The sequence below is a fragment of the Poeciliopsis prolifica genome, unplaced genomic scaffold (assembly GCF_027474105.1).
Source record: "Poeciliopsis prolifica strain line A6 unplaced genomic scaffold, Auburn_PproV2 SCAFFOLD044, whole genome shotgun sequence".
NCBI lineage: Eukaryota > Metazoa > Chordata > Actinopteri > Cyprinodontiformes > Poeciliidae > Poeciliopsis > Poeciliopsis prolifica.
The window spans coordinates 3,328,976-3,392,500 of NW_026562419.1; the positions used below are offsets into that span (position 1 = coordinate 3,328,976).

General features: G+C 42.9%; 4 protein-coding genes across 5 annotated transcripts; 3 read left to right on the forward strand and 1 right to left on the reverse strand.

The window, feature by feature from the left end:
* The first annotated feature begins 5,239 nt into the window (after positions 1–5,239).
* Positions 5,240–29,103, forward strand: LOC129376686 (uncharacterized). Its single transcript, XM_055056270.1, has 7 exons — positions 5,240–5,289; positions 5,756–5,870; positions 15,018–15,428; positions 18,401–18,745; positions 21,650–21,979; positions 28,793–28,894; positions 28,965–29,103. Exons 2-7 carry the CDS (start codon positions 5,765–5,767, stop codon positions 29,057–29,059), a joined length of 1,389 nt encoding a protein of 462 aa, XP_054912245.1. The 5' UTR covers positions 5,240–5,289; positions 5,756–5,764; the 3' UTR covers positions 29,060–29,103.
* A 5,471-nt stretch (positions 29,104–34,574) lies between these two features.
* On the reverse strand, positions 34,575–36,155 carry LOC129376513 (Fc receptor-like protein 1; the record flags this gene model as incomplete). The annotated part of the gene is made up of 6 exons (XM_055056122.1): positions 36,134–36,155; positions 35,405–35,665; positions 35,042–35,299; positions 34,907–34,951; positions 34,678–34,832; positions 34,575–34,583 (listed from the first exon to the last, which is right to left on the reverse strand). Coding segments are annotated over exons 1-6 (750 nt in total), but the record flags the coding sequence as incomplete, so codon positions are not given.
* Positions 36,156–39,459: 3,304 nt separating this feature from the next.
* On the forward strand, positions 39,460–43,556 carry LOC129376692 (circumsporozoite protein-like). Of its 2 annotated transcripts, none has more exons than XM_055056275.1 (4): positions 39,460–39,546; positions 39,980–40,150; positions 41,479–42,063; positions 43,372–43,556. In XM_055056275.1, the coding sequence occupies exons 2-4, from the start codon at positions 40,036–40,038 to the stop codon at positions 43,464–43,466; spliced, it is 795 nt and encodes a 264-aa protein (XP_054912250.1). In that variant the 5' UTR covers positions 39,460–39,546; positions 39,980–40,035; the 3' UTR covers positions 43,467–43,556. The 2 variants fall into 2 exon arrangements, with proteins under 2 accessions (XP_054912250.1, XP_054912251.1); XM_055056276.1 differs by having other exon boundaries at positions 40,012–40,150.
* A 4,635-nt stretch (positions 43,557–48,191) lies between these two features.
* LOC129376699 (myelin-oligodendrocyte glycoprotein-like) lies at positions 48,192–52,510 on the forward strand. Its single transcript, XM_055056290.1, has 5 exons — positions 48,192–48,291; positions 48,404–48,534; positions 48,945–49,274; positions 52,193–52,294; positions 52,365–52,510. The coding sequence occupies exons 2-5, from the start codon at positions 48,450–48,452 to the stop codon at positions 52,463–52,465; spliced, it is 618 nt and encodes a 205-aa protein (XP_054912265.1). The 5' UTR covers positions 48,192–48,291; positions 48,404–48,449; the 3' UTR covers positions 52,466–52,510.
* The last annotated feature ends 11,015 nt before the right edge of the window (positions 52,511–63,525 follow it).

Genomic DNA, 63,525 nt, shown 5'->3' on the forward strand with positions numbered 1-63,525 from the left:
AAATACTTGATTAGATCTATTTACACTTAAGTAACAACAGCTGTTTTTATGTAGAATTTAAATAAAATGCGACTTGGCTCTTTTTCAGGAAGCTAATAATGAATGATCAGTTTGAACCCCAGTGGTTCTCAGATCGAGTGGATCCAGTGGATCCTTTTTATCATGAGTGGTTCGGTGGGTCTCCGGTTTTTTTGTGGTTTCAAGGACTGAAGAGCTGACGGGTCACCCGGTTGGCCGAACATTAAGTCGGCTGACATTAAGACTGATGGAAACAGTTTAATCTAGTTGAAACGTCACTGCTTCTTCTCCTCTGGAGTCTGACTTTCTGAACCTGAATCTCCATTCTTCTGTTGGTCACCTGGATCCCCATCCTCCAGTTGGTCACCTGGATCTCCATCCTCCAGTTGGTCACCTGGATCTCCATCCTCCAGTTGGTCACCTGGATCTCCATCTTCCAGTTGGTCACCTGGATCTCCATCCTCCAGTTGGTCACCTGGGTCTCCATCCTCCAGTTGGTCACCTGGGTCTCCATCCTCCAGTTGGTCACCTGGGTCTCCATCCTCCAGTTGGTCACCTGGATCTCCATCTTCCAGTTGGTCACCTGTATCCCCATCCTCCAGTTGGTCACCTGGATCCCCGTCCTCCAGTTGGTCACCTGGATCCCCGTCCTCCAGTTGGTCACCTGGATCCCCGTCCTCCAGTTGGTCACCTGGGTCTCCATCCTCCAGTTGGTCACCTGGGTCTCCATCCTCCAGTTGGTCACCTGGATCTCCATCTTCCAGTTGGTCACCTGGATCTCCATCCTCCAGTTGGTCACCTGGGTCTCCATCCTCCAGTTGGTCACCTGGATCTCCACCCTCCATCCTCCAGTTGGTCACCTGGATCCCCGTCCTCCAGTTGGTCACCTGGATCCCCGTCCTCCAGTTGGTCACCTGGATCTCCATCCTCCAGTTGGTCACCTGGATCTCCATCCTCCAGTTGGTCACCTGGATCTCCATCCTCCAGTTGGTCACCTGGATCCCCATCCTCCAGTTGGTCACCTGGATCCCCATCCTCCAGTTGGTCACCTGGATCTCCATCCTCCATCCTCCAGTTGGTCACCTGGATCTCCATCCTCCAGTTGGTCACCTGGATCTCCATCTTCCAGTTGGTCACCTGGATCTCCATCCTCCAGTTGGTCACCTGGATCTCCATCCTCCATCCTCCAGTTGGTCACCTGGATCTCCATCCTCCAGTTGGTCACCTGGATCTCCATCCTCCAGTTGGTCACCTGGATCCCATCCTCCAGTTGGTCACCTGGATCCCTATCCTCCATCCTCCAGTTGGTCACCTGGATCCCCATCCTCCAGTTGGTCACCTGGATCTCCATCCTCCAGTTGGTCACCTGGATCCCTATCCTCCATCCTCCAGTTGGTCACCTGGATCCCCATACTCCAGTTGGTCACCTGGATCCCCATCCTCCAGTTGGTCACCTGGATCCCCATCCTCCAGTTGGTCACCTGGATCTCCATCTTCCAGTTGGTCACCTGGATCTCCATCCTCCAGTTGGTCACCTGGATCCCTATCCTCCATCCTCCAGTTGGTCACCTGGATCCCCATCCTCCAGTTGGTCACCTGGATCCCCATCCTCCAGTTGGTCACCTGGATCCCCATCCTCCAGTTGGTCACCTGGATCCCCATCCTCCAGTTGGTCACCTGGATCCCCATCCTCCAGTTGGTCACCTGGATCCCTATCCTCCATCCTCCAGTTGGTCACCTGGATCCCCATCCTCCAGTTGGTCACCTGGATCCCTATCCTCCATCCTCCAGTTGGTCACCTGGATCCCCATCCTCCAGTTGGTCACCTGGATCTCCATCCTCCAGTTGGTCACCTAGATCTCCATCTTCCAGTTTGTCACCTGGATCTCCATCCTCCAGTTGGTCACCTGGATCTCCTTCCTCCATCCTCCAGTTGGTCACCTGGATCTCCATCCTCCAGTTGGTCACCTGTATCTCCATCCTCCAGTTGGTCACCTGGATCTCCATCCTCCAGTTGGTCACCTGGGTCTCCATCCTCCGTCCTCCAGTTGGTCACCTGGATCTCCATCCTCCAGTTGGTCACCTGGGTCTCCATCCTCCGTCCTCCAGTTGGTCACCTGGATCTCCATCCTCCAGTTGGTCACCTGGATCTCCATCCTCCAGTTGGTCACCTGGGTCTCCATCCTCCGTCCTCCAGTTGGTCACCTGGATCTCCATCCTCCAGTTGGTCACCTGGATCTCCATCTCCAGTTGGTCACCTGGATCTCCACCCTCCATCCTCCAGTTGGTCACCTGGATCCCCATCCTCCAGTTGGTCCCCTGGATCTCCATCCTCCATCCTCCAGTTGGTCACCTGGATCTCCATCCTCCATCCTCCAGTTGGTCACCTGGATCTCCATCTTCCAGTTGGTCACCTGGATCTCCATCCTCCAGTTGGTCACCTGGATCTCCATCCTCCATCCTCCAGTTGGTCACCTGGATCTCCATCCTCCAGTTGGTCACCTGGATCTCCATCCTCCAGTTGGTCACCTGGATCCCCATCCTCCAGTTGGTCACCTGGATCCCATCCTCCATCCTCCAGTTGGTCACCTGGGATCCCCATCCTCCAGTTGGTCACCTGGATCTCCATCCTCCAGTTGGTCACCTGGATCCCTATCCTCCATCCTCCAGTTGGTCACCTGGATCCCCATACTCCAGTTGGTCACCTGGATCCCCATCCTCCAGTTGGTCACCTGGATCCCCATCCTCCAGTTGGTCACCTGGATCTCCATCTTCCAGTTGGTCACCTGGATCTCCATCCTCCAGTTGGTCACCTGGATCCCATCCTCCATCCTCCAGTTGGTCACCTGGATCCCCATCTCCAGTTGGTCACCTGGATCCCATCCTCCAGTTGGTCACCTGGATCCCCATCCTCCAGTTGGTCACCTGGATCCCCATCCTCCAGTTGGTCACCTGGATCCCCATCCTCCAGTTGGTCACCTGGATCCCTATCCTCCATCCTCCAGTTGGTCACCTGGATCCCCATCCTCCAGTTGGTCACCTGGATCCCTATCCTCCATCCTCCAGTTGGTCACCTGGATCCCCATCCTCCAGTTGGTCACCTGGATCTCCATCTTCCAGTTGGTCACCTGGATCTCCATCCTCCAGTTGGTCACCTGGATCTCCTTCCTCCATCCTCCAGTTGGTCACCTGGATCTCCATCCTCCAGTTGGTCACCTGGATCTCCACCTCCAGTTGGTCACCTGTATCTCCATCCTCCAGTTGGTCACCTGGGTCTCCATCCTCCATCCTCCAGTTGGTCACCTGGATCTCCATCCTCCAGTTGGTCACCTGGGTCTCCATCCTCCGTCCTCCAGTTGGTCACCTGGATCTCCATCCTCCAGTTGGTCACCTGGATCTCCATCCTCCAGTTGGTCACCTGGGTCTCCATCCTCCATCCTCCAGTTGTCACCTGGATCTGGGTAAAGTGGGGTGTGGTCTATAAGTAGCTGCTGGTTCAGTTGGACATGTGTCCTCCTCATGCTCCCCTGTGGCTTCTGGCCATAAACTGCAACAAATCGCTAAGTGTGCTGCATGCTGCTCTGGTGTCCTCTCTCCCTGCACAATAGCTGATCTTTGTTAGAAAATCTGAATTTGTGTATGATTGTAGGTAAAACGCCACTGTGCTGCTCTTCTCCTCCTCTTTCTCGTTTTATGAGTATGTGTTTGAACATTTGCGTGGAATGGCAGGTAAGCATTAACGCTGATTGTCAGCTCCAGTTTATCGCAGTAAATGATTTCTTTAGGTCTGCTCCATATCTGGACCGCTGCTGCTGTTTTGTCTGCAGGATTTCTGAGCCCTGTATTTCCAGATCCAGGCTGTGGTGGTCGTCCACCTCCATTGAAGCGGTGTTTAGGTGGCCCAGTTTGCCTCCTGCTGTGCTAGAGGGCCACACCTGGTCTTGACATTTTAACTTGTATTTTCTATGTTCTTTTAGTAGTTTTTATTTATTTTGTTTACAGCCCTTTCCATTCTTTATATAACTGTTTATTTTTTTACATTGTTTTTCTTTTGTTGTATTAGGTTCTGTCACATTTATTGTTTGATAAATGTTGGTGTGCTGACGATGTCTTCCTCTTCTGTGTGCCGCGGTTCCTCAGTTTGGGTTGTTTTCACTGCGTCTGGTGCTTTAAAGCATTTTTGTTTGCTGTGTTTGGTGGATGCCGTCGTTATAATGGCCCTTTCTGCTGGACACCTCAGCTGCTGTAGTTTTCTTTTATAAAGAACAAGTATTTTTTTAAAAGAATCTGATAAATGGTTTTTGTACATTTTAAAACTGTCTCTGATGTTTTAGAAACCTGCATACTGAACCTGTGTGTCTTACCAAGAAGGTGATATTGCTTGGGTGAAATTGCCAGTGTGGCGTTGTTGAGCAACTCATTATTTTGAATCCAAAACCTGAAATTGTCCAATATTTCTGCGTTGCATCTGGTGTTGCCACAGAGGGATGAACATGTGCAGCAACAGAGGCTGTTCAGAAGGTTATGCACACTGCTCTGCATTTTATCAACCAAGGGAAAAACAACATATGATTATGTTTGATGGAAGCATTTATGTCTTCCTAAAACATAAATGCTTAAAAACCAGACAGTTTCCTAACAAAGCTCATAATGTACATTCAGTGTTGAGTCGCTAACTTTCTCCTTGTTGACAAGGTTACCGACAAATATGTCAAAGATAGTTTGGTCCCAAGAACGCTCACTCGGTCATATTTCTACAAATACAATAAGTTAAAGGTTAATAATAATGTCACGCTCTTATTCAATTTCAAACCCAAAATATTTTACCAATTCTTAGAATGAATTTTGTCATACAATTAACTAATTATGAACTTCATTACCACTTATAGAGGTCGTGCATTTCCACCAAATTATATTACAATATTTGACCAAATTGGTATAACATTGGGACTAATTTCCAGTCCTAGAGGTTCATGCCTCAGATCAAGGACCACAAAACCTATAAATAATGTAATTATAATGTTACATATTAAGTCTATAATATGTGATCTAACACAATGTTCTGGAAAGTCTTATAATTACATAATTAAACGTAGAAGCTCGTGATGTATTTTTAGAAACATAACCGAGTGAGCGTTCTTAGCACCAAACGATCTTTGACGTAGATTTCTCCAGTAACCTTGTCAACAGTGATTCAGTCAGGGAAAGTAAGCGGGCCATGAACGTCGAGTCTGAATTATACATTTCATAGCTCGGAAAACGTTTGTCTTTGTAAGTATTTGTGTTTTAGGAAGACTGAGAAATATATGTGGCTGTTTTTATTTGGTTCCTATTATATAGAGCAGTGTATGTAATCTTTCAGTGTACCCTTAATATTTGCGTATCGGCTGTTAATGTATATTTCCTTCTGTTGTATTTCAGTTATAAAAACGTCGTGAGTTTAGAATTAAGATGAAGGTTCTGGTCAGTAATGTATTTTTCCTTCTGTTGTATTTTTTGTAATCTAAAAATGTTGCGCTGCTAAAGTGTTTCTGCTAAACTGCGAATTCAATCTAAAAATAGAAGAAGCAACGCTAAGCTAGCTTCGCTAAGCTAGCTCACCTCTGTCTTTTCCCGCCTGTGCAGGCCTCTGTCGTTTATTTGATTAATCCTAATTTCTCCGCCATTGTAACAGATTCTTGTGTTTTCAGTTACACTTCGATGTTTATGGTGTTTCGTTACAATGTTTTCCTCTCAGAAACGTCGCATGAATGTAAATTTCGACGGAGAGACCAACCAGGAAATGGCTTCCTCTCTGCCTGCCTCTCTGTTCCTGCTGTCTGTGGTCTTCTGGGAGTTTGTCGCTGCTGCAGGTCAGATTCAGCTGTTACACCATAGAAATAATATAGAACGCTTTTGCCTGTTGGAGGTAACGTGACGTAGAGCCGCCATCTTGGACAGGTCGATCGCTCCGCTCATTCAAATCTGTGTGGCCGGCACAATTAAGTATCAGCGCATTTAATTAAGAATAACTCGCCAAATAGCAAATAGATTTTTACTCGAAACCTTATTCAAACAATTATCATTGTTATATGTACAAGGACATTTATTATTATTGTTTTTGAATTGGATTGATACATGGTTCAGCATATTTATATATTCTTAATGTGGAAAACAGAATAAAATATTTTGACCACTCCTAATATTTTTCATATTTATTTAGTAATACTTATTAAATCTCTCTCTCTCTCTCTCTCTCTCTCTCTCTCTCTCTCTCTCTCTCTCTCTCTATATATATATATATATATATATATATATATATATATATATATATATGCTCCAGTTTGGGGGTTACTGCCCCGAGGGCCCCGATGACCACAGGCACCACTGTGGTCTTCACCTTCCAGGCCCTCTCCAGTTCTTCCCTGAGGCCCTGGTATTTCTCCAGTTTCTCCTTTTTCCTGATGTTGCAATCACTTGGTATTGCTACATCTACCACAATGGCTTTCCTCTGATGTTTATCCACTACGACAATGTCTGGTTGGTTCGCCATTACCATTTTGTCTGTTTGGATCTGGAAGTCCCACAGGATCTTAGCTCTGGCGTTCTCCACCACCTTTGAGGGTGTTTCCCACTTTGATCTCGGGGTTTCCAGTCCATATTCTGCACAGATGTTTCTGTACACTATGCCTGCCACTTGGTTATGTCGCTCCATGTACGCTTTCCCTGCCAGTATCTTGCACCCTGCTGTGATGTGCTGGACTGTCTCAGGGGCCTCCTTGCACAACCTACACCTTGGGTCTTGTCTGGTGTGGTAGATCTGGGCCTCTATTGCTCTGGTGTTTAGGGCCTGTTCCTGGGCGGCCAGGATGAGGGCCTCTGTGCTGTCCTTGAGTCCAGCTTTTTCCAGCCATTGGTAGGATTTACTGATATCAGCCACTTGGGTTATTTGCTGGTGGTACATCCCATGTAGGGCTTGTCCTCCCATGATGGTATCTCTGGCACCTCAACCTCCGTTCCCTGTTGTCTGAGACATTCACTGAGCACATTGTCTGTTGAGGCTTTGTCCCTGATGTATTTATGGATCTTAGTTGTTTCGTCCTGGACAGTGGTTCTCACACTCACTAGTCCTCTGCCTCCGTCCTTGCGGCTCGTCTACAGTCTCAGGGTGCTGGATTTTGGATGGAACCCTCCATGCATGGTTAGTAGCTTTCTAGTCTTAATATCTGTGGTTTTATCTCCTCCTTTGGCCAGCTGATTATTCCAGCAGGGTATCTGATTACTGGCAGGGCATAGCTGTTTATCGCACGGATTTTGTTCTTGCCATTGAGCTGGCTTCTCAGGACTTGCCTTATTCGTTGGAGGTATTTAGCTGTGGCTCCTTTCCTTGTGGTCTCATCGAGGTTGCCATTTGCTTGTGGTATACCTAGGTACTTGTAACTGTCCTCTATGTCTGCTATTGTTCCTTGTGGGAGTGAGACTCCTTCTGTGCGGATGACCTTCCCCCTCTTTGTGATCAGCCGACCACACTTCTCTAGTCCGAATGACATCCCAATGTCAGTGCTGTAGATCCTGGTGGTGTGGATCAGTGAGTCGATGTCTCGCTCACTCTTGGCATACAGCTTGATGTCATCCATGTAGAGGACGTGACTGATGTTGGCCCCATTTTTGAGTCGGTATCCGTAGCCAGTCTTGTTGATAATTTGGCTGAGGGGGTTCAGGCCTATGCAGAACAGTAGCGGGGACAGAGCATCTCCTTGGTATATGCCACATTTGATGGACACTTGTGCAAGTGGTTTGCAGTTGGCTTCAAGCGTGGTTTTCCACAGCTTCATCGAGTTTGCAATGAAGGCTCTCAGAATCCTGTTGATGTTATACATCTCTAGGCATTCAATGATCCAAGTATGCGGCATTGAGTCATAGGCTTTCTTGTAATCGATCCAAGCCATGCACAGGTTGGTGTGTCGGGTTTTGCAGTCTCGGGCAACTGTGCAGTCTACGAGGAGTTGGTGTTTGGCTCCTCTGGTATTTACACCGATACCCTTCTGTGCCGTGCTCATGTGTTTATCCATGTGTTTGCTTATCTTGGCCGCTATGATGCCTGACATGAGCTTCCAGATTGTGGAGAGGCAGGTTATTGGTCGGTAGTTGGGTGGGACTGGACCATTTGATGGATCCTTCTGGATTAGGATTGTCCGCCCTTCAGTTAACCATTCAGGGTGAGTCCCACTTTGTAGCAGCTGGTTCATTTGGGCTGCCAGTCGCTCATGGAGAGCAGTGAGTTTCTTTAGCCAGTAGGCATGGATCATGTCAGGCCCTGGTGCTGTCCAGTTTTCATACCTGAGACTCTTTCTTGAACATCTGTCACAGTGATGGTTACCGGGGCTTGCTCAGGGAGGTTGCTGTGGTCCTCTCGTAGAGAGATCAACCACTGTGCATTGCTGTTGTGGGACGCCTCCCTTTCCCATATGCCTTTCCAGTATTGTTTAGTCTCCAGCTTTGGTTTGTCTGCTCTGTTGTTATTACCCTGCCATTGAGAGTACACCTTAGCTGGTTGAGTGGAGAAGAGCCGGTTAATCCTTCTGGATTCATTCTCCCTTGTGTATCTCTTTAGGCGGCTGGCCAAGGCTTGGAGCCTCTGTTTGGCAGTCTCGAGTGCTTCAGGTATGGGCATCTTTTACTTTCTGGGTACTGGTCTTTTCATTGTACCCTTGTGGAGCTCTGACAGTTGGCTCACTTCCCTCCTTGTTACCTTGATTTTAGCCTGGTGGGTATTGGGTCTCATGGTTGCTCTTATAGCCAAGTATCTCAAGGATTACTGATGCTGAGTTGTAGATCAGCTCATTGGTTTCTGTTATGGTGTTGGTAGGGATCGTTCTCAATGCTGCATTCACATTCTCAATGAGACTTTCTGATGGTACTTCACTCAGCCGTTGTAATTGGCGCCGAGGAGGCCTGGTTGTCATTCGGGTCATGATTCTCTCTCTCAGGTCAGCAGCTGTCTCGTTCAGCTCTGTTTCGTTCAGCTCTGTTTCGCTCATTGGGGCCGTGTATCCCCTCACTGGGTGGGGACTTGTAGTTAAGTCCCCACAGTCCTGACATCCGGGTTCCTCCCTTTTGCCGTAGCATTTGTGTTGTATCTCGTCAATCTCAAGTTGTGATAGCAGTTGCCGTTTGCGGATGTTGGAACACTGAGCTACTAGTTGTTTAGCGCTTAGTGTTGAAGTAACCATTCCTTCCCCAGTCTTTGCATGTAACCTCTCTCACTAGGGTTGCTTGAGTAGTAGCATTCCAACAGATCCACATTTTCATCTCTCGCCCATTTCCGTCTTGTTCCAGTAGCCCATTTGTCATCAAGGTGCTCTGGTTCCCCAACACCTGACGCCGGGCGACGTCTGAGCCGGCATGTTACGCAACTTAGTATCTCTCATGGTATGAGGTAGGCAGTAGCTTGAAGGGTCTTGCCTAAGGACCCAGACTGGATTGGAACCCCGCCCTCTCGGGTGATATACTGATGCCTTATGTATTGATATATATATAGACATCTCAGTCCAGAAATGTGCAGTCCTTGGCACAGCCAAGATACTGCGCAGAACCCTCAAGCTCCCAGGCCTCTGGTAGAGGACCCGAGCTCAGAGGATAAGAACCACCGGTGGGTGAGAAGGGAATTTTTTAGGTTGTGCAAGGAGCACAACCTAAAAAACTTAGGTTGTGCTCCTTGCACAACCTAAAAAAAAAAAGCTCAGACTGGATAGCTCAATACATAAGGCATCAGTATATCACCCGTGAGGGCAGGGTTCGAATCCAGTCTGGGACCTTAGGCAAGACCCTTCAAGCTACTGCCTACCTCATACCATGAGAGATACTAAGTTGCGTAACATGCCGGCTCAGATGTCGCCCGGCCAAACAAGGTCTGCGTCAGGTGTTGGGGAACCAGAGCACCTTGATGACAAATGGGCTACTGGAACAAGACGGAAATGGGCGAGAGATGAAAATGTGGATCTGTTGGAATGCTACTACTCAAGTAACCCTAGTCAGAGGGGTTACATGCAAAGACTGGGGAAGGAATGGTTACTTCGACATCCCCAGTCAACACTAAGCGTTAAACAACTAGTAGCTCAGTGTTCCAACATCCGCAAACGGCAACTGCTATCACAACTTGAGATTGACGAGATACAACACAAATGCTACGGCAAAAGGGAGGAACCCGGATGTCAGGACTGTGGGGACTTAACTACAAGTCCCCACCCAGTGAGGGGATACACGGCCCCAATGAACGAAACAGAGCTGAACGAGACAGCTGCTGACCTGAGAGAGAGACAACCAGGCCTCCTCGGCGCCAATTACAACGGCTGAGTGAAGTACCATCAGAAAGTCTCATTGAGAATGTGAATGCAGCATTGAGAACGATCCCTACCAACACCATAACAGAAACCAATGAGCTGATCTACAACTCAGCATCAGTGATCCTTGAGATACTTGGCTATAAGAGCAACCATTGTGGGATGCCCCCTCCCGGACCTGGACTCTATTTCCATAGGCCGGGTCAAGAAGAGAGCTGGATCTATAGCCATGGATTCCAGCCACCCGGGCCACAGACTGTTTGTGCCGCTTGCCTGATGGCAGCGGCACAAACAGTGCCGCTTTGCCTACAACAAACAGACTGAGAAACAGTTTCTTCCCCACAGCCGTCAGAGCCATTACTCCCTGCCGCCCCCTCCCACACATATCATAACCTCACATACACCCGTATGTTCTGCACTTTGCGCTGTCACATCATCTGCACTTTACCATAATTGGACCTGCTGCTTCTTCTTTGGTGTGGTTGAGTGCCTTTAGTTAATTTTAGTTGTATATATTATTATTATTGTGTGTTTGTTTATTTAATATTGTATTTTTTGACTTTTTGCACGGGAGTTGCAATAGAAATTTCGTTGAATCCTGTTCAATGACAATAAATGCTATTCTATTCTATTCTATGAGACCCAATACCCACCATGGAAAAGACGGTTAGAGGCTAAAATCAAGGTAACAAGGAGGGAAGTGAGCCAACTGTCAGAGCTCCACAAGGGTACAATGAAAAGACCAGTACCAGAAAGTACAGGCAGATGCCCATACCTGAAGCACTTGAAACTGCCAAACAGAGGCTCCAAGCCTTGGCCAGCCGCCTAAAGAGATACACAAGGGAGAATGAATCCAGAAGGATTAACCGGCTCTTCTCCACTCAACCAGCTAAGGTGTACTCTCAATGGCAGGGTAATAACAACAGAGCACACCCACCAAGGCTGGAGACTGAACAATACTGGAAAGGCATATGGGAAAAGGAGGCGTCCCACAACAGCAATGCACAGTGGCTGATCTCTCTACGAGAGGACCACAGCAACCTCCCTGAGCAAGCCCCGGTAACCATCACTGTGACAGATGTTCAAGAAAGAGTCTCAGGCATGAAAAACTGGACAGCACCAGGGCCTGACATGATCCATGCCTACTGGCTAAAGAAACTCACTGCTCTCCATGAGCGACTGGCAGCCCAAATGAACCAGCTGCTACAAAGTGGGACTCACCCTGAATGGTTAACTGAAGGGCGGACAATCCTAATCCAGAAGGATCCATCAAAGGGTCCAGTCCCACCCAACTACCGACCAATAACCTGCCTCTCCACAACCTGGAAGCTCATGTCAGGCATCATAGCGGCCAAGATAAGCAAACACATGGATAAACACATGAGCACGGCACAGAAGGGTATCGGTGTAAATACCAGAGGAGCCAAACACCAACTCCTCGTAGACTGCACAGTTGCCCGAGACTGCAAAACCCGACACACCAACCTGTGCATGGCTTGGATCGATTACAAGAAAGCCTATGACTCAATGCCGCATACTTGGATCATTGAATGCCTAGAGATGTATAACATCAACAGGATTCTGAGAGCCTTCATTGCAAACTCGATGAAGCTGTGGAAAACCACGCTTGAAGCCAACTGCAAACCACTTGCACAAGTGTCCATCAAATGTGGCATATACCAAGGAGATGCTCTGTCCCCGCTACTGTTCTGCATAGGCCTGAACCCCTCAGCCAAATTATCAACAAGACTGGCTATGGATACCGACTCAAAAATGGGGCCAACATCAGTCACCTCCTCTACATGGATGACATCGAGCTGTATGCCAAGAGTGAGCGAGACATCGACTCACTGATCCACACCACCAGGATCTACAGCACTGACATTGGGATGTCATTCGGACTAGAGAAGTGTGGTCGGCTGATCACAAGGGGGAAGGTGATCCGCACAGAAGGAGTCTCACTCCCACAAGGAACAATAGCAGACATAGAGGACAGTTACAAGTACCTAGGTATACCACAAGCAAATGGCAACCTCGATGAGGCCACAAGGAAAGGAGCCACAGCTAAATACCTCCAACGAATAAGGCAAGTCCTGAGAAGCCAGCTCAATGGCAAGAACAAAATCCGTGCGATAAACAGCTATGCCCTGCCAGTAATCAGATACCCTGCTGGAATAATTAGCTGGCCAAAGGAGGAGATAAAAGCCACAGATATTAAGACTAGAAAGCTACTAACCATGCATGGAGGGTTCCATCCCAAATCCAGCACCCTGAGACTGTACACGAGCCGCAAGGAAGGAGGCAGAGGACTAGTGAGTGTGAGAACCACTGTCCAGGACGAAACAACTAAGATCCATAAATACATCAGGGACAAGCCTCAACAGACAATGTGCTCAGCGAATGTCTCAGACAACAGGGAACGGAGGTTGAGGTGCCAGAGATACCATCATGGGAGGACAAACCCCTACATGGGATGTACCACCAGCAAATAACCCAAGTGGCTGATATCAGTAAATCCTACCAATGGCTGGAAAAAGCTGGACTCAAGGACAGCACAGAGGCCCTCATCCTAGCCGCCCAGGAACAGGCCCTAAACACCAGAGCAATAGAGGCCCAGATCTACCACACCAGACAAGACCCAAGGTGTAGGTTGTGCAAGGAGGCCCCTGAGACAGTCCAGCACATCACAGCAGGGTGCAAGATACTGGCAGGGAAAGCGTACATGGAGCGACATAACCAAGTGGCAGGCATAGTGTACAGAAACATCTGTGCAGAATATGGACTGGAAACCCCGAGATCAAAGTGGGAAAAACCCCCAAAGGTGGTGGAGAACGCCAGAGCTAAGATCCTGTGGGACTTCCAGATCCAGACAGACAAAATGGTAATGGCGAACCAACCAGACATTGTCGTAGTGGATAAACATCAGAGGAAAGCCGTTGTGGTAGATGTAGCAATACCAAGTGATTGCAACATCAGGAAAAAGGAGCACGAGAAACTGGAGAAATACCAGGGCCTCAGGGAAGAACTGGAGAGGGCCTGGAAGGTGAAGACCACAGTGGTGCCTGTGGTCATCGGGGCCCTCGGGGCAGTAACCCCCAAACTGGAGCAGTGGCTACAACAGATCCCAGGAACAACATCAGACATCTCAGTCCAGAAATGTGCAGCAGTCCTTGGCACAGCCAAGATACTGCGCAGAACCCTCAAGCTTCCAGGCCTCTGGTAGAGGATATATAGATCTATATATAGATCTATATCTATATATCCTCTGGTAGAGGACCCGAGCTCAGAGGATAAGAACCACCCGCGGTGGGTGAGAAGGGAATTTTTTATTATTATTTTTTTTTTATATATATATATAGTTATTTTCCATGTTTTCTATTCGAGGAGTTCCAGCGATTCAGCAGCTGTGATTCATCCTGTGCAGTGAATCTGTCTCTCCTTAAAGACATTTTCCACTTCTTCCTCATATCGTTGTCTTTAGGAAACCTTCAAAATAAAAACAGGAGTTTTTTATATGTATCTTACATTTGATCGAGTGAAAGAATTACATATAAATAATAGCCTTTGCCACCTGTGTGTAACCGGGTTCTGCTTCACTCCACTGTACCACGCCGGCCCAAGTAGCCTCTCGATTCTGCGTTGTGGAGATTTTTAATGAAGACAAGGAGTTTTTGGGTGATCAGGCAGTTTATTTTCTGAATGAGAACATATCGGTGCAAATCAGTGCAACAGCAATGCTTCACTCAGCACACTACAACAGAGCGTTATGTTAGTTTTTAACTTAGCACATGACGTGCTTCACAATATTAACAAAACTAAAAGTACAAAATTGGTGCCAGGCACACATCTACTAAATAGTCATTGCACATTATTTGTCTTCAGTTGATAAAAATCATGTTTTATGTGTTGCCTTTCTATGCTGTGTGCTGAAAAGTGCAACTCGGGGTCCAGTAACGTATAACAAGCCATACAGAGAGGGGGCACTATTTCCCCATTGCACTGACACATATAAAGCAAGTGGGAATCTTCAACCTAAACATCGTTACATGTATAAACCTGTGAATGATAAAACATATTTATAATGACACATATAATATTTTATTTCTAAGGTAGACTCTTGTGTCAGATACTCTGACTCTCAGTTAGCATTCATAGTTTGGGTTGAACCCTGGCATTACACCAAGAATTAAAGCTGATATTAGCTGTTATTTTGCAGGTGGACATAAATACAGTTTAGTAAAATATAAACTATAATATGTTCATCTTAATTATGTAACTTTATCCCCGAGATCTCACGTCAACAGATCAGAATAAAAGTATCCGGCAGAGCTGAGGCTTGTTCTGCTTTTTTTTTTTTTTTTTTGCCAAGGAGGACGACCGCTCCAAGATGGCCGCCGTATTTCCTGCATCCTACCTCCGTATTTGAACAGAAAAGTAATTGTTAGGGAAGAACAAATATGAATGTTTGGGCCGATGTTGATATCCGATATTAATACTGATGTTATGGCAGCAATTACCAATATTTTACTTGATCAAACCTTTTATTAATTACTTGATTAATAAGATAATTGTTTGCAACATCCATAAAAACATGAAAACAGCCACACCAGTTTCAGAATCATTAGTTTGATGCTTTGAGGTGTGACCTCTGACCTCTGTGTTATTCCCCTCCTGCAGATCCGGTCACAGTCAAAGCTAAAGTTGGAGGAGGCGTCATTCTGCCATGTAAAACTGCTGGGGACAAAGCTATTGTACAGGCAGAGTGGAGCAGACCGGACCGGACATTGGCGCCGGTTCTTCTCTACAAGAACAGGAAGGTGGATCACCACCAGCTGGCTACTTATAAGGGCCGCACGTCTCTGCTGAACGTACAGAAAGGAGACCTGTCTTTGGTGCTGAAGAGAGTGGTGAGCAGAGACGCCGGAAAGTATGAGTGCCGAGTTAAGCTGGGAGAGAGCCTGCCAGATCTAGAAGAAGAAGAAGAAGAAGAAGAAGGAGAAACAGGAGGAGTCATATCCCTGATAGGCCGCGCAAGAGGAAGGGTTCTGAAGAGTGACCCAATCAGCATTGTTATCCTGACAGTGGAAGGTCAGTCTGTTTCTGGATCAGAACCTCCCTCTCTATTCCTGCTGAACTCCGGGGTCAAGGGTCACAGTGGCCCACCAGCAGTAGGTGACTGGTTTATGCATCAGCGCCCCGGTCTGGTGTGGGGGTGTCTCGCCACAGGACCAAACTAGTATGGGTCAGGAGGATCGGTCTGCCTTTACCAGAACCAGTGCTTGATACTGGTATCGTTTCACACTAATTAAATAAATCTAGTTTTTCACTTCAGTTAAATCCTAATGAAGCAATCAGCCAGAAATCAGGAGCGTAGTCAGCATCATGCTGTGGGGACAACAGCGCGACGCCAGCAGGTGGCGCCATCAGCGCCCAGTGTTTGGATGTAGACCTGTCCTGTCTCCTGGCTCCTCTCTGCAGGTGGGTCCAGCCACGGAGGAGACGGCCTTAGACCCAAATCTGTCCTGCCAGTGGGTCTTCTGGCTCTGCTGGCTCTGATTGCTGGACTGCAGTGAGCCACTGCAGCAGCACAGGTTCATCCTGCAGGGGGCGCTGATGCTCTGAAATATTAAATGTTAACTTTAATCTCACAGCAGATTCCTCTACGTCTCTAGATTCTCTTTGAGCTTTCATTGCTTCAGCACACCTGAGTACATATATATATATATACTGAGTTATATAATTAGTTTTGATATAAACTAATTATATAACTGAGCTAATATAATTAGTTTAAATGAAAACAAATAACAGGAGTTAATAAATTCCATTAGAGAAATAACAGATTTTATTTGGACATGAGGCAAATGCCTTGATTTTGTAGCTGAATACATCTGACTGGTCAGAAAATAAGTTGATATTAAACTGTATTTGTAGAGTTATGTTACATTAAAATAATTGAGCCAATGAGTGAAGATCCCCTGACACAGCGAGGCGTTCTGCAGCCAGAACAGCGACCCGCCCCACCAACACGTCCTCCATCTTGTTTCCTCATAGGTTCAGATGCAAAATCTGGATCAGAACTGATCAGAACCTTCTGATCGAACACTTTGTCTCTATTATCAGGATATTAGGAAATAAAATGAACCATGAAGTCACTGGTAACAGCATTGTCCTTGAAAGAAAGAGGCTGTTGAGACCAAAGCACCAGACTGATGAGTTTATATTCCAGATACAGCAGAAGATAACTGGAGAAATTATGGAAAATCAGATAATACAGAGAGGTAGAGTTCATCTTCTGTGATTTAATGCACTTCATGGAGCAAAGTTTTAACTTTCCCAATAATTACAAATACTGGGCGCTGAACTGGGAGCTCCACTGACAGCACAAATGTCGCTCTCGCCACTGATTGAACTCAGTGCCGCATGTTTATAAGTCCTGGAAAGTAAATAACTGTACAGTAAAGTTATTTAGCCTGTCATGAAGAAAATTCAAAGTCATATTTTCACCAATTTACTCCTACATTTGTAAATGTCAGAAATCCAAACTAAATATTTAGCTTCCATATTAAATATTTAGTTGGCAAGCTAAAGATTTGATGAGAATTTTTGGCCCACTGGATTAAACAGCACTGTCTTTATTTTAGGGAAACATTGTCATGGTAAATGTGATTATTGTGAAGCTGATGAGACAATAGAGCATGTTATGTTATTCTGTCAAAAGGTTATGGAAGAAGCACAACGGTTGATTCAAAAGTTAAATAGGTTTAAAGTAAAATTTTATATTGTTGATTTACTTACAAATAATTACAAGGATTCAGTGAGCTGCTGAATCTTCTCTCTGTAGGGGGTCTCGTTGTTGTCTGAAATGAGACCTGCTACAGTTGTGTCGTCCGCGAACTTCACAACTGTGTTGGTGGGTTGGATGGCCACACAGTCGTGTGTAAACAGGTGTGAAGAGAGCTGGGCTGAGCACACAGCCCTGCGGCGTGCCTGTGTTGAGGACCAGTGGGGATGATGTTGAGCCACCTATTCTCACATGATGTTTAATTTCAAACTAAGAGCCTATTGCCGCCATAAGGGTGCAATGATATTAGCCTGCATTATCTTTTTCTCTCATGCTAATGCCTTGCTGCGCAAGGCAGAGCATTAGTATGAGCCTTTTACCTTAAATAAGGTATTAGCTACTTCTCTGACTTATTAGCCATGTTTAGTATACTGAATGGGGTAAATCAATTTCAGACGACATTCTAGTGATGTCCCATGTGCTTCTGACAGCATTTAGATTTACATTAGCATTTTGGCTAATTTTAGCTTACACACTTAATTTTAAACATACTGAATGCTGCAAGTCCATGTTAGTTAACATGCTTGTGACTCTCCACAGGCTATTGACTACCACTTAGCTAAGCTTAGCATTGATGCTAATTTTTAGTATCAGAACGCTGGGTCCAAACCGATGGGCACAGTTTGGGAGGCCCCAGTTAAATTTCTTCAGGAATTTTCTCGTAATTTATTACTATTACAATCGTTAGCTGCAGCTAATTAATATTTTTTCTAAAATGATAAGATTAGATTATATTGGATTATTACAAAGAAGTGCAATATCTCAGTTTCTCAAGATTTGATAAATTAAATCTTCTATATTGTAGAATATGAGATTTTTGTTTCATGTAGTTTGAGCGTTGCTGCAGTACACTTCATACACTAGTTGGAGGCGGGGATAAAAATGCCCTCTACAAAGGTGTTAAAGACTGTTTTTATTCTCTGGTTTTAGGTTATTCTTTCTCAGTGTGTGTTTGTCATATTGCTATCATGAAAGTGGCCACGAGAAAATCAAGAACAAACATCAACAAGGCATTTTGGCTCATTTACATATTGTGAAGAATTATCTGTGTAGATAATCTAGACTAAAAACATTCAATGACTAAATTAGGACTAAGACTAAAAAACACCTCAGAGTGCAGAGATCGGGTCCTTTCTTTGACTCACTGACTGTTGAAAGCGGATGTGGAAGAATAGAGACAACTATGACCTCTGACCTCTCTGTGTTTCCTCTCCATCAGAACAGATCTACATCAAAGCTACAACCGGACTGGATGTCACTCTGCCCTGCAGAGTCCCTGCCAATAACCCCATCCAGGTCGTAGAGTGGAGCAGAGCCGGCCTGGGGTCAAAATTTGTGCTCCTGTTCAAAGACGGGATGATGGATAAAGATCAGCAGCATCCGTCTTTTAAGGACCGGGTGGAACTGTTGGACTCCAACATGAAGGGTGGAGACGTGTCTATAGTTCTGAAGAAAGTTCACGCCCGCGATTCGGGACAATTTGAGTGTCGAGTCATTCAGATGGCCCCTGCAAACGAACTCAGGCGGAATGTCTACCTGTATATAGCTCCGCTCCCTGTGCCAGGTGAGACTTTGTCTCTGGATCAGAACCTGCCGCAGCTTCCTGGTTCTGAATCTCAGATCAGATGATGATGATGATATGTAAAGTAACTTTTTAGTTATTTTCAGCAGCCGCTAATACCACCACCTGTGAAAATTACATTGATCTTTCCCAATACTTAATTGCAAGTTATCTTATAAAGGTAACAATGTAGCTGCACTCATAAGGTTGAACTGAAGAGATGTATTTTAATGGTTACAACATTCCAAAAACAAACCAAAAAAAAAAAAACGTTTGTAATTTGTACATGTTTTTGAGTGTCCCACTGTTGTCTGGAAAACTCTAAAAAGGATTTTAAATCCCCCATTCTTGCCTGTAGCCTCCAGGTTGTGCGTTACGGCCCTGTGTTTGGTGTCAGAGCGCACAGCTCTACCTGCCAATCCACAGTTCAGATGGCTGCTGCACAGATTTGTGACATTTATCTAGATATTAATAATTATAATGGTTTAGTTGCACAACTTTACGAACTTTTTCATTCGTGGCTGTTTTCACGTTTATTGCGCTGTTCAGATTGGTCTCGATGTTTCCAATTTTCTGGATAGTTTGACGTCATTCACAGGTAATATATTATCTTGACATTAACAAAGACACAGCGGGGCGGATCATCCGGGAAATGATGGACAGGGAGAGCCTTACTAAAACCACCTTAATGATGGACAAATTCTGGGGTTTATTATGAGTCTCTGCTTATTTCCAAGCCCAAATGAGGAACTTCATGTTCAAAAACGAACCCGAAAAGGCGCAACCCGTGACGCATTCAATTTTCAAAGCCACTTCGAATAATTGAACTCAAAATAGTTCCTGTTTTTTCACCAACAAAATGTGCATCTTCCTCCATTGTTTACATTTCTGTCGCTGATTTTGTCGTGTAAAGTTGTCGGTAACTCGACAAGAAGCGTAGAGGGAATACAATTAAATAACACAAGAAGATAGTAACGCACAGTAACGCAAAGTGATTTCAATAAGTAACTGTCATCTGACTACTGGATTTGAAATAGCAATGCGTTAGATTACTCGTTACTGAAAAAAAGACTCCATCACTGTGTATAACTGACTTAACTGGACCACTGTTACACATGGGATTAGTGTTGTCATTTAACATGAAGCTTACTGAAATTTTCAAAATAAAGCCTCAATATTCCTCTCAGGTTAGTGCAACGCCGTAAGTGGTGCAACAATATTAGCTTGCATTATCTTTTTCTCTCTGTAGCATAGTGAAGTTAGGGCACTGTTTTGCACAGCAAGACAGTGCATTAATGTTAGCACAAACATTAACATTTTACTGCCTGTCTCTAGTGAACTGCCATAGGCTATTATGTTTCAAAGTAAACACCTCAATATTTCTCTCAGGTTAGTGCACCGCCATAGGCAGTGCAATAATATCAGCCTGCATTATTTATTTCTCTCAGGTTAGGGCACAGCAAGGCAGAGCATTAGCATTACCTTTTACCTTAACTAAGGTATTAGCTATTTCTCTTATATATTAGCCATGTTTAGTATACTGAATGGAGTAAGTCAATTAGACAAAAGGATAGTGACACCCCACATATTACTAACAGTATTTACGCTAACATTAGTATATTGGCTAATTTTGGCTTATACACTAATTTTAACATACTGAAGTCAACATGCTTTCAACTCTCCACATGCTATTGATGACATTGCAGCTTTCTTAGCATTGATGCTAATTTTTAGTATCAGAACGCTGGGTCCAAACCGACGGGCACACTTTGGTAGGGCCCAGTTAAATTTCTTCAGAAATGTTCTAGTAATTTATTACTTTTACAATTGTTAGTTGCAGCTAATTAATGTTTTTTCTAAAATGATAAGATTAAATCGTATTGGATTATTAGAAAGAAGTGTGAAATCTCAATTTCTCAAGATTTGATAAATTAAATATATTTTGTAGGTTATGAGATTTTGTTTCATGTATTTTAAGCGTTGCTGCAGTACACTTCAAAAATCCTGCCGGTGCTTTATTCTCTGGTTTTAAGTTATTAACATCTAACTACAAAGATGTTAGAGAACATTTTATTCTCTGGTTTTAGGTTGCAACTAACGATTTGTGCTAACTAACGATTTGTGCAACAAAACACAAAGAAAGAAGCAGTGCTAAGCTAGCTCCATCTCTACATTTTCCCGCCTCTGCAGGGCTCTGTCTCATCGTGCCGTGTTAGAACTTTTTCTCAGTTTTTTATTTATACAAATTTCTCTGCAATTCTAACTGTTATTAGAATTATTTCACTAACTGTTAGACTGTATTTTTTGGTGTTTCTTTGAAATATTTTCCACTCAGAAACCTCTGATGAATGTAAATTTTGGACGAAACCAGGGAATAGATTCCTCTCTGCCTGCGTCTCTGTTCCTGCTGTCTGTGGTTTTCTGGCAGTTTGTCGCTGCTGCAGGTCAGATACAGCTGTTACACACAACTGAATCTCTTGATGAACGACCGGATGAACAACAGGCAGGTCGTTCATCAAACTAGTCGGTTGGAATCACTAACATTTATATCCTCCATGTTGAGAGTGGCTTTTTTTAAAATCCCCACTACAAAGGTGTTGGAGATCGTTTTTATTCTCTGGTTTTAGGTTATTCTTTCTCAGTGTGTGTTTGTCATATTGCTATCATGAAAGTGGCCACGAGAAAATCAAGAACAAACATCAACAAGCATTTTGGCTCATTTACATAATGTGAAGAATTATCTGTGTAGATAATCTAGACTAAAAACATTCAATGACTAAATTAGGACTAAGACTAAAACACCTCAGAGTGCAGAGATCGGGTCTTTCTTTGACTCACTGTCTGTTGAAAGCGGATGTGGAAGAATAGAGACAACTGTGACCTCTGACCTCTCTGTGTTTCCATCAGAACAGGCCAACATCAAAGTTACAACTGGACTGGATGTCACTCTGCCCTGCAGTGACCCTGACTATAACCCCATCCAGGTCGTACAGTGGAGCAGACCCAGCCTGGGGCCAAAATTTGTGCTCCTGTTCAAAGACGGGATGATAGATGAAGATGAGCAGCATCCGTCTTTTAAGGGCCGGGTGGAACTGTTGGATTTCGACATGAAGGACGGAGACGTGTCTATGATTCTGAAGAAAGTTCAGGCCAGCGATGCGGGAATATTTGAGTGTCGAGTCATTCAGATGGCCCACGGGGAGGAACTCAGGAGGAGGGTCTATCTGGATGTAGTAGGTGAGTCAACCTGCATGTAGCTCCGCCCCCTCCACCAGGTGAGACTGTCTCTGGTTCAGAACCTGCAGCTGCTTCCTGGTTCTGGATCTCAGATCAGATGATGATGATATGTTAAGGAATCCATATTTATCCACACAATCTGAACATTTTCATTAATTTATTTTCAATATGTGGTATTTGTATATAATCTAAGAGGAAGTAGCAGATTAGCACCAGATTTTAAACATACTTCCCATTGAGCCCAGATTTTTGTTATAATATTTTTATTGATATTATAATTAACTTTCATAGTTTTCTAAGCTGCTAAGTGAACAATCATCATCAACAGAAATAAAAGCTGGAATACTTCAGTCAGTTTGGAATCAATCTCTATAAAAAGTTACACTTAGTGAATAGTTACTTTTAGAAATTAACTCTTCATTTTTCTAATTTACTGTCACCTTTACTTCTGCTAACTAACATCTACCAGCTAACATTATGGACTAAATGAAGGAAACTTACAGCTGGTGACATGAAGCCGATGCCTGAAGCAGCACTGTCCATTTATCTAGTCTGAGCGCCGCTTTGCTCCCAGGACCTGAGCTGATGTTGATAGACTTGCTAGACCTCTTTCACGCTTCCGTGTTTTAATGTGGATGTGGGGTTTGACAACTTCTGGTGGCTATTTCGTTAGCTTTGAAAGGCTAACGCTAGTTTCGGCGCAGTTGTTTTTGTCCAGTCCCTGGATGTTCATGTGGTGCAAGAAAACATCTGTATCTGTCCTATCGTGCGATCCCAACGGACCGGACCTACAGAGGCAGTGGATCCACGCGATCCGAAGAGATGAAGGTTCCGACTTATGCAAAAGATGGGGAGCACTTTCGTATGTAGCCGCCACTTCACACTGGAGGATTTAGAAGTGGCGCTGTTTCTTGCCCTTTTGCCTGGAATAACTTCACTGCCCCAACAACGAGCGAGTCTGCTTTCGAGGGCTAAGAAACCGCAGTTTGTCCTCTCAGAAAGCTAGCCAGGCTAAAGATGCTGCTGCGGATGATTATATGGAACAGCCACCCACAGGTAAACATCAAATTTAGACAGTACATTGTATCCACTAGACATGTAAGATAATTTCAGTCAAATATAACTGTTCAACAGACCCTTAAATAGTTTAAGTTTAATAGTGTATTACATAATTTCTGTTCAGCGTTACTTTTGTCCCTTAATACATACCGTAGTTGGGGCAGTAACGATGTCGTCATATCTGGTGGGGGGTGGAGTAGCCGAGCCACAGTGCTAGCACGTGGGAGAGACAGGATACGTGTGTTGGCCTCATAAGTGTGTGTTATTGACACGTAAGTTGCGATATTTTGCATGTTAGTGCAGCTAAATGAGTGATTTGTAGTTGATGTATTTACTGGTATTTGACCTGTTGCCCAGTCCCAGCTGAATGTTCTAGGTGTGTGTTGAAGTATGTTGTGCTGAACATATATAGCTACTTGACGGGCGCAGAGGCATGGTTATTAGTTAATTTGTCTTAGTTTATTTAATGTATAATGCATGGTGTAATGTGTAATGATAGAATACTTGGAACTTATTTTCCGTATTTCTGTTTATTCTGGGAGACCACACACACACGATTACACACACGTATGCCAAGCACTCACCCACACCCACCGAAACACACCTTGATGCCCACTACTGTTGTTGGATTAAGATCTGTAAGCTAACTTGGAAAGCCACAAGGAACCTGCCTCATGTCTCCTTCTTCCACCTGCTGCAAAACATCTGGTCCTGAACTGAATCCTGGCCGAAGTCGTGTTCTGAAACCATCTACAACTTTAGAGCAGACTCACCTACAATAACTATTACTATAATAATTTGGTTATTATTATGATCACAAAACAGTGAAATCATTATTATGAGATTATGTAGTTATGTATCAAGACAATGCTATACATGCACCGACTCACATGTATTGATCTTCACAGAAGTAATGTTATATCTATATAATTAAAACTTCATGCTAACTGTATTTTATGCTATTTAATTTTGTGGTTTTAAAGGTGCACTTGATGAAGCTCTGGAAGGAGTTGGAGGCCAGACTTCAAAAAGTGAATTTATCTGCCACACTTTTTAGCCACTACTATGCTTCTGATGACCAGTTCTACACCAAATTTCCATCTGAATGTGTTTTCTGAATCCATCGCATCTTCTGCATCATGCCTTGTGTACTGGACCAGAGCACAGAAACTTGGAGAGGAAGCATGTGCTGAAGCCAGATTGATGAGGTCCTGATGTACTCATTCAGGGTAGCAGTGGTACTGTCAGCCGAGTGACCATCACCTGGGCCAACCACCTCTTCATTGTGTTCTCTTCCATCAACATGTGGATTACCGTATTTTCAGGAGTATAAGTCGCACCGGAATATAAGTTGCATTTTTGGGGAAATTTATTTGATAAAATCCAACACCAAGAACAGACATGTCATATTGAAAGACAATTTAAAATAAAAATAGAATAGAGGCAACAACAGGCTGAACAATTGTCTGTTAACGTTACATGGCGCATAACGAACTGAGAACGTGCCTGGTGTGTTAACATAACATTAAGAGTTATTCAGGTAGCTATAGCGTATTTAACATGCTAACAAGTTTACCAAACCATCCATGTCTCCAAATCACTAAATTTTCATCTTCTGTGTTGCTTGCAAACAACTCTGCCAAGTCTGGAACTTACCTTCTACCACACATATTATCAACACCGGCCTAGAGCGCCCTCTTGAGGCTTAGTGTGAAAATAACATGTGATATGATATAATAATGTGTTGATAATTCCACACATAAGTTGCTTCAGAGTATAAGTCACACCAAACTATGAAAAAAAACTGCAACTTATAGTTCGGAAAATACGGTAGTCATGAGAAGGTAAAAGCCAGTTTTCTCAGCAATTTCTGAAGTTCTGTCCAAATGTCCATGTCATCTTGGACTCCACAGAAGTTGCTCTGGAGACGCCATCATCCCTCACCTTACAGTCTGAAACGTTCTGTACCTACAAGAACCCGACCACTGTGAATGCTTTGATTGAGATGCTGCTCCTGTGGCTTGGTGACAGTTACTGTACACAGGCTGCATCTCAGACAAAGAAATATCGAAGGTCAGTGGAGTCCTTCCTCTGCTTGAGCTGGGAGATAAAGTCATGGCAGAAAAGGCTTTTCATTCAAGAACTCCTTCATGAACCATTCAACCATTTAGGCATCCTGGCCAGTTCAGCAAGAAAGAGTTAGAGAGCCAGACCATTGCTCGGCTGCAGATCACTGTAGAGCAGCAATTGCTAGAGTAAAGTGCTACCACATGGGATTCCCTGGTGCCTCTCACTTTAATAGGAACTGCCACTCAAATCTGGCACACCTGTTGTGTTTTGGCAAATTATCAAGGCCCACTTTGTGTTGTAGACTAAATTATTTCTTTATGTCAATTGTTGTAGTACTATGGAAAAAGTTATTTAAATGTCTAGACTTTTGCAAAAAATATTCAATTAAAACATACTTGAGCAGCATACTGTACCTTTTTTTATTTTCTTGCTTGAGTTGAATTGCAAGGAAAACAAATCAAGTACAATTTACAATAACTAGCAAAGACAAAAAACCCTTAACTGTTTCATATTTTATAATTGTACATCATACATTGATTTAAATTATGCAAATTAATATATATCAATTCTAAACAATAGTTGCAAATACTTAAGACAACCTTAAGCATTTTCAAAACAAGTTACAAAACAACTGCAGTTAAGAAACATTTTTGTAAATTGTGCAACGTCCTTTTGAAGATATTTGGACGTCTGTGTATGTTTCACTGTAATCACTGTAAAACAACTATTTACAGTGATTCACAGCTTGAGATTAGATATTTGAAATGCAAAGGAACAAAAGGGTAAGTTACACATTCTATAATTCTTATTGCATTGACATGAACAGTGAAGGTGTTGAAGTAAAATAAGTCCAGGTTAAATTTCATTTGATGAATGAAAGAGCCGCTCAACAGTTGTTAGCGTGTCACTGACAAAGTCGCACCATTCCAACCGCTGATTGCCGCTGACCCTGTACCTGCCAGTAGTCGGCGTGTCAATGCCTCAAAACCGCAACCTCAAACACATCATTCTTTATGCTGCTTTTTACCTCAACCAGTCCAAACGGGCTGATTCTGACGGGTCAGACACCATCTGGAGTTGCATCAAACATATCATGTCAGGGCGAACAGTGAATCCTACAGGAAGCACTTTGACCCTCAACATCTCAGCAGTTTGCCAGCATCTCAGACTCCATCTGCAGTAGGACTAATTGATTATTGTAACAGCGTCTTCGCAGGCCTGTCCAACAAAATCAATCCTCCAGCTGCAGCTGATCCAGAAGCTGCTGATCCAGAAGCTGCTGATCCAGAACCAGCTGGTCCAGAAGCTGCTGCTCCTGTTCTCACTAGAACCAGGAAGTTAGAGACATAACAGCAGTTTTAAAGTCCCTCCACTGGCTCCCTGTAGCTCAAAGAATAGATTTTAAAATACTGTTGTTAGTTTATAAATCACTGAACGGTTTAGCACCACTGTAGTGGCTGCTAGTTCGATCATTGTAAAGCCACTATATTGTTCAACTAGCTTCAGTTTTCTTTCCTTTGTTGAGGTTCATTAGCTTAGCTCTTAGCTTGACGCGTTTCTATTCCACAGTATGCTCTTGTGCATTTCTTTGTGAATTAAAGAATCACTTACAAGAATCCACACAAAGTTTGACGAACGACAAACTTTACTTTTCTTTGAGAGGATGATACAAAGTAGGATTCCTTAATCTTGCACAGCATTCCGCATTTTAACGGTCAAAAAACTGTGTAGAACTAGTGAAACAACATAACACATTCCCATTTCTTTCAGCTCCAAAAAAAAAAAAACAAAAGGCACTTATTTACGTATTTTCACTTACGTCCATTAGGTGGCGCTTTTCTACCAAAACATACTAAAATGAAAACTTACTAATAAGAAAATATCTAAATATGCAAAAAGCATTCATAGTCATGAACAATGTCACAAACTGACGTTTTTGGCTCTTACAACCACAATACATTAAAGATCTGCTGTTGTTGTATCAACCTTCCAGACTCTCAGGTTCTGGTTCTGGTTCTGCTCTGCATCCAGAACCAAGAGAGGAGAAGCAGCTTTCAGCATCTATGCACCAAACATCTGGAACAAACTTCCAGAAAACTGTAAAACAGCCTTTTCTTTTCCAACACTCAGTGACATCTAAACTAGAAAACTGTTATAGCATCACATATGTACATCAATACATAAAGCATGTTCAGCTTTAAACAAGTCATAGATTCTGGTTTGAAGCTTCAACAACAGCAGAAAAACACAGACTATATAGCAACAGAAACAGAAAACAAATAGTAACCACTGAACAGGAAGATGTTAGAATAAGTTCTGAGTTCTCCAGAAGTTGTTCGTAAAAGTTCATCTGTCACGTCTGAACAGGAACTCGAACTACCGAACAACCGACTGTTTCAAACCTGCAGCTTGTTCTGTTCCTCATTTTTGTTCATGAACCTGAAGCTCTGACGACTTCCTGTCCCTCGACACTTTGACTCCACAGGGATGCAGAAGTAAAGCAGTTTCATCATCATCAACTATCTCACTACCAAGATCTAGCATGCTGTTTATCACTAACTGTAAATACATTTCAAAATGTCAAAGTATAACAAAAAAGTTTAAACTGTCTCCAATATTCTCAGTAATTAAGCAAACTAAGTTCAGTTTCATTATGATGTTTGGGTATTTCATATATTGTAGCTAGCGGTTAGCTCGCTATATGTGGGTATTTTCTATGTGGAAGAACTTGTGGTGGGTGAATTCACCGCTGCCATTTCCTCCGCATCAGCGAAAGAAAGTTCTGGTGAATTAAGTAATGATGACGGAAAGGACCAAAGGAGGAGGAGAGACATTTATCAGACTACTTGAATTACAGTCACCTTGAAAAACAGGAAGTGCTCCAGTTCTGTCAGACGCAGCTTCAGGTTGTCCTGAAAAAGGTCCATCTGAGAATGATTTTCATTTTATAAAACAATGTGATGAACATGTTATGTGTCCCAGATCTACACTAACATGTTCAGTAAAGCAGGTGGGAGTTTATCCTGACTGGAACATGCTGTGTTACTTTGACTGGTCCATGTTTGTAGTTTCTCCTGACTGTGTTACTTTGACTGGTCCATGTTTGTAGTTTCTCCTGGCTGTGTTACTTTGACTGGTCCATGTTTGTAGTTTCTTCTGGCTGTGTTACTTTGACTGGTCCATGTTTGTAGTTTCTCCTGACTGTGTTACTTTGACTGGTCCATGTTTGTAGTTTCTCCTGGCTGTTACTTTGACTGGTCCTTGTTTGTAGTTTCTCCTGGCTGCGTTACTTTGACTGGTCCATGTTTGTAGTTTCTTCTGGCTGCGTTACTTTGACTGGTCCATGTTTGTAGTTTCTTCTGGCTGTGTTACTTTGACTGGTCCATGTTTGTAGTTCTCCTGGCTGTGTTACTTTAACTGGTCGATGTTTGTAGTTTCTCCTGGCTGTGTTACTTTGACTGGTCCATGTTTGTAGTTTCTTCTGGCTGTGTTACTTTGACTGGTCCATGTTTGTAGTTTCTCCTGGCTGTGTTACTTTAACTGGTCCATGTTTGTAGTTTCTCCTGGCTGTTACTTTGACTGGTCCATGTTTGTAGTTTCTCCTGGCTGTGTTACTTTAACTGGTCCATGTTTGTAGTTTCTCCTGGCTGTGTTACTTTGATTGGTCCGCCTGTGTTTCCACAGAGCCGTTTCCTGCCTGGGTCATCGTTGTGGCGGTTCTGCTCAGTTTGTGTCTGACTGTTTCCTCTGTCCTGGTGTATAAGAACAGACACCACTTCACCCCAGGTGAGTGTGGAACTACATTACCCATAATGCCGTCGGCCTGGCCCTGCTCACCCTGTCTGTCCTCCTGCAGCCTCGTGGGGCCAGGAAGAGGATGAAGACGATGAATCCGATGAATATGGTGAATATGATGAATATGATGACATGAAGATGGACTCACATGATTAACATCATAAACATTTCTGGACTCATCGAGTTTCTTCTTCTTTAAATCTGTTTCCTGGATCCATCCAGTTTTTTAAACAAACCTCTGGGGAGACAAAACCAGACATGTTGTTTTCATTCATTAGAAAAGATTTAAGCCAAGTTTACCTTTAACTCCACATTTCAACATTCAAAGTCAATAGCTTGTAAACCTCCATCTTTAAAATCTTTGACCATATTTGCTTTCTTTAAGTAGTGAACTCGATTTTTCCAGATGAAATTAAAGTTCAGCTGATTTATGGCTTTAATATATTTGTGAGGTATGGCCATAGAATAATCTGGAGAAACAGGTTCTCCCAACAGGGTCAGATCTCTGGAGACATCGATTTAACTGTATTTTATTCCCTACATTAACAGTTTCACTGAGTTTAACGTCTTTAGTTATTAAAATTCCAAGATATTTAACTGAAGATTTAATGGGAATATTATAAGCTTCCGTCAGATCAGAGTCGTGAATCGCCATCAGTTCACACTTCTGCAGATTTAAGGTTAATCCTGATGCTTTGGAGAAAATATTAATTAACTCAAGTGCTTTAGGGGTTTGGTCTTCAAAAACATTGTGGTGTCATCAGCTAATTGACTAATTATAATTTGGTCACTTAAAACTTTCAATTTAGGTATATTTGAGTTTTTCATGAAAATACTCGTCACTTCAACAGCCAAGACGAAAAGAAAGGGAGAAATATTGCAGCCCTGTTTTACTGTTAATGGAGAAATGTGGAGACGCACCATGTGGCTCTGTGTGATGTTATCTCACTCTGGACAGGGAGAAGCTATTCCGACAGAAAATCATTTGAGCACCGGCAGCTTTTATTTTGAAAAGACGACAGATCCATTGTAAAACAGCGAGTAACTTATTGTTTCAAAATTATGATTTGTTTTCAGATTTCTTCTGCTGCCGTTATAAAGACTTTATTATTCTACAGAAGTTTGGCCCAAATCCAAACAAGTGTAAAACTTTGAAAAGAAACTGATGCTCCAAAATATCAAAGGTTTTGGGTTTCAGGGTGACAATGCCCCGCAGGACAATGCCCCGTAGGACAATGCCCCGCAGGACAATGCCCCACAGGACAACGCCCCGCAGGACAACGCCCCGCAGGACAATGCCCCACAGGACAACGCCCCGCAGGACAAGGCCCCGCAGGACAATGCCCCACAGGACAATGCCCCGCAGGACAATGCCCCGCAGGACAATGCCCCACAGGACAACGCCCCGCAGGACAACGCCCCGCAAGATAACACCCTGCAGGACAGCACCAGGGCCTAATATGATACATGCCTACTATCTAAAGAAACTCACTGCTCTCCATGAGCGACTGGCAGGCCAAATGAACCAGCTGGTACAAAGTGGGACTCACCCTGAATGGTTAACTGAAGGGCGAGTCCCACTAATCCTGAACCCCCTCAGCCAAATAATCAACAAGACTGGCTACGGATACCGACTCAAAAATGGGGCCAACATCAGTCACCTCCTCTACATGGATGACATCAAGCTGTATGCCAAGAGTGAGCGAGACATCGACTCACTGATCCACACCACCAGGATCTACAGCACTGACATTGGGATGTCATTTGGACTAGAGAAGTGTGGTCGGCTGATCACAAAGAGGGGGAAGGTGATCTGCACAGAAGGAGTCTCACTCCCACAAGGAACAATAGCAGACATAGAGGACAGTTACAAGTACCTAGGTATACCACAAGCAAATGGCAACCTCGATGAGGCCACAAGGAGAGGAGCCACAGCTAAATACCTCCAACGAATAAGGCAAGTCCTGAGAAGCCAGCTCAATGGCAAGAACAAAATCCGTGCGATAAACAGCTATGCCCTGCCAGTAATCAGATACCCTGCTGGAATAATTAGCTGGCCAAAGGAGGAGATAAAAGCCACAGATATTAAGACTAGAAAGCTACTAACAATGCATGGAGGGTTCCATCCCAAATCCAGCACCCTGAGACTGTACACGAGCCGCAAGGACGGAGGCAGAGGACTAGTGAGTGTGAGAACCACTGTCCAGGACGAAACAACTAAGATCCATAAATACATCAGGGACAAAGCCTCAACAGACAATGTGCTCAGTGAATGTCTCAGACAACAGGGAACGGAGGTTGAGGTGCCAGAGATACCATCATGGGAGGACAAACCCCTACATGGGATGTACCACCAGCAAATAACCCAAGTGGCTGATATCAGTAAATCCTACCAATGGCTGGAAAAAGCTGGACTCAAGGACAGCACAGAGGCCCTCATCCTGGCCGCCCAGGAACAGGCCCTAAACACCAGAGCAATAGAGGCCCAGATCTACCACACCAGACAAGACCCAAGGTGTAGGTTGTGCAAGGAGGCCCTGAGACAGTCCAGCACATCACAGCAGGGTGCAAGATACTGGCAGGGAAAGCGTACATGGAGCGACATAACCAAGTGGCAGGCATAGTGTACAGAAACATCTGTGCAGAATATGGACTGGAAACCCCAAGATCAAAGTGGGAAACACCCCCAAAGGTGGTGGAGAACGCCAGAGCTAAGATCCTGTGGGACTTCCAGATCCAGACAGACAAAATGGTAATGGCGAACCAACCAGACATTGTCGTAGTGGATAAACAACAGAGGAAAGCCGTTGTGGTAGATGTAGCAATACCAAGTGATTGCAACATCAGGAAAAAGGAGCATGAGAAACTGGAGAAATACCAGGGCCTCAGGGAAGAACTGGAGAGGGCCTGGAAGGTGAAGACCACAGTGGTGCCTGTGGTCATCGGGGCCCTCGGGGCAGTAACCCCCAAACTGGAGCAGTGGCTACAACAGATCCCAGGAACAACATCAGACATCTCAGTCCAGAAATGTGCAGCAGTCCTTGGCACAGCCAAGATACTGCAGGACCCTCAAGCTCCCAGGCCTCTGGTAGAGGACCCGAGCTCAGAGGAGAAGAACCACCCGCGGTGGGTGAGAAGGGAATTTTTTTTTTTTATAAACTGGTTAAACTGGTTAATATATATATATATATATATATATATATATATATACTGGTCATTACAACACTCAGTTAGAAATAATGTAATTTAATAAATGCACAAACACTGAATTTAACATTAACTACAGTTTATTGCATTATTAGATTTATTTCTAAGCATTTGTACATTAAAGCATTGAAAGCATAAAGGTGAACTCTTTAATGTTTTTAGCCACAGACAGTCAGAACATCATGTTTGTCAGCAACAAGCTGCAGAACCGCAGGTTAAACTGGTTAAAGTGGTTAAACTGGTTAAACTGGTTAACTGGCTGAAGCTGCTGAGATTTTAACAGTTCAGACATTTAAAATCAAATAAAAACATGAGACTGAAGTGAGAATGAAACATTAAATCCATTCATGAGGGAAGAAACTAAAACATTCAGATGAACATTTGTCTCCATCTGAGTCGATGTTTTTCTCCTGCATTCATTTATTGTCAGAATCATAAATCAGATTCTTCTGAATGAACAACTTTCCAGTGTCTAAAAGAAACTATGTGAGGAACAGAACTGATGTTTTCTTCCTGTTGTCAGTGGATCCAGTTTCACATCAGCAACATTTTCAGTTTCCAGAGTTTCAGCATCAAAGTTTTTCTTCTTCTTCTGTCATGGTGGCGTACAGAACAGTAGTGAAGCAGCGCCGCCTCAGAGCTGCAGAAGAAGAAAACATCAGGTTACTGAATCATTTAGCTGCAGCTAAGCTAGCCTCTTAGCACCACTGCTGCTAGCCCCAGGCTAACTGACTAGCCTGGGGCTAACTGCTGCTAGCATGGCTAATGCTAACTGACTAGCCTGGGGCTAACTGCTGCTTGCATGGCTGATGCTAACTGACTAGCCTGAGGCTAACTGCTGCTAGCAAGGCTAATGCTAACTGACTAGCCTGAGGCTAACTGCTGCTAATAGATGTTGAACTATAAAGTGACTCATTGCTAAAGCTTCCTGTCAGTAGAAATTTAATTATTACATAAATATCACAGGATTATGGATCTGATCAGATGTTCCTGTCTGGATGTTCTCTCTGGATAATCTGGATTATCTGGTTAATCTGGATTATCTGGGTAATCTGGATTCTCTGGTTAATCTTAATTCTCTCTAGTTAATCTGGATTATCTGGGTAATCTGGATTCTCTGTGGGTAATCTGGATTATCTCTGAGTAATCTGGGTTCTTCCATCAGGTATCAATGTTACATTAATCTGATTCTCTAAGTTACTGTCTCTGGATTAACTCTGGATGTTTTCTGGCTGCTTGTCCAGTGAAGAACAACAGAGATAATGTTGAGTTTATTAGTAGTTTAATTAAAATACGTTTGTTTCTTTATCAGTCGTTTCTCTAATCATCTCATCACTGCAATGGACTATTAAAGGCCTTTCTATCAAACCAGAACAGCCGTCTAAACTCATTGATTTCTGATCGGTCTGATCAGTTCAGTCACTAAGCTGCTGCTTCTTCTCACCAATGTGAAAACTGGGGCCAATATCTGATTATTTCCAATATCACAGAGATTAAATATATATTTAGTTTCACTTCAGACGCTCTAAAAGCGACCACACTACCTCTACTCAGCAGCAGGGGGCGCTGAAGGTTCTGAATCGGTTAGAACCGCCCTGGAGGAAAACATGGCGGTCGGCACCACATTTCCACCAGTAACCAGTGAACACAGGCGGCCTGCAACCCGCCTGCAATCCGCCCACCACATCAACAGGAATTATTTTTATCACCAGACGTTTTTCTCTCCTTATTTGGAGTCTTTCAGACCAAAACGGTCCAGTCAAAGTCCCAGAAGCTGTGATAGCAGAAGCAGAAGTGGTCTGTGGTTTGCGTCGTCGCTCTGCAGCATGACATGTTCCTGTGAAGTCAGCTTCATTCTAGTTGTCACCTCAAGCTTTGTATGTTTTTTTAACATGAATATAATTGTTTTCAGATGAATCTGTTAAATCTGCACATCATGGCGGTTCAGGGTCAGACAGGAAACTGTAAACTCAACTTCATGTCCTTTTTCTCAGAACCGATCAGAAGTTCTGCTTCCTGCAGGCGTCGCCTGGTTTCTGCTTATTGATTCTGGTCATAATTTTAGAAACTGATAGTTTCTGTTCCTGTGATGAAATGAGACTTCAGGCTGATGGAGACCAGAAGCTGATCGGTTTAAACATGTCGACATAAAGATATTTGATACATTATGTGGTTATTAGCTGCTGAGAGGAGATCAAACCTGATGCTGTTTATGTATACAGATTATGAATGTATGTAAAATAATCCCCATTTGAGTTTTGAATGAATTATTACTTAATAACATGAACAGAATCTAAGATGGAGGCCAGAAAATCCTATTTAGGAAACATTTGCTGATTAATCTGAAATTATTACAGAAACACATGAACAGAATCACCGTTTCCTGTTCCTGGTTTGGTTTCCTTCTGTTTACTCTGGAACATCCTGGTATTTCTGTCAGTGATGTCATCATCTCCTCTTCCTCCTTTGTTACCTGAAATAAATACAAAGTTACCAGGAAGTTTTTAAAAACATCTGAAAAGTTTCAACGAACGAAATCAGGAGATTTAAGCAAGAAGTTTGTTTACCTTTGGTTTGCTGTACAAATATACGACCAATTCAACCAGTAAAAACAGGAAAACCAGAACACAGAGAGATACGGTGGGAAGCAGCACTGGGAGAGAGACGGAGGCAGAACCAGAACCAGGTGGGTCTGTAGAACCAGAGATGCTGCTGGGTTGGTCTGGAAAGAAGAAGCTGCTAAATAACCGTCTGCTGTAAACATCAAGACTCAGAGATGAAGGAGAAGCTGCTGACCTGAGGAAGAGGAGGAGGAGGAAGGTGGAGAGGTTGGAGGTTTCCCTAGAATAAAGAGCTTGGTTAAATATATGACCAGATTGTGGATTCTCAGACATGATCAATGAGATTCACTGTTAGAGGATGACCTCTGACCTTTGACAGAGACCCTGCTGGATGGAGACTCTCCAGAACCGCTGATGCTACATTTATAGAGGCCTTCATCAGAGCTGGAAACATGGAGGAGGGTCATGCTGCCTGCTGATCCATCACCAATGAAGACGCCATCTTTATAGAAAGCAGCTGGGAGGTTGTGGGTTGGATTCCTTGCTCTGCAGCTCAGAGTGACGTCATCTCCCTCCATCACAGGGAGGACAGGACTCTGCAGGATCACTGATCCTTTCAACACAGAGACAAACTACAGCATTTCATCCATTTCCACACAGCAACACTAACTCCACAGTCTGATCTTACCAGAGACAGAGAGCTGGATGCTGCAGCTGCAGCTGCTGCTGCTGCTGCTGCAGCTGCTGCTGCTGCTGGAGGATCCAGATTCACACCAGTACAGACCAGTGTCCCTTTGGAGGAGGTAGGTCAGGTTACAGGTGGAATCATCCACTGCTCCCCATCCATCTCCACATGGCTTCCTGGTCTCTCTGCTGGTGTTTCTCCTCACTGTCCATCCAGCTGATCTGTTTTCATCCTCACAGATCAGAGTCACTGATTCTCCTTCAATGAACTGGGATCTGCTGGGACTCACAGTCAGATGAAGTGGGAGGACTGGGATGGAAGAGATAAAGAATGCATCTGTTATTCCAGCAGTTATTCTTTATTATTATTCAGAGAATTGATCCAGAAAGATTTATAATATTTAAAAGGTTTTATGTGAAATATTACCAACCTTCACTTGATGTCCAGAATAGCAGTGAGATCAGAACTGAAATGAAATAAGTTTTATTTTAACAACCTTTGTTCATAAAATATTAACCAACATCAGAATTTCTACATGAATGTGATTCATTTATAAAGTTGACATTTAAAATATTTTAAAAACTTCTTGTGTCAATATTTCAATTTACATGTTTTCTTCTGGAATATTTTATTTTCTGTACTTCATTTGGAAATATTAAATGAACTGAACCAAATATTTTGTGGTTTCATTGGTTTCCCTTCTTATCAATCAATATATTGCTCATTGTTTTCTGCTTTTTGCTTCATAAACTTGTTATTTTATGGTTTTTCTGCTACCATTCTGAGTTTGTAATGACATCATCAAGCTTTTTATTGAACCATATTTATATGCAATATAAATTAAACTGACTTTAATATTCTTAGTTTGAATTCAGAACCTTCAGATCAACTTTTCTTCTTTCTCCTCGTCTCCATATCAATTATTAAACATTATTTCTGTACTTACAGATCAGACGCTGAGCAGCTGCTTCCCTCATGGCTGCAGACTTTGACTGGACCGTTTGACTGGAGGAGAGTTAGAGGAAGAAACAGACTCCGCCTCTTCCTTGACACGTTATGGTTTCAGCAGAAGCAACATTGAGGTAGTTTCTACTGAACACTCAGTGATATTAAGCTCCAAAGGTTAAATAATAGAAAATATTATGAATCTTAGTGAATTATTTCTAGATGTTGTTTTTTAGCACAGAATAAATGAACACAATGCATCAGGATAATAAATGTTTTCATGAAACTTTAAACCTGCCTGTGTTTGCAGGGTTCATGTCCAGCAGCCATTAGTGAGAGACGGATCCATCACTGAGAAAACATTCTGGACTCTCGGCTCGTCGCATTACAGCTGCACTTTGTAACAGATTATAATCTGTGAAACAATTGATCTCCTAGAAACAACCAATCAGAGCCTAGAGGCGGGTCTTAGTGCTGCCAATCACTCTCTATGTGTTGCTGCTCCTACCCTTCTCTCCCTCTCTCTGTCCTGACAGGGCAGCCAACATACCCTGTCAGGAATGCTAAGCTAGTTAGCAGAGCAACCGGTTTTCCTGTAACTGTCAGTGTTTCTCTGTCATCAGTGTGATGTTATCTCACTCTGGACAGGGAGAAGCTATTCCGACAGAAAAATCATTTGAGCACCGGCAGCTTTTATTGTGAAAAGACGACAGATCCATTGCAAAACAGCGAGTTGCTTATCGTTTCAAAATTATGATTTGTTTTCAGATTTCATGTGTTGTGTAAAGATTAAAAGAGGAAGAATATCTTGATTTTGCTTGTTAATTCTCCTGTGTTCCCCAGATTATTGAGCCTCAGCGTGCGCAGGGAGAAAGAACAATCATACGACATCAAACTTCAGATATCTAGAGCTTTATTCAGAGAATTCAATGCATACAGAATGTTACAATAAGCATCTCACCCAGATTATCAAAAGTCCACGAAGTGACAAAACAGAAATATCTGCACGAGTTGAAAGGAAGAACAGGAAGAAAGAACAGAAAATGCATTTTCTGGGAATCGCGGACTCGGGCAGAAAGCAATTCGACTTCTGTGTTGCAAAACAAAACTTTTATAAGACTGTATTTCCCAAAATTTAAACATATGCATTAGAAGGTGTGTTTTTCCCTTTGTGAGGGCTGTCTTAATGTTAATTTTATTATCTCTGGGGCCTGCTAAAACACCCACATCTTTTCGTACCAGCCTCTCGCCCAGGCCATGATTTATGGCGTGCAGATGGACCGTTCTCTGCCTCAAAAAGAAAGTAGTTTCCTAATTCTATTGTATTTAAGTAATATAAAATGCATGCAAATAGTATGGTTAAAAACTAACTCATTCAAAACATGTTGTTTAATGCTTAAGGAAATATCTTAATATGTTTGATTATACTTTGGAGAAGACTTTGAAAGTTTTAATGTCTCACTGAACTATTGACCCAAAGAATTTATTGTCCTGATAGCAGACAGACTCCCTGTCTGAAAACCCTCCTCAGAAATTTTATAAGTTCTGAGAGTCGCCAGTTGTTTTAGTTTGGATTTTTATCTAAGTTTATGTTAACGTAAAGTCTACTCTAAATGTTCATGGTATATTTCATATGCATAAAGATTAGCCTGTGTACGATTGTGCTATTGTCAAAATTATATTTTAACAGTTGCAAATGAAAATGTGAATTATTATCTTTCCTGTCGAATATACTGAGTTCAACAGAGACTTTATTAAACGGTGATGAATCTGTGTTAGCAGCTATTTAGCTGCTCTTTTGCTAAAATAAAACATTGCTAATTAAAATGCTTCATGCATTTGCTGAAAATAATGTTCATGGTCAAACAGGTTCTGTTGAACATGGATGAGAAAAACCTGCTTTGGCTTCTATGTTCTGCTATCTGAATGCAGGTATGTGATGTTTCATTATTTATGGTGTGGGATTATTTTGTTTGATAATTTTTTTCATCTTAAACAGTGAATGTTTTAACAAATAGTAAAACTAAAAGTTACAGACTCCAGATTTAACTCAGCCGGAGTGTTTCTCTGAGAGGAAACTGGAAAACCCAGAGAGTTGTGATCTGTAAAATTAGTTTCTGGGATTTTATTTGCCGTTTCCTGTTGCTCCAGTTCTCCCAGTAGATCTCCTCTGGTTTCCTCCTCTGTTTATCGTCTCCTCGTGTTATGTGCCAGCTGCTGGGGACCAGATGACCTTTCACCCTGCTGGGTCCTCAACTCTTTTCATCTACTCTCTACAGACACCAGGCCGCCACCTAGTGGCTAAGAACACGCGATCAGAGGAAGAAATGCTGTTTCATGTTTTAAAAGTTTTAAAGTAACATTTACAGGTGGAACAAAGAGAAAAGGTTTAATAACAGCGGAAATACTGCATCAAATTAACGATCACTCAGATGACCCAGCAGCACGTAAAGGCAGCATGACTTAAAGGAGCGAGGAATGTCATAACAGCAAAGAGTGTTCACTGCTCTATTTTATCAAATAAAGAAAATACAACATATGATTATGTTTGATGGAAGCATTTATGTCTTCCTAAAACATAAATGCTTAAAAACCAGACAGTTTCCTAACAAAGCTCATAATGTACATTCAGTGTTGAGTCGCTAACTTTCTCCTTGTTGACAAGGTTACCGGACAAAATATGTCAAAGATAGTTTGGTCCTAAGAACGCTCACTCGGTCATATTTCTACAAATACAATAAGTTAAAGGTTAATAATAATGTCACACCCTTATTACATTTCAACCCAAAATATTTTACCAATTCTTAGAATTAATTTTGTCATACAATTAACTAATTATGAACTTCATTACCAACTTATAGAGGTCGTGCATTTCCACCAAATTATATTACAATATTTGACCAAATTGGTATAACATTGGGACTAATTTCCAGTGCTAGAGGTTCATGCCTCAGATCAACGACCCACAAAACCTATAAATAATGTAATTATAATGTTACATATTAAGTCTATAATATGTGATCTAACACAATGTTCTGGAAAGTCTTATAATTACATAATTAAACGTAGAAGCTCGTGATGTATTTTTAGAAACATAACCGAGTGAGCGTTCTTAGCACCAAACGATCTTTGACGTAGATTTCTCCAGTAACCTTGTCAACAGTAATTCAGTCAGGGGAAAGTAAGCGGGCCATGAACGTCGAGTCTGAATTATACATTTCATAGCTCGGAAAACGTTTGTCTTTGTAAGTATTTGTGTTTTAGGAAGACTGAGAAATATATGTGGCTGTTTTTTATTTGGTTCCTATTGTATAGAGCAGTGTATGTAATCTTTCAGTGTACCCTTAATATTTGCGTATCGGCTGTTAATGTATATTTCCTTCTGTTGTATTTCAGTTATAAAAACGTCGTGAGTTAGAATTAAGATGAAGGTTCGGTCAGTAATGTATTTTTCCTTCTGTTGTATTTCAGTTATAAAACAAACGGTAAAGCGCTGCTGAAGTGTTTCTGCTAAACTGCAAAAAAACCTAAAAATAGAAGAAGCTAGCTCTGCTAAGCTAGCTCTGCTAAGCTAGCTCTGCTAAGCTAGCTCCACCTCTATGTTTTCCCGCCTGTGCAGGCCTCTGTCGTGATTAATACTAATTTCTCCGCAATTCTAACAGATTCTTGTGTTTTCAGTTAAACTTCAGGTTTTTTGGTTTTTCTTGGAGATATTTTCCACTCAGAAACGTCGCATGAATCTAAATTTGGGACGGAGAGACCGACGCACCCAGGAAATGTCTTCTTCCTCTCTGCCTGCCTCTCTGTTCCTGCTGTCTGTGGTTTTCTGGCAGTTTGTCGCTGCTGCAGGTGAGTCAGCTGTTACCATAGAAACATTTGGAGCGCTCTTGCCTAACGTAGCTAACGTGACGTAGAGCCGCCATCTTGAACAGGTGTCATGCTGAGTATCACGTGCCCTGTCACTGGAGCGCGTCGCTCTAAACTCGCATATTGATGAGGAAACGGACTGAAATGTGACCGAAGAGGAAACTTTTAAAGATATTTGTAACATTATCACGTTTCTTAACCTTGTAAGCCCTAAAAAGGTGGTTAATTTTACAGATTAATTGACATAAATACGGGTTTTCAGTGTCTAATGAAAATGTTTTCCGCAGCTTGTTTGAATCCACAGATTTTTCTTTTAACACCATAAAAGCTTCAAGCTAAAAAACAGAGGCTCGTTATGTAAAACATTTTATATCATCCTTAAACTTCTAGTCTATTAATGTAGGGAGATGCAATTTAATTTCTGAGCTTGATAATATTTGCATCCCTGTCTATTGTCCTGTTGATATGAAATTTATTGCAGTAGCTTAGAGAACAAGAGTCATTATGAAAGGTGAAATCCCTCTTAACTCTTTATTTATTCAAGTTAATGAGGATGCATTTTTTCTTGCATAGCAAATTATTAGCCTGGCGATATATGTAATAGCATATATTGTAGCTGACTGAAATAATCTGTTCCTCAGTTAAACTTCAGGTTTTTTGGTGTTTCTTGGAGATATTTTCCACTCAGAAATTTATTGCCATGTTACTCCTATAATACGGGAATAAATTTACTTACCAGAAAGTCTATAACTGCCTATTTCTCTCTTCATCAATAAAAAATCCTGTTGATTTGGTGACATATAATCAGTCAGATACTCTGACTCTCAGTTAGCATTCATAGTTTGGGTTGAACCTGGCATTACACCAAGAATTAAAGCTGATATTAGCTGTTATTTTGCAGGTGGACATAAATACAGTTTAGTAAAATATAAACTATAATATGTTCATCTTAATTATGTAACTTTATCCCCGAGATCTCACATCAACAGATCAGAATAAAAGTCCGGCAGAGCTGAGGCTTGTTCTGCTTTTTTTTTTGCCAAGGAGGACGACCGCTCCAAGATGGCCGTAATTGTTAGGGAAGCACAAATATGAATGTTTGGGCCGATGTTGATATCCGATATTAATACTGATGTTATGGCAGCAATTACCATAATTTGCTTGATCAAACTTTTTATTAATTACTTGATTAATAAGATAATTGTTTGCAACATCCATAAAAACATGAAAACAGCCACACCAGTTTCAGAATCATTAGTTTGATGCTTTGAGGTGTGACCTCTGACCTCTGTGTTATTCCCCTCCTGCAGATCCGGTCACAGTCAAAGCTAAAGTTGGAGCAGATGTCACTCTGCCATGTAAAACTGCTGGGGACAAAGCTATTGTACAGGCAGAGTGGAGCAGACCGGACCAGACCTCGGCGCCGGTTCTTCTCTACAAGAACAACAAGGTGGACGACAACCAGCTGGCTGCCTATAAGGGCCGCACATCTCTGCTGGACGTACAGAAAAGAGACCTGTCTTTGGTGCTGAAGAAAGTGGTGGGGAAAGATGCCGGAAAGTATGAGTGCCGAGTTGAGCTGGGAGAAGGCACAGCAGCAGCAGGAGGAGGAGGTACAGCAACAGGAGGTGCAGCAACAGGAGGTGCAGCAACAGGAGGTGCAGCAGCAGGAGGTGCAGCAGCAGGAGGTGCAGCAGCAGGAGGTGCAGAAGCAGGAGGTGCAGCAGCAGGAGGTGCAGAAGCAGGAGGTGCAGAAGCAGGAGGTGCAGAAGCAGGAGGTGCAGAAGCAGGAGGTGCAGAAGCATTCGATGCGTCAGGCGGCAGAGGACGCAGCCGCGCAAGAGGAAGGGTTCTGAAAAGTGACCCAATCAGCATTGTTATCCTGACAGTGGAAGGTCAGTCTGTTTCTGGATCAGAACCTCCCTCTCTATTCCTGCTGAACTCCGGGGTCAAGGGTCACAGTGGCCCACCAGCAGTAGGTGACTGGTTTATGCATCAGCGCCCCGGTCTGGTGTGGAGGGTGTCTTGCCACAGGACCAAACTAGTATGGGTCCGGAGGATCGGTCTGCCTTTACCAGAACCAGTGCTTGATACTGGTATCGTTTCACACTAATTAAATAAATCTAGTTTTCACTTCAGTTAAATCCTAATGAAGCAATCAGCCAGAAATCAGGAGCATAGTCAGCATCATGCTGTGGGGACAACAGCGCGACGCCAGCAGGTGGCGCCATCAGCGCCCAGTTCAACGTTCATCCGTCTGTCTCCATTACTGGAGACTGACACAAAACTCAGCCTGGCGGGCAATAAAAGCTGGCAGCCCACCAGACTGATGATACTGATGATTCCTTTAAACCTGAAATATTCTCTCCAAGTTTCTCATTACAGTCAAATTCTGTAAATATTCAAAACAGGAGTGAAAAGGCAGGAAGGTTACTGCTGTATATGATGGGAGCTGATTTTGTGTTTGGAAGTCATTTCTGTGTGACAGAACTGGACAGGAAGCTGAGGATGGAGCAGGAAGTCTCTGTTTCAGAGCTGAGTCAGCCCTGTGCTTTGATCACAACAAATCAGTGTTCCCAGTGTTCCCAGTGTGTGGATGTAAACCTGTCCTTCATTACCACTCGTCTGGATTATTGTAATTCTTTATATAGTGGCATGGTTAAATCACAGATTCATCGACTTCAAAATCCAGAATGCAGCGGCACGGTTCTTACAGGAACCAGGAAGCATGACCATATAAGGCCTACGCTGGTCAATTTACACTGGCTGCCTGTTATGTATAGAATAGATTTTAAGATTCTTTTATTAACTTATAAAGTTTTAAATGGGTTAGCTCCCCTTATCTTCAGGACCTTTTAAAATGTCAGTCTGTGTCCAGAACCCTCAGATCAAACAATCAGCTTTTACTTCCAGGCCCTCGGACCCGACTAAGGAAAGGAGATCGGGCTTTTTCTGTTGTTGCTCCTAATTTATGGAACAATTTGCCTTTTCAGATTAGATCTGCTAGCAGCCTGGATCATTTTAAATCGCTTCTCAAAACTCATTTTTATTCGTTGGCTTTAACTGAAGCAATTTTTTGATATTCTGTTTTATCTATTTGTGTTACTGTCGTTCCTGTGCAGCACTTTGGTGCAGTTTATACCTGTTTTAAAGTACTATATAAATAAATTTGACATTGACTGTCTCCTGGCTCCTCTGTGCAGGTGGGTCCAGCCACGGAGGAGACGGCCTTAGACCCAAATCTGTCCTGCCAGTGGGCCTTCTGGCTCTGCTGACTCTGATTGCTGGACTGCAGTGAGCCACTGCAGCAGCACAGGTTCATCCTGCAGGGGGCGCTGACGCTCTGAAATATTAAATGTTAACTTTAATCTCACAGCAGATTCCTCTACGTCTCTAGATTCTCTTTGAGCTTTCATCGCTTCAGCACACACCTGAGTACATATATATATATAACTGAGTTATATAATTAGTTTGATATAAAACTAATTATATAACTGAGTTAATATAATTAGTTTAAATGAAAACAAATAACAGGAGTTAATAAATTCCATTAGAGAAATAACAGATTTTATTTGGACATGAGGTAAATGTCGTGGTTTTGTAGCTGAATACATCTGACTGGTCAGAAAATAAGTTTGCCGCCATCTTGTATGTGGCAGTAGAGCGTTCAGAGCTCCCTTAGTCATGCTAGCTGCAGCTAACAGGAAGGGGAACGAACTACTTTCAGACTCAGACCACATATGGAAATGGGACCATTGCACTCCGGAAGTGTAGGGGGCGCTATTTCCTATATTATCCATGTCTCCCGTTTATATTTTTGATATCTGATATATTTTCACTTTTAGTAAGGATTTCCACTCTCGGCTTGTATTTGAACTTCTCTCTTTTATTTACTTAAACATCTTACAGTTTTTGACTAATGGGCTCTTTGCACCTGCCGCGCTGACGTCACAGCTGCATGCCCAAATGCGGCTCTTTTTTCCGCTTTCACTTACTATGACTGCTATAAAAGACAAAGTCATACTTAAGGCACAAATACAACAATACTATGTACTTTGTTTAAGTTTTCATGGATTTCCAAGCGATCCTCAATTAATTATACGGTGGCTTGGAAATATTCGTTGCTACCAGTTAAAGCTACCAGTTGAAGCTAACGCCGCACAACAAAGTTTGCAGCCTTCACTTCACTCCGGATCAGTTTCTTCAGCCTAAAGACGAAGGTAAAGGAGCCGTCCTGTGTTATTTCCATTGAATCGCTTCTGTATTCAGCCTGAAAGAGCGAGTGTTTGGGAACGAGAGAGAGCAGAGCTGGACAGCATACACACCGCTATGAACACTGTCCTAATGAAAAAAAGTCACATTCTTGTCTTTACGGTGCCATCTATGTTATTCTGAGAGACTTTTTGTTGGTAGAGTCTAATATATAGGAAAAAATAAGATCCAACATTTAGTTTTATCAATGTGGTGATTTTACTTTTGACTAAAACAATAAATCAAATTTATAGAATCACATTATCAACAATTAATAGAGTAAGACACTCAGCACTCTACAAGTAAATGTTATCATTTAGTTTGGTTAAGAATAATTATTGCAGTGTCAATAAATGATTTTTAATAGTTACCAGAGGAAAACAGTAACGGCTTCATGAGCTCAGAGGGTCAAACTGATGAAGAAAGAGGATGATGCTCTCTGCTAAAATGTTCCTGCATCTTCCATCATCTTTCAGCAAACAGCTGAGACAGAGTTGTTTTTGATTTCACCACCTTTTACCTGCTGTTATATTATTGATAGTTTTCTTAAAAGATTATCTGTTAATCTGCAGTTCATGTGACCAAACCAGCTGAGGAGATGAAAAGTTAAAACTTGAGTTAAAATGTTGTTTTAGCTTGAGGTCAGGTTAGAATGTTAAGTTTAAACATTTTCACTCAACAACCTCTAGTTGGGTGACCCTAAGATTAAAAGATGGAGTCTCTGAGAACAGCTCTTAAAGATACAGTCAGTGTTTTCAGCAAAGTTTTGCTGACTGTCCAGGAACGACACCAGGAATTTAAAATTTGCCACAGTTTCAAGCCAGCAAGTGAAACTGGAATCACTTTCAGGTTTTGATTATCTCATTTAATTAGCTCTACTTCCTTAAGAAAATGAAAAAAAATGATGTTTTATAAGATAATTTATTTTTTTCGGTGCCAATAATGCTGAAATTAATAGTAAATAATAAAGACTAGAGGCAGTATCGGCCGAAAAGATGCGACAAAGGAGCAGATTTAGAAGTTCACAGAAAGCTGCAGAATTAGTTAAAAACTGAGCTGAAGTAAATAAAAGAGAGAAGATCAAACACCTGCTGAGAGTGAAAATCCTTCCTAAAGGTGAAGATATATCACAGATATCAAAAGAAAATGAAAACAGGAAGCTGCGGATAATAGGAATTCAATGGGTCCCATTTCCAAATAAGGTCTGAGACTGACAGTAGTCCCTCCCCCTTCCTGTTCGCTGCAGCAGGTCCTTCTCTAGTCATGTACTGTGGACATGTTTCAACCACTTTACTACACAAACTGGATTCACTGGCTTCACCTTTCACAGGTGAGAATGAAAGAGCAGAATTACCTGACTTTGCAAATATGAAATATGTCCTTTGTAGCTAAATTGGCCTGAAGTAGCCGCTGATTGCCGCTGATTGTCAGCGCAGCAAACGTTTTCATCCTGTTTCCTAGTGAGAGCTGATGAGAAACCGCAGTTAGAGAGGAAGTGCATTGAAGAGCCGGGGATCTTGTGAGGATGTGAGGATCAGAGCTGGAGCTGCTGGTCTTCAGTCTGTTTCACAGCTCAGCTTCACAACCGGTGTTCAGCTATGATGTAAAGATGCTCCACTGTGGGGTCAGAGACCCAACATGCTGAAAATGTCTTTCTGAATGTGAAGAAAAAAATACATGTATTTTCTGTTACACTTTGGGATAATTTCTCTTTTATCCCTGGCTTTAGCCTGTGTACCAGGATGTCTGAGTCACTGGAGTTCTCCCAGTGTGACCAGCAGAATGAAGCCCTGCCTGTGGCTCTGTTCCCAGTACAGTAAATAAATGTGTTTTATTCTTTCATTTTTTGCATATTTTTAAATATCTCAATCTGAAATTTCAATGTATCAATGCAGCTTATGTAATGAAATAAAAATAATTTACTTTGTTAGAATTATTTTCACTTTGCTGTCAATAAGAAAGTTGACATACTGTAACATAGTGGAGCCCAAAGTCGGTCCTGGAGGTCAGATGTCATGCTGAGTGTCACATCCCCTGTGACTGGAGCGCATCGCTCTAAACTCGCACATTGATGAGGAAACGCACTGAAATGTGACAGAAGAGGAAACTTGAACAGATATTTGTAACATTATCATGTTTCTTAACCATGAAAGCCCTATATTTGTGGGTTTTAGGGTTTAGGGCTGTTGGTGTTTCATATAACTTTAGACCAAGACGTGTTGCAAGGGTCACTACTGACTGGTCAGGCAATATAGATAAAAGTCTTTATTGTCATTGTAACAGGAACAACAAAATTTTAAAAAGTGCCATTAGTCAGTGCATACGCTTAACAAACTATCACAATTTACACACAATGTAAAAAAATAAATAGCTGATACACATCATTCATAATGATTGATGGTTTTGATTGCATTTACTTTTGTTATTGCTTTCAGGTAAAAAGCAATAGGTGGACCAACCCTTTTCTCACTTCCAGGTTTGACCTGAAGTGACCTTATTTGCATTTTATGTTTCTCTGTGTTTATTGGTGTTTATTGGTGTTATGTGACTGTTGCTTAAGTTTTATACGGGTCATGTCTAAATGTTTCTCACATATTATGCTAATTGTTCTGACATTCTCAAAATATACAAAATAGGAATTTTATTTTGTAATTGTCCTGAATGCCCTCAGTTTCTTTTTGTTTTACAGTATTTCCCAACATTCCCTTTGTTGGAAACTGTCATAAATGCCAGTTTTTCACTATTGTGCTGCATATTTCCTGTTTACTTTGAGCAGCTCATCATGTATGGAGGCTTGTTAAGTTGTGCCTTTGCTGTGTTCGGCTGAGGGCAGCCTTTGTTGACCGGTGGGGAATATGTAACAGTCATAACTGGGTAGTGACTCTTTAAGATACTCTAGTATTGCTAATGATGTCATTGATGCGCCGCTGCTTCTCAGTAGAGAGCGTGGGAGAAACAGATGGTTTCATGGACTGACACGGACATGTTGGCTCCCTAATGTTTCGTAACGCTATGGGTTGTTTGGACTCATTTTCACGATTGATGATATAGCAGCTGTTCAGGTTGGTGAAGAGCGTTTATTAAAGGACAAATCTGTGGAATTCCCAGTACCAGTGAGGCTGAGTTTCTGCCGCCTCCTCCTCCCTGAAACAACCCAAACGTTACAGTCTGTAAATCTGTTTCTAACTTCTGAAGTGACAGTTTCAGCTTCAGCTGGAAATAGACAAATCTCCCATCAAGAACCTTTTGTACCCAATTATTAATCCATTAATCAAATAATCACCAGATCAGCCCTGAGCTGTACTGATGTTAAATCAAGCAGAAATGTCTGAGCTTTTCATGTTGTTGATGCTAAAAGTAAATGTTTTAGCTGCAGATGCTGTTTGATCAAACGTTCACTGAATGAATGATGTTATTCTATTTTAGACAATAAAGATTCGTTTGCTTATTTTTTCTTTGTTTGAATTTATGTATTTTTCATGATGCATAAAATATACAAATTTCTATATCCAATCAGTGTCAAAGTCAAATTTCTTTCTATTGGAATAGAATAAGATAATGAAAAGTGAAAGATAAAAGAAGAATACAAATAAAAATGAATAGCAAGAATAATAATAGTAAGTAAATAAAACAATGTCAGAAAAATCTATTACTGTAATAATTAGCTATAGCTCATTAGTATTATTTCTGAAAAGATAAGATTATTTTAAGCAACGCTGCAGTATCCAACATGCACCAGTTGGAGTTGGTGGCGGTAGTGTGCACCTAACGTTCTGTGTTAACCGTCTTCAAAACATCAACACAAGAAGAAGCGCTAAGCTAGCTCCACCGCCACGTTTTCCCGCCTCTGCAGGGCGGTGTCGCATCGCGCTGTGAGTTAAAACTTTTCTCGGCCAATTTTATCTATCCTAGTCTATTATAACTGACTGTAGTGTTTTCAGTTAAGCTTAAGTTTTTATGTTTCTTTCAAATGTTTCCTCTCAGAAACGTCGCATGAATGTAAATTTCAGACGGAGAGACCAACCAGAAAATGGCTTCCTCTCTACCTGCGTCTCTGTTCCTGCTGTCTGTGGTTTTCTGGCAGTTTGTCTTCTGGGAGTTTGTCACTGCTGCAGGTCAGAGTCAGTTACACAGATTCTTCTCCAGCAAACTAGTCGGTTGGAATCACTAACGTTTATATCCGCCATGTTGAGAGTGGCTTTTTTAAAAAACATCCCCACTACAAAGGTGTTAAAGACCGTTTTTTTCTCTGGTTTTAGGTTATTCTTTCTCAGTGTGTGTTTGTCAGATTGCTATCATGAAAGTGGCCACGAGAAAATCAAGAACAAACATCAACAAGGCATTTTGGCTCATTTACATAATGTGAAGAATTATCTGTGTAGATAATCTAGACTAAAAACATTAAATGACTAAATTAGGACTAAGACTAAAAGAGTGCAGAGATCGGGTCCTTTCTTTGACTCACATTGAAAGCTGGAAGAATAGAGACCAACTGTGACCTTTGACCTCTCTGTGTTTCCATCAGAACAGACCAACATCAAAGCTACAACTGGAGAGGACGTCACTCTGCCCTGCAGTGACCCTGACAATAACCCCATCCTGGTCGTACAGTGGAGCAGACCCAGGCTGGGGCCAAAATTTGTGCTCCTGTTCAAAAACGGGATGATAGATGAAGATCAGCAGCATCCATCTTTTAAGGGCCGGGTGGAACTGTTGGACTCCAACATGAAGGACGGAGACGTGTCTATGATTCTGAAGAAAGTTCAGGCCAGCGATGCGGGACAATTTGAGTGTCGAGTCATTCAGATGGCCCACGGGGAGGAACTCAGGAGGAAGGTCTATCTGGAAGTAATAGGTGAGTCAACCTGCACGTAGCAGGTTGCTAACATTAGCACCGTTAGCCGTTGTGCCCTGTGGTTCTTTGAGGTGCCTGCAGAAGCTCTTTTCAGCTGGACGCAGCGTTCTGTCCAGTCTGATGTCAGGACAGTGGCTGCTCTTGCTGCTCTGTTACTGTTCACACAGCAGAGTCAGACTCAGGTGAGGCTCCGCCCACCATCCCACCTCATCAGAAGTCTGTGTTTGATGCATCGTGATTCACAGATGACAGTACTGCTGAAACATTTTATGGTGTTCTTCATTCATGTCTGTGTTGGAAAAATATTTCTGTTTTAGGAGGATGTTTGATATTGTTGCTCCTTAACAAGATGATTAAAACTTTCCTTCCTCCACAGTTTGGATTGGCATCAAATCTTTGCCAGTCTAATTCTGATAGTTTGGTAAAATGTTTCCATTGCTTGTTTGATTCAGGGTTAGCTCATGAGCGGCTCAGTGACACCATGGTGAGCTAGCTTACTTTGGTTTTATTGTGTATTATTAGCTGCTGATGGGTTCTAAAGCTCGACATGGTGAAAAAAGTATTTCTCCATGTAATATCACTGATCTGTGAAGCTTCAGACTGGATTTCACCGAATGTACTTCATAAGATGAGCTCAGCCGTAGCTCAGCTTTTCCAGGTGTTTCTAATTGCTGCTGCCGCTAGTCTGCAGGAGCTGAGTGGGGAAATGTGACTGGAGGCTGCAGCTCTGAGAGTAAGAGTTTAGGCAGTGGTTGGAGATTAAAGTAGTTTCTCAGACATTCATGCCAGGTATATTTTTGATGAAGGAATAACATTTACACAACACGGCTCAGGACACAAAGTTCTGCTGCTTCCCTATTGGCTGATGAGGCGCCACTGGATGCCACGTTGTACCGTTACGCTTCTGTTCGCCGCCATTTTTACTCGTTTAAAGTTTAAACGTTGAGTTGTGGGTTTGGCCAGCAGCAGCTGAATGGGATTTAAAGAGTTTCTAAAACAGCTCAAAATAAAATTTCTGTAGTCTGCCAGTGATTTTTATTTTATAAAACAATGTGATGAAAATGATCTATACTAACATGTTCAGTAAAACAGAAGGTAGTTTGATGTTCTTACTTTGACTGGTCCATGTTTGTAGTTTCTCCTGGTTCTTACTTTGACTGGTCCATGTTTGTAGTTTCTCCTGGTTCTTACTTTGACTGGTCCATGTTTGTAGTTTCTCCTGGTTCTTACTTTGACTGGTCCATGTTTGTAGTTTCTCCTGACTGTTACTTTGACTGGTCCATGTTTGTAGTTTCTCCTGACTGTTACTTTGACTGGTCCATGTTTGTAGTTTCTCCTGACTGTTACTTTGACTGGTCCATGTTTGTAGTTTCTCCTGACTGTTACTTTGACTGGTCCATGTTTGTAGTTTCTCCTGGTTGTTACTTTGACTGGTCCATGTTTGTAGTTTCTCCTGGCTGTGTTACTTTGACTGGTCCATGTTTGTAGTTTCTCCTGGCTGTGTTACTTTGACTGGTCCATGTTTGTAGTTTCTCCTGGTTGTTACTTTGACTGGTCCATGTTTGTAGTTTTCCTGACTGTGTTACTTTGACTGGTCCATGTTTGTAGTTTCTCCTGACTGTGTTACTTTGACTGGTCCATGTTTGTAGTTTCTCCTGACTGTTACTTTGACTGGTCCATGTTTGTAGTTTCTCCTGACTGTTACTTTGACTGGTCCATGTTTGTAGTTTCTCCTGACTGTGTTACTTTGACTGGTCCATGTTTGTAGTTTCTCCTGGCTGTTACTTTGACTGGTCCATGTTTGTAGTTTCTCCTGGCTGTGTTACTTTGACTGGTCCATGTTTGTAGTTTCTCCTGGCTGTGTTACTTTGACTGGTCCATGTTTGTAGTTTCTCCTGGTTGTTACTTGACTGGTCCATGTTTGTAGTTTCTCCTGACTGTGTTACTTTGACTGGTCCATGTTTGTAGTTTCTCCTGACTGTGTTACTTTGACTGGTCCATGTTTGTAGTTTCTCCTGACTGTTACTTTGACTGGTCCATGTTTGTAGTTCTCCTGACTGTGTTACTTTGACTGGTCCATGTTTGTAGTTTCTCCTGACTGTTACTTTGACTGGTCCATGTTTGTAGTTTCTCCTGACTGTGTTACTTTGACTGGTCCATGTTTGTAGTTTCTCCTGACTGTTACTTTGACTGGTCCATGTTTGTAGTTTCTCCTGACTGTGTTACTTTGACTGGTCCATGTTTGTAGTTTCTCCTGACTGTTACTTTGACTGGTCCATGTTTGTAGTTTCTCCTGGCTGTGTTACTTTGACTGGTCCATTTGTAGTTTCTCCTGGTTGTTACTTTGACTGGTCCATGTTTGTAGTTTCTCCTGGTTGTTACTTTGACTGGTCCTTGTTTGTAGTTTCTCCTGACTGTTACTTTGACTGGTCCATGTTTGTAGTTTCTCCTGGTTGTTACTTTGACTGGTCCATGTTTGTAGTTTCTCCTGACTGTGTTACTTTGACTGGTCCATGTTTGTAGTTTCTCCTGACTGTTACTTTGACTGGTCCTTGTTTGTAGTTTCTCCTGACTGTTACTTTGACTGGTCCATTTGTAGTTTCTCCTGACTGTTACTTTGACTGGTCCATGTTTGTAGTTTCTCCTGACTGTTACTTTAACTGGTCCATGTTTGTAGTTTCTCCTGACTGTTACTTTGACTGGTCCATGTTTGTAGTTTCTCCTGACTGTTACTTTGACTGGTCCATGTTTGTAGTTTCTCCTGACTGTTACTTTAACTGGTCCATGTTTGTTGTTTTCCTGACTGTGTTACTTTGACTGGTCCATGTTTGTAGTTTCTCCTGACTGTTACTTTGACTGGTCCATGTTTGTAGTTTCTCCTGGTTGTTACTTTGACTGGTCCGCCTGTGTTTCCACAGAGCCGTTTCCTGCCTGGGTCATCGTTCTGGCGGTTCTGCTCAGTGTGTTTCTGATTGCTGCTGTTGTCCTGGTGTACAGGTTTAAACACCACATCACCCCAGGTGAGTGTGGAACTACATTACCCATAATGCCGCTGGCCTGGCCCTGCTCACCCTGTCTGTCCTCCTGCAGCCCCGAGGGTCCAGGAGGAGGATGAAGACGATGAAGGTGATGAAGATGAAGATGATGAAGGTGATGGTGATGATGACGTGAAGATGAACTCGGAGGATTAACATCATAAACATTTCTGGACTCATTAAACTATCTTCAATATTTCAGTGGCTTCAAAGCAAAGAAACTTTATGTTTTGAAACTAAAATCAAATTTATTCTGCTGGTTATTTAAATCTCATGTTTGGTGGAAAGTTTAACTTTTAATAAGTTTAAAATATCCAATCTAAACACTGATACACAGCTTTTTGACTCAATTTATGTAAATAATCTATTTAATCATTTCGTTAAACTCCAGCAACAGATGAACTGATTCATTCACATTTATTACAAACTTTTGTTTTAATTCAGAAAAAGACAAAAGATCAGCCATCAATCAATTGATCACATGATAAATGAGAATGAGATCAATAATATTTTTAAGGGCAATTTAGTTCAAAAACTTTATTCAGCCTTTCTGAGTTACCAAAGACAAGAGAATATTAATAAAATAAAGACATAATTTTATCAGCAGAACAGATTATAATTATGAGACAAAAGTTGTTTTAAAATAAAATTACTATTTTATTCTGATAGAAGATCTTAAAGTGAGCAGAAATAAACTGGACTTCAGAGGCCAAAGGTCAAATTTTATAATAAAGGTTGAAATACAGATTTGATTTGATGATGAATAGAAATTATGATTTTAAATTTATGTTTTTATGAGTCTCAAAGAAATTTAGTGTCAAAATTATAAAAAAAACATTGAATTGTTTCAAGAATGTTAATTTAAATACCTGTTTACATTGTCAGCATTAGATTTACACACAGTCCTAATTTTATTAGAGACTCAAATCATGTTAAGATTTAATTTATGCCCAATCATAAATCACTTTAATCTGAACTACGGAGCCTGTAGACAGTAAATAACCCGACTGAGATCATATTTGTTTCTTTTGACGCTTGTTGCTTTTATTTTGTTAGTCGACTCCCAGTTTTTGAATTTAATGCTTTATTTTGCAGTTTATGTTGCAGCAGCAACTTGGAACAAAAAGACATTAATAAATGTATCTTATTAGTGGCAGAGGCATAAGGTAAGTTTATTTTGCAACTAGGATATTTCTAATATTGATCGATTGGAATTGTGATTTTTGCTTTAATCAAATACGGTGCAGTTTTTGAAATGGTTGTTGATTTGACTTTGTTTTCAGACGTTACGGTTGGAAGAGCGTCGCATGTTTTCTGTCTTGTTCTTTAGTTTTGCAGCAGCTCTGATGGTTTATTTCAATAAACCTGGATATTGATCAGAAAACCCAAATCCTTCATTTGGGAGCCTGCTGCTCTTTTTAACCTTTTATTTCTTGAAAACATCAATTATGATCAAGTCAATGTGGCTTTTGTGACAATAAATAAATCAAATATTTTTCCAGAAGAATCTGTTGCTGAGAAATATGAAGTTTATTAAATTGTCTGATGGATCACAAATAAAACCTGATATGAACTGAAATAGTTTTATGGGAGGTTAAAGGTCAAAGGTCAGAGTTGCTGTAGTGAAGCAGAAGCTGCAGGTGTTCGAGCAGCAGGTGGCGCTGCTGCACAGGATTACATTCAGAAGAACAGATGAACCAGGAAGTGAGATATGTGGAGGTGACGTCATTTCCACCAGATAATCTGAAGTGGCGCCCCCTGCAGACGACAAATTAAATAATCTGAATGTTTCCTCCAAACCAGGAAGTTTAACTTTGAAACAACAACCGGAAGGACTGAAGTTCAGGTCACATTTTTCTCCATCTTCCTGTGAACTGATTAGTTTCATATTTATTACATTTAATGATTTAAAGGTTAAACTTCAGGAAATGTCTTTAAAGAGAAAATATTTAGTCTGTTAGATTAGTAAACTTTCTGATGCTTAAAATAAAATCTTTCTGAAAACTGCAGGAGTTCAGAGGACAGGAAGTGAGTAGGATGGAGTTTCCTGTTTCTGCTGTTGACATGGAGATGTGCTGACATGAGTTAATGCTTTACTGATAACATTTTGATCTGTGTGAACTCTGAACTCCTCCAATCATTCACAGGATTCATTAGATACTAGTGAAGAAATGTCTTCCAGACCAGAGTTTCTTAAATTTACAGATGGAATGAATCAACAGGTTCATCTCGGTTCGTCTCTCCTTAGTACTCAGTAGCAGACCTCACTACATTTAAGCAACCTGCCCCTGACTTCCCAGAGGATCCATCACTCTGTGTTTCTGAGGTCAGAGGTCAGGGACCAGATATTATCTTTACACCCGTCTCCATCCAGAATGTGTCTGGGCCCCGGGTTCTGCAGAACAGGACATTACCTGTCCGGGTCACTACATGAAAATGTACAAAAACCAGAAATATGAAATACAGCGGTCCTAATTCAAACCTCTGACTGAAAATCTTTTGGCCTCCAAGTGACTTAAAGTAACTCTTTTAAATATCAGATCACTCTGTGCTAAAGCTCTATTAATTAACTACAAACATAACATCAACATTATACTCAGTGATGAAACTACATCTAGAGAAACTCATCCATGTGTTTATCTTTAGTCGCATTGATTATTGTAACAGCGTCTTTACAGGCCTGTCCAACAAATCAATCCTCCAGCTGCAGCTGATCCAGAACCTGCTGCTGATCCAGAAGCAGCTGATCCAGAAGCTGCTGATCCAGAACCAGCTGATCCAGAACCAGCTGATCCAGAAGCTGCTGATCCAGAAGCTGCTGATCCAGAAGCTGCTGATCCAGAAGCTGCTGCTCCTGTTCTCACTAAAACCAGGAAGTTAGAGACATAACAGCAGTTTTAAAGTCCCTCCACTGGCTCCCTGTAGCTCAAAGAATAGATTTTAAAATACTGTTGTTAGTTTATAAATCACTGAACGGTTTAGCACCACAATACATCAAAGATCTGCTGTTGTTGTATCAACCTTCCAGACTCTCAGGTTCTGGTTCTGGTTCTGATCTGCATCCAGAACCAGAACCAAGAGAGGAGAAGCAGCTTTCAGCATCTATGCACCAAACATCTGGAACAAACTTCCAGAAAACTGTAAAACAGCAGAAACCCTGACTTCTTTTAAATCTCAACTAAAAACCAGCTGATTAGAGTTTGATTGGAAACATAATCAATTAAAAATGTAATGATGGACTTAATGTATTGTTTATTATATGACTTTGTGTTTATAATGTAAAGCACTTTGAAATGTCTTGCTGCTGAAATGAGCTATACAAATAAAATTTTATTTGATTTGATTTAGTAACAGTAATAGTAGTAATAGTTATAGTAATACTAGTAATAATAGTAATAGTAGTAGTAATAGTAGTGATAGTAATACTGTTCAGGTCAGTATAAAATACAAACAGAAATCAACAAAATGTTTCTCACAATCCTGGTTTTAATGCCACATGTTCCACATCATCTTTCTATTGAGATATTAATTTCAACAGTGTGTCTTTGGAACAGCAGTTAACATTTTATTCAGTCACTTGTACCGTCATCATGTTCAGATCCCTGATATTCATAATGAAGAGATTCCAGATGTTCTCAAACAGATTCATTTCCCTTTAATAAAAATGTGATCATTTCCAGAGGGAGGAAATGACATCATCTGCTGCAGCCATTGGTTTATTTATGCTTTATGAGGCTTTTTTTCAAAACAATGATCTACATCTTTCCACATTGAGCAAACTTAAGTTTATAAATGTTTGTTTGTTTTAGTATAATTATGTTTTAATTATAGTCCAAACACAAACAGCTTTGAATCAAAAATGATTTGTTTGGTAATTATTTTTCAGTTACATCTTTTACTTCTTTCCAAAACATTATAAAGTTCCTACAGTAACAGATGCAGTGATCAGATCTCCTCTGATCTCTGATCATGTTGGACAAGCATCAGGATTTGTCATGTTCCGTGTTTTTCTGTTGTGTTTATTTGAGTTCTCCTCCTTGTCCTGTCTTCCCCTTGATTGTTCCCAGGTGTGTCTCGTTCCCTTCATTACCCTCAGTGTATTTAGTTCCTCCTGTGACCTTTGTTCCTCGTCGTTCTGATGCCGTTTATTGTCTGTACTGTTGCATGTTTCCGTACTTATGACCAGTTGCTACCAGTGTTGAGCCCTGGCTTCTGCTCAGCCATGCTGCCTGGCTGCAGACCACGCTGACTGTGTTTTCTGACTGTTTTTCATTAAATCTTCATCTCTCACTTCACCTGGGCCTCCAGCGCCTGCATCACCACCTCCACCACACCAATTCTTGACAGGCATTTTATTCCTCCTGAGCTGCTAAACCTGCAGTTAAATCTTAGTTTACATGCTGTGGGTTAGTTTACATGCTGTGGGTTAGTTTATGTGCTGTTTGCCAATCTTCCTCAGATAACTAGCAGTAAATCTTCTTTCCAAGTCTGAATCTGACATCAGATCCTTCAGATGTTTGTAACGTCATTTGGTGATAAAACTGATTGATTTCTTTCTTCAAACTGTCCTTTAACATTTTTCTAAAGTTGGTTATTTTGACTCGTTCTTATGAAGTTTGTGAGTTGAAGATTTTAAAGACGTGTTTCTTATGGAGGTGGAATTAATGTTGCAGATCCTTAAAGCTCATTGATATTTTCTGACTCTGGTTCTTAAAGGTTCTGAATCGTTTGGAGTTTTTTGTCTTTCCATGCTATAAATGCTGAATCAGCTTGTTTCCCCACACTGGACTGAATAATTTGGCTCATTTAATTTATTTACATCTCTACATACTCTCATCATATTTTTAAGAAATTAATTGTTAGTTTGTTTCAGAAACTTTGAAAAGTAATTTGAATATAAATCTGAAGGGAGAGTCCATTTTAAATCATGTTCCAATATGGAGAATAATTACTGTAATATCATCATAAACCTCAACAGTAATAACAACAACAATATTTGATGCAAACAAACTTTGGACCTAGTGTTCCCTTGCCCGGATGCGGGTCACCGGGGCCCCACTCTGGAGCCAGGCCTGGAGGTGGGGCACGTTGGTGAGCGCCTGGTGGCCGGGCTTTTACCTATGGAGCCCGGCCGGGCCCAGCCCAAAGAAGAAACATGGGTCCCTCCTCCCTTAGGCCCACTCCCTGTGGGAAGGGCCACAGGGGTCGGGTGCAGTGTGTGATGGGTGATGGCCGAGGGAGGGGGCCCTGGCGGTCCGATCCTCGGTTACAGAAACTGGCTCTTGGGACGTGGAATGTCACCTCTCTGGTGTGTGAGGCTGAGAGGTTCCGGCTAGAAATAGTCGGTCTCACCTCGACGCCTGGCTCTGGTTCTGGAACCAGCCTCATTGAGAGGGGCTGGATGTACTTCCACTCTGGAGTTGCCCACAGTGAGAGGCGTCGAGCAGGGGTGGGCAAATTGTTGCTCCCCATCTCGGCGCCTGTACGCTGGGGTTTACCCCGGTGAATGAGAGGGTAGCCTCCCTCTGCCTACAGGTGGGGGAACCGGTTCTGACTGTTGTTTGTGTTTACGGGTCGAACGACAGTTCAGCCTTCTTGGAGTCCTTAGAGGGGGTACTGGAGAGTGCCCCTCCTGGGGACTCCCTCATTCTGCTGGGGGACGTCAACGCTCATGTGGGCAATGACAGTGAGACCTGGAGGGGCGTGGTTGGGAGGAACGCTCCCCCTGATCTAAACTGGAGTGGTGTTCTGTTGTTGGACTTCTGTACTCATCACAGATTGTCCATAACGAACACCATGTTCAGGCATAAGGGTGTCCATATGTGCTCTTGGCACCAGGACACCCGAGGCTGCAGTTTGATGATCGATTTTGTCATCACTTCGTCGGATCTGTGGCCGTATGTCTTGGACACTCGGGTGAAGAGAGGAGCGGAGTTGTCCACTGACCCCTACCTGGTGGTGAGTTGGCTCCGGTGGTGGGGGAGAATGCCGGTCAGACCTGGCAGGACCAAACGTGTTGTGAAGGTCTGCTGGGAACGTCTGGCAGAATCCCCAATGAGACGGAGCTTTAACTCCCATCTCCGGCAGAGCTTCGAACACGTCCCAGGGGAAGCGGGGGACATTGAGTCTGAGTGGACCATGTTCTGTACCTCCATTGTTGAGGCAGCTTATCGGAGCTGTGATCACAAGGTTGTCGGTGCCTGTTGTGGTGGCAACCCTCAAACCCGTTGGTGGACACCTTCGGTGAGGGATGCTGTCAGGATGAAGAAGGAAGCAGCTGATGGGTACCGCCTGTGGGAAGCAGCTGATGGGTACCGGCAGGCGAAGCGGCTTGCAGCTCTGGTGGTCGCTGAGGCAAAAACTCGGGCGTGGGAAGAGTTCAGAGAGATCATGGAGAAAGACTTCCGTATGGCTTTGGGGCGATTCTGGTCCACCATCCGGCGTCTCAGGAGGGGGAAGCAGTGTAGCACCAACACTGTTTACAGTGGGGATGGTGTGCTGCTGACCTCGACTCGGGACGTTGTGGGTCGGTGGGCAGAATACCTTGAAGACCTCCTCAATCCCACCAACATGCCTTCCATTGAGGAAGCTGAGCCTGGGGACTCTGGGTTGGGCTCTCCAGTCTCTGGGGACGAGGTCGCCGAGGTGGTTAAAAAGCTCCTCGGTGGCAGGGCCCCGGGGGTGGATGAGATTCGCCCGGAGTTTCTTAAGGCTCTGGATGTTGTAGGGTTGTGTTGGTTGACGCGACTCTGCAATATTGCATGGACATCGGGGGCAGTTCCCCTGGATTGGCAGACTGGGGTGGTGGTCCCTCTGTTTAAAAAGGGGGATCGGAGGGTGTGCTCCAATTATAGAGGGATCACACTCTTAAGCCTCCCTGCAAGGTCTATTCGGGGGTCCTGGAGAATAGACCTTGGATTTTTGGAAGAGCAGTGTGGTTTTCGCCCTGGTTGTGGAACACTGGACCAGCTCTACACCCTCAGCAGGGTCCTGGAGGGTTCTGGGAGTTCGTCAAATCCAGTCTACAAGTGCTTTGTGGACTTGGAGAAGACATTCGACCGTGTCCCTCAGGGTGCCCTGTGGGGGGTTCTCCGGGAGTATGGGGTACCGGGCCCTTTGATACGGGCTGTCAGGTCTCTGTATGACCGATGTCAGAGTCTGGTCCGCATTGCCGGCAATAAGTCGGGCTCGTTCCCGGTGAGGGTTGGACTCCACCAGGGCTGCCCTTTGTCACCGATTCTGTTTATTACTTTTATGGACAGAATTTCTAGGTGCCCCTGGTGAGATGTTTCGGGCATGTCCCACCAGGAGGAGGAGGCCCCAGGGAAGACCCAGGACACGCTGGAGGGACAAACGTCTCTCGGCTGGCTTGGGAACGCCTCGGGATTCCCCCGGAGGAGCTGGAGGAAGTGGCTGGGAGAGGGAAGTCTGGCCTCAGTTCTGGAGCTACCCCCGCGACCCGACCTGGAATAAGCAGCAGAAGATGGATGGATGGATGGATGGATGATGGATGGATGGACGGATGATGGGATGGATGGATGATGGATGGATGGATGATGGATGATGGATGGATGATGGATGGATGGATGGATGATGGATGGATGGATGGATGATGGATGGATGATGGATGTTTGATGGATGGATGGATGATGGATGATGATGGATGATGGATGGATGATGGATGTTTGATGGATGGATGGATGATGGATGGATATATGGATGGAATGGATGGATGGATAGATGGATGGATAGATGGATGATGGATGGATGGACGGATGATGGATGGATGATGGATGGATGGATGATGGATGATGGATGGATGATGGATGGATGGATGGATGGATGGATGGATGGATGATGATGGATGGATGATGATGGATGATGGATGGATGATGGATGGATGGATGATGGATGGATGAATGGATGGATGGATGATGGATGGATGGATGGATGGATGATGGATGGATGGACAGATGATGATGGATGATGGATGGATGGATGGATGGATGATGGATGGGATGGATGGATGGATGGATGGATGGATGGATGGATGGACGGATGATGGATGGATGGATGATGGATGGATGGATGATGGATGATGGATGGATGATGGATGGATGGATGATGGATGGATGGATGGATGGATGATGGATGATGGATGGATGGATGATGGATGGATGGACGATGATGGATGGATGGATGATGGATGGATGGACGGATGATGGATGGATGGATGATGGATGGATGGAGGATGGATGATGGATGATGATGGATGGATGGATGGATGGATGGATGGATGGATGATGGATGGATGGACGGATGATGGATGGATGGATGATGGATGGATGGATGATGGATGATGGATGGATGGATGATGATGGATGGATGGATGATGGATGATGATGGATGTTTGATGGATGGATGGATGATGGATGATGGATGGATGATGGATGGATGATGGATGTTTGATGATGGATGGATGGATGGATATATGGATGGATGGATGGATGGATGGATAGATGGATGGATAGATGGATGATGGATGGATGGACGGATGATGGATGGATGGATGATGGATGGATGGATGATGGATGATGGATGGATGATGGATGGATGGATGGATGGATGGATGGATGGATGGATGGATGGATGATGGATGGATGATGGATGGATGGATGATGGATGGATGATGGATGGATGGATGATGGATGGATGGATGGATGGATGATGGATGGATGGACAGATGATGGATGGATGATGGATGGATGGATGGATGGATGGATGGATGATGGATGGATGGATGGATGGATGGATGATGGATGGATGGAGGATGATGATGGATGGATGATGGATGGATGGATGATGGATGATGGATGGATGATGGATGGATGGATGATGGATGATGGATGGATGGATGATGGATGGATGGATGGATGATGGATGGATGGATGATGGATGGAGGATGATGGATGGATGGATGATGGATGGATGGATGGATGGATGGATGATGGATGGATGGATGGATGGATGGATGGATGGATGGATGGACGGATGATGGATGGATGGATGATGGATGGATGGATTGATGATGGTTGGATGGATGGATGGATGGATGGATGGATGGATGATGGATGGATGGACGATGATGGATGGATGATATGGATGGTGATGGACGGATGATGGATGGATGGATGATGGATGGATGGATGATGGATGGATGGACGGATGATGGATGGATGGATGATGGATGGATGGACGGATGATGGATGGATGGATGATGGATGGATGATGGATGGATGGAGGATGGATGATGGATGATGATGGATGGATGGATGGATGATGGATGGATGGATGGATGATGGATGGATGGACGGATGATGGATGGATGGATGATGGATGGATGGATGATGGATGGATGATGGATGGATGATGATGGATGGATGGATGGATGATGGATGGATGATGGATGTTTGATGGATGGATGGATGATGGATGATGGATGGATGATGGATGGATGATGGATGTTTGATGGATGGATGGATGATGGGATGGATATATGGATGGATGGATGGATAGATGGATGATGGATGATGGATGGATGGACGGATGATGGATGGATGGATGATGGATGGATGGATGATGGATGGATGATGGATGGATGGATGGATGATGGATGATGGATGGATATATGGATGATGGATGGATAGATGGATGGATAGGATGGATGATGATGGATGGACGGATGATGGATGGATGGATGATGGATGGATGGATGATGGATGGATGATGGATGGATGGATGGATGGATGGATGGATGGATGATGGATGGATGGATGGATGGATGATGGATGGATGAATGGCTGGATGGATGATGGATGGATGGATGGATGATGGATGGATGGACGGATGATGGATGGATGGATGATGGATGGATGGATGGATGTGGATGGATGGATGATGGATGGATGGACGGATGATGGATGGATGGATGATGGATGGATGGATGGATGGATGGATGATGGATGGATGGATGGATGGATGGATGGATGGACGGATGATGGATGGATGGATGATGGATGGATGGATGATGGATGGATGATGGATGGATGGATGATGGATGGATGAATGGATGGATGAGATGGATGATGGATGGATGGATGATGATGGATGGACGGATGATGGATGGATGGATGATGGATGGATGATGGATGATGGATGGATGGATGATGGATGGATGGACGGATGATGGATGGATGGATGATGGATGGATGGATGGATGGATGGATGATGGAGATGGATGGATGATGGATGGATGGACGGATGATGGATGGATGGATGATGGATGATGGATGGATGGATGGTTGGATGGATGGATGGATGGATGATGGCTGATGGATGGATGGACGGATGATGGATGGATGGATGATGGATGGATGGACGGATGATGGATGGATGGATGATGGAATGGATGGTGGATATGGATGGATGATGGATGATGGATGGATGGATGATGGCTGGATGGATGGAGGATGATGGATGGATGGATGATGGATGGATGGACGGATGATGATGGATGGATGAGGATGGATGGATGGATGATGGATGATGGATGTGATGGATGGATGGATGATGGATGGATGGATGATGGATGGATGGATGGATGGATGGATGATGGATGGATGATGGATGGATGATGGATGGATGATGGATGATTGGATGATGGATGATGGATGATGGATGATGATGGATGATGGATGATGGATGATGGATGATGGATGGATGGATGGATGGTGATGGATGGAGGATGGATGGATGGATGGATGGATGATGGATGGATGGATGGATGATGGATGATGATGGATGGATGGATGGATGGATGGATGGATGGATGGATGATGGATGATGGATGGATGGATGCATGGATGGATGATGGATGATGATGGATGGATGGATGATGGATGATGGATGGATGATGATGGATGATGGATGGATGATGGATGGATGGATGGATGGATGATGGATGATGGATGGATGGATGGATGGATGGATGGATGGATGGATGATGGATGGATGGATGATGGATGGATGGATGATGGATGATGGATGGATGGATGATGGATGGATGATGGATGGATGGATGGATGATGGATGGATGATGGATGGATGATGGATGATGGATGATGATGGATGGATGGATGGATGGATGATGGATGGAT

Bases quoted from the DNA above. Each gene is read 5' to 3' on its own strand.
- LOC129376699 (XM_055056290.1), top strand. From the start codon at position 48,450: ATGGCTTCCTCTCTACCTGCGTCTCTGTTCCTGCTGTCTGTGGTTTTC. The intron at 49,275-52,192 runs GTGAGTCAACCT...GTGTTTCCACAG, and splicing joins GGTCTATCTGGAAGTAATAG to AGCCGTTTCCTGCCTGGGTC. The intron at 52,295-52,364 runs GTGAGTGTGGAA...GTCCTCCTGCAG, and splicing joins TAAACACCACATCACCCCAG to CCCCGAGGGTCCAGGAGGAG.
- LOC129376692 (XM_055056275.1), top strand. From the start codon at position 40,036: ATGAATCTAAATTTGGGACGGAGAGACCGACGCACCCAGGAAATGTCT. The intron at 40,151-41,478 runs GTGAGTCAGCTG...CCCCTCCTGCAG, and splicing joins GCAGTTTGTCGCTGCTGCAG to ATCCGGTCACAGTCAAAGCT. The intron at 42,064-43,371 runs GTCAGTCTGTTT...TCCTCTGTGCAG, and splicing joins TGTTATCCTGACAGTGGAAG to GTGGGTCCAGCCACGGAGGA.
- LOC129376686 (XM_055056270.1), top strand. From the start codon at position 5,765: ATGAATGTAAATTTCGACGGAGAGACCAACCAGGAAATGGCTTCCTCT. The intron at 15,429-18,400 runs GTCAGTCTGTTT...CCTCTCCATCAG, and splicing joins TGTTATCCTGACAGTGGAAG to AACAGATCTACATCAAAGCT. The intron at 28,895-28,964 runs GTGAGTGTGGAA...GTCCTCCTGCAG, and splicing joins CAGACACCACTTCACCCCAG to CCTCGTGGGGCCAGGAAGAG.